General features: G+C 42.3%; 5 protein-coding genes and 4 long non-coding RNA genes across 12 annotated transcripts; all 9 read left to right on the plus strand.

The window, feature by feature from the left end:
• Window positions 1-6,570: 6,570 nt before the first annotated feature.
• Window positions 6,571-29,754, plus strand: LOC134082462 (cell surface glycoprotein 1-like). 4 transcript variants are annotated; one of them, XM_062538196.1, is made up of 13 exons: window positions 6,571-6,709; window positions 6,796-6,885; window positions 6,975-7,058; window positions 7,149-7,232; window positions 7,327-7,416; window positions 16,385-16,474; window positions 16,563-16,652; window positions 28,254-28,343; window positions 28,432-28,521; window positions 28,610-28,699; window positions 29,127-29,210; window positions 29,347-29,430; window positions 29,648-29,754. In XM_062538196.1, the coding sequence occupies exons 1-13, from the start codon at window positions 6,655-6,657 to the stop codon at window positions 29,665-29,667; spliced, it is 1,041 nt and encodes a 346-aa protein (XP_062394180.1). In that variant the 5' UTR covers window positions 6,571-6,654; the 3' UTR covers window positions 29,668-29,754. The 4 variants fall into 4 exon arrangements, with proteins under 4 accessions (XP_062394180.1, XP_062394181.1, XP_062394184.1 ...); XM_062538197.1 differs by lacking the exons at window positions 6,571-6,709; window positions 6,796-6,885; window positions 6,975-7,058; ... (6 more) ...; window positions 29,347-29,430; window positions 29,648-29,754 and adding exons at window positions 15,384-15,496; window positions 15,583-15,672; window positions 15,762-15,845; ... (4 more) ...; window positions 17,471-17,554; window positions 17,772-17,878 and having other exon boundaries at window positions 16,384-16,474; XM_062538200.1 differs by lacking the exons at window positions 6,571-6,709; window positions 6,796-6,885; window positions 6,975-7,058; ... (6 more) ...; window positions 29,347-29,430; window positions 29,648-29,754 and adding exons at window positions 15,384-15,496; window positions 15,583-15,672; window positions 15,762-15,845; ... (4 more) ...; window positions 17,474-17,554; window positions 17,772-17,878 and having other exon boundaries at window positions 16,384-16,474.
• Window positions 11,520-12,647, plus strand: LOC134082230 (uncharacterized). The gene is made up of 3 exons (XR_009939611.1): window positions 11,520-11,607; window positions 12,234-12,317; window positions 12,539-12,647. It is a non-coding gene; the product is annotated as an uncharacterized LOC134082230 (long non-coding RNA).
• Window positions 22,078-22,465, plus strand: LOC134082314 (uncharacterized). The gene is made up of 2 exons (XR_009939615.1): window positions 22,078-22,135; window positions 22,357-22,465. It is a non-coding gene; the product is annotated as an uncharacterized LOC134082314 (long non-coding RNA).
• Window positions 29,755-31,868: 2,114 nt separating the features above from the next.
• Window positions 31,869-33,943, plus strand: LOC134082463 (cell surface glycoprotein 1-like). The gene is made up of 9 exons (XM_062538201.1): window positions 31,869-31,996; window positions 32,083-32,172; window positions 32,262-32,345; window positions 32,439-32,522; window positions 32,619-32,708; window positions 32,797-32,886; window positions 33,316-33,399; window positions 33,536-33,619; window positions 33,837-33,943. The coding sequence occupies exons 1-9, from the start codon at window positions 31,942-31,944 to the stop codon at window positions 33,854-33,856; spliced, it is 681 nt and encodes a 226-aa protein (XP_062394185.1). The 5' UTR covers window positions 31,869-31,941; the 3' UTR covers window positions 33,857-33,943.
• Window positions 33,944-37,253: 3,310 nt separating this feature from the next.
• Window positions 37,254-39,870, plus strand: LOC134082270 (cell surface glycoprotein 1-like). The gene is made up of 10 exons (XM_062537919.1): window positions 37,254-37,348; window positions 37,437-37,526; window positions 37,616-37,699; window positions 37,792-37,875; window positions 37,970-38,059; window positions 38,388-38,477; window positions 38,562-38,651; window positions 38,744-38,830; window positions 39,457-39,540; window positions 39,762-39,870. The coding sequence occupies exons 1-10, from the start codon at window positions 37,294-37,296 to the stop codon at window positions 39,779-39,781; spliced, it is 774 nt and encodes a 257-aa protein (XP_062393903.1). The 5' UTR covers window positions 37,254-37,293; the 3' UTR covers window positions 39,782-39,870.
• A 2,762-nt stretch (window positions 39,871-42,632) lies between these two features.
• LOC134082271 (cell surface glycoprotein 1-like) lies at window positions 42,633-45,627 on the plus strand. Its single transcript, XM_062537920.1, has 10 exons — window positions 42,633-42,710; window positions 42,799-42,888; window positions 42,978-43,061; window positions 43,154-43,237; window positions 43,332-43,421; window positions 44,145-44,234; window positions 44,319-44,408; window positions 44,501-44,587; window positions 45,214-45,297; window positions 45,519-45,627. Exons 1-10 carry the CDS (start codon window positions 42,656-42,658, stop codon window positions 45,536-45,538), a joined length of 774 nt encoding a protein of 257 aa, XP_062393904.1. The 5' UTR covers window positions 42,633-42,655; the 3' UTR covers window positions 45,539-45,627.
• A 2,936-nt stretch (window positions 45,628-48,563) lies between these two features.
• Window positions 48,564-49,002, plus strand: LOC134083111 (uncharacterized). Its single transcript, XR_009939699.1, has 3 exons — window positions 48,564-48,654; window positions 48,744-48,827; window positions 48,919-49,002. It is a non-coding gene; the product is annotated as an uncharacterized LOC134083111 (long non-coding RNA).
• Window positions 49,003-49,528: 526 nt separating this feature from the next.
• LOC134082272 (uncharacterized) lies at window positions 49,529-51,194 on the plus strand. The gene is made up of 6 exons (XM_062537921.1): window positions 49,529-49,536; window positions 49,729-49,802; window positions 49,887-49,976; window positions 50,069-50,155; window positions 50,781-50,864; window positions 51,086-51,194. Exons 1-6 carry the CDS (start codon window positions 49,529-49,531, stop codon window positions 51,103-51,105), a joined length of 363 nt encoding a protein of 120 aa, XP_062393905.1. The 3' UTR covers window positions 51,106-51,194.
• Window positions 51,195-55,437: 4,243 nt separating this feature from the next.
• Window positions 55,438-56,563, plus strand: LOC134082231 (uncharacterized). The gene is made up of 3 exons (XR_009939612.1): window positions 55,438-55,525; window positions 56,150-56,233; window positions 56,455-56,563. It is a non-coding gene; the product is annotated as an uncharacterized LOC134082231 (long non-coding RNA).
• Window positions 56,564-70,158: the final 13,595 nt, after the last annotated feature.

The following is a 70,158-nucleotide window of genomic DNA, read 5'->3' on the forward strand; positions in this document are numbered from 1 at the left end:
ATTTCATTACACCACTGAATGAGGCCTCACCAGCGGATGGCTGCGAGTCCTGCCCGCTCCGCTCGCCGTGTTTGTCAAAGGTGGTGTCAGAAGCGGGCGTCTAAATCAGCGTGACGCACATACACACACACACACACACACACACCAGTACACCCTCCGCAGGAGAAGCATAGAGGAGCGCCTCAGGACAGCACCGCTAATAATTGATGAAGTGATATTTTACTGGGAGCGCATAAACATGATGGAGACCCCGAGTATGCATGCTAGTATAACCAGTATAGTATTATCATATCGTCAACATTCATTTACTTTCCATGGCACATGGATGAATTCATAGATCACAGCTAGATGGGGGGGGGGGAAGATTGCTATAGCTTTAAAAAAAAAAAAAAAAAAAAAAAAAAAAAATAGATGTGAGAGGGAAGTTTGAAGCGGGCTGATTGCAAGTGATTCCTCGTGGTAACTTGTAATCAATTCGGCAGATGATAATCATTCATCCCCCTAATTGCACTGGAAATCACTGCAGAGAACCCAGAGGACATGAGCATAATTGCTGATTTGACAAACGAGAGGGAAATGGCAGTTGAGCTGATAGAATACTTCTAATGGAAGGGTTTCTTTTTTTCTTTTATTTTTTTTATTACAAAACCCTACCCAGCAGCCTCCAAAATGACAACACACATGAATGCGTCCAAAATAATTATTTTTTCATGTGTTTGACAAAACAAAAAGAGGACTGTTTGATATTTTGTGTAACACGAGTGAAATTGGGCATGACAACATGTGCATGGGGGGGGGGACCTGCTCCATCACAGTCTGAGGCAACTAACAAACACTCCTGTTATGTTATGGAAATGATGTAAGCTATAAAAACCTGCCTTTTTGCCATGGGAACTGATAGAGAACAAAGAGAATACATGCTATTGCCATGTTCGTGTGGAGTTGTGTGTGTTTTGAATCCTTACATTCAATTCTGTTCAACATGATTGCGTTAGCCTGCAGCTCTCTGAGGTAGTACCTGGTGTGTGAGAGACATATGGTGCGTTTTTGACTCATCAGAGATGCAAATAGGTATGAGGTTCAACAGGTGAGAATGGGGGATCCGTAGTGCAGCAGTAGTGTTGGCGTTAGCGCCGGCGTCCCGTACCGCTAACAGATTCAGTGCCCACAGGTTCGAGTCTGGCCTGAGGTCATTTCCTTAACCCACTCCCCAATATCCCTCCCTCACTGATTTCCTGCTCTCTCCTCACTGTCCTGCCAAATTAAGGCCAACGTGTCCAAAAGAAGGGAGGGCAATGTCCACTACTGGATGGGTTCAGGGACATGCTCTTCTGGGAGACTCTTTGGAAAGAGATATACTCTACCTCCTGATTGGCTAGTAATCGCTGCCTTAGTTGATCATGGGTGTGAGTTTCTCCTAGCCTGGCAAGCCAAACTATACAGAAATGTATAGTCTGGAGTCGGACCATTCACAGAGCTGAAGCCTGGGGTGGGATGGAGCCGGTGTCTTTCAAACTACTCTGCACGTAATAGGCCAGCACTTGTGACCAATCGTAGCCAGTTGGCAAAACGGCAAATATATCCTTCTTTAAAACGAATGACTTGAGTGCTTCTTTCTGCTCAACCTTCAAAGAAAAGGCCAAGTCTAACTCTTCCAAAGCCGACTCAAACGAGCGCACTTCGTTAGCCTCATCCATCTTTCGTTTTTCTCTATGGTTGTTGAAACACGGTCTCACACCCAACTCGTCGAACGAGGACGCATGGGCAAGCCCCCTGGTGTCAATATCGGAAGCTGAAGGTGAGCTAAGGCGGGCTCAAGGACTCTGTACACAGATAGAGCATTCTGATTTGACAGGCTGACTTGGTGCCGAACGCAGGCTTGGCCTTAACAGTTCTAGGCTAAGTTTCTCCTTCTCTTTCTAGTCAATGGCACATCTAGTCCTCAGCCATATTGCATACTCTGCAAAAAGACAGCAGCCTGAGACATCAGCGAAACTTCAAAGTTTCGCTATATCTGAAGATGAGTCACGACGACGTGTGTTTTCCATCAGAGTTGAGAAACATAAATCTCTGAGAAATAAACAAATGCAGATTCAGATTTGGATGATGAGCTGATTGTCCATTAATCAAGATGCAGTAGCCAGAAAAAAACGTCCCCCTCACTGGTATAAAAAAAAAAAAACATGAGATGAGTTTGCCTTGTAAATGTAAAGAAATTCATTTCCAGTAGTGAGATGACATCATCTTGGTGGTGACAGCTTTGAAATGATGGACTCTTGCCCCTTAATCAGAACTATTGCGCTTCCAGTGCATTCCTTTAGCCTGAAACGCAAAAGGGCACACGTTTATTGCCCAATCCTTAGCCCTGGCACGGTCTTGATTGTGTCGGCCAAGGGCTTCTGGCGAGCACAGAGACTCAGTAAATTGGAGCGCGTCTCAGAGATAGGGGCCTCAGACCTCATCGCTCATCTCCTGTCTCTTCCCTTTGTGTGTGAGAGAGGACGGCAAGCACAATGGGACATTCTCTCGCGGGAGAGCCCAGAGCCCTCATAAATTCAGCGTCTCACAATATGTCTAGAGGTCTGTGGCTGTAAAATAACACTCCTGCGTTGCCCACCACCCCTGCAACACTCCCACATACACTATATCAATTCCATCAGGCTTGATCTATTCAACCGCATCTTCATTTAGAAGGGTGCGAGTGGCCGCCACCACCCTGATTTATGAAACGCAGGTACGGGAAATTTCATATTACATGAGTAAAAGTGATAAAAGCTGGGAGAGTTCCTGAAATAGGTTATGTGACTCCAGTCAATTGGCCGAGTTGATTTCCTGTGGAGTCTGCCTCTGCGTGGCTCCCCGCAGCACGACCCCACTACAGATCCGGAGCCCACAGGAAGATAACCTTTGGGACACGTCACAGAGCAGAGTGCAGATGATTTAAGCTGCGGCTTATGAAAGGGCCCCATTCCTCGCTCTCACTCTCCTCGTCTTCCTCTCTCTCTCTCATGCTCTCCCTTTATCTTTGTCTGTGTCACACACACTCTCCAGCTTGTGCTCTCTCTCTCTCTTCTCTTCTCTTTATCTTTGTCTGTGTCACACTCTCCATCTTGCTCTCTCTCTCTCTCTCTCTTTCAGAGCTGCACTCTCACGGTCAGAAGCATAACAGCCGTTTATGGGTCCCCTCGGAGGAAGTGTGAGGAAAGAGGAAATAATAAGATGGTCAGAGAAAAACGTTGCTTGAGAGAAATGCGAGGCGATGCATGTGAGGAGACGACTCTAAACAGCCCAGAGCTCTTATGCTTTGTTACTTTATGGCTTTTGTACAGTAAATACTTTTCAGTCCTGAATATCATCTCCTCTGAAGTTGTGTGTGTGGTTTTCACACTGATGATCAGTCAGAATTGATTGATTGTTATTCAGTCCTTAGGATTCACCCAGCAGTGCACATCAAAAGTCCATCTGCTTAAATCCACACTTCTGGGAATATTTAATCAGCAGAATACCAACTGTCACAGGGATGACGACAGTGGGCCTTAATTGATTATATACTGTATATATTATACGCATTTAGAGTGTCCAAGTCGTTTGCTTGACGACAAAATAAAATCAGATGCCAGGCACATGGTTCAAAGGGCTCTACTTACATTTACGTTTTGGAGGTAATTAGCCATTTTCACGTGATGTCAGCAGCTGGGTATCAGTTTGTCCGGTAGCAGTAATATGCATTCATAACGTCATTTAACTTTACTTTCAAATCAAGGCAGCTACGAGAGCAATGATTGCAAACGATAACTGAACATAACGTTAGTCCTAACGTTAGGAGACCCCTGCTATACATTAGCCTGGCACGCCCTCCCAGTGACGCAACGCCTTCAGGCTTTTGCTGCTGGTCTGGTCAACTGCTCATTGAGAAGGATTTCTGAGTTCCCGAAATCTGCGGAACTGCCCCCTTTGGTCGAGAACCAATCAACTTTGAGCAGCTCCAACGTCTCTGGGTAGAGGCGTGCTCAAGGCAGCGGAAAGAGTGTTGTTATTGGTTTAAACTCGGCAATCCGCTTTCTGACATCTACCAGTAGCAAATCGAGGCACTTAAAGGAGGCGGGTCAACCAGCGCTGGCAAGAAACCGTGTTAGCACAGGCTGTTGGTCAGACTAAAGTCTCGCAGAGCCTTTGAAAGTCGATGGTAATCAGGCTAGCTATACATAGCAGCAACGTCAGCCAGCTAACATGTTAGCACCGAAGATCAAGTTGGTTTGATGTTGGATATTCGGATACTCAATGAAAGACCGTTCCTTATTTTGAATCTCTATCGAATATCCAATATCAAACCAACTTCACCTTCGGTGAAGCTAGCTGAAGTTGCTGCTATATATTAACACTTGGAGGTCCGGGGCCTTTTCAGGCACTTTGAGGCAGTCACCTATACCTTGAGATTGTTAAGTTTTTCATCTAACTAAAAACATCTATGCAAAAGTGGCACATATGGTTATATTCTAGAGGTCCTCCACAATAATTATATGAGAGTAAAGTACATCATAAAGTATATCATGTACTTCTTCTTCTTCTTCTTCTTCTTCTTCTTCTTTATTTTATTGGCAGATTACAACTCTTTGGTGCATACCGCCACCAACTGTACAGAAGTGTGCAAAGGGACTTGGCAATAGGTGCACTCGACATGTCAAATCGGTTGCAAACGCATGCAGTCGAAACGTAATTTGAGTCATATGCAATGCATGCTGGTTAGACGTGTTGTTCGACTTGAAGAAAAGTTGTGATCATGTCACAAAAATGCGACCATGTCACGTCACTCAAAACTCGCGGGATGAAGACGCGAACAGGCACTTTGTGCAATTCTCCGCATCTAGTTTGAAACGCCTGCAACCGGCTGGATCCCACCCCATGACGTCAGTTCAAAGACGTGATAGGTCCGTTTGGAACAGGTTTGGAAGGAATCTCCCCATGACGATTATGACAGGGGTCTCGTTCTGCCTGCTTACCAAAGATTCTATAGCGGAGCAAGATGGATGCAGTTAACATTTTGGGACCAGCACAGCTAGCGTCTGGGATGACACCTGAGCTTGTCAAAAGTGATCCATCTTGTTCTGTTGCAGAATCTTTGCCCCTTACGTTAGAATGTACTAAAATTAACAGATATGGGAGGGATACCTTCTTATTTGTGATTTCTGGAACAGCGGTAGGCTATCCTACTGAAAAGGTTTTGATATTCTGCTATTTTATGCTGTTACATGTACACGGAAAATCACACTTGATATTTAATTAATGTGCTACAATGCAGGCCTGTTAAGTAGGCCTATGACAACAGTGGTTTATTTAAACTACTTCATATCAATTTATTTCGTCAGTCATCATGCTCATTTTAATGAGTAAGAATGAAAGTTAAATACTGTATTTAATGCACACAAATTCCGCGATATCTCCCACGAGGTCACACGCGAATCACGTCTGTCAAATTTGCAAAATCGTGTTCGGGACCATCTGCACCTAAAACTTTCGCCCCTCCCGGTGACACTCAAGCTCTCGTTGACGTATGCAGTCAGCCGAAGTCAGCCGTTTCCGAACTCGAATGCACCTACTATCTTGGTAATCTCAGAGCCCCTTTAGGGAGAGCCGGTCCACTTCCTATTAACTCCATTGTACCGGATTGTTCCTGCAATCTGTTGAAATTCCGCTAGGGGCGCTGCTGAGCAAGTGATAAATGAATTGTGGTCTATGGAGCTATGCGGCTAACGCTCGTTTTTTTCACAGTTGACAACTTCATTTCTTAATGTACATTGTCGTAGTAGCTACCTGAGTATATGTTTTCCACTGGAAATGAAATAAAAAGTCACTCATGTCCTTTCTGCTTTTCATAGGATGGGCCGCTTTCCGTGTAACATGCTAGCATTTAGCTCATGGATGCTGATTGGTCAGCGAGAAATCGCGACCGATTACGACGACGTCGTAAAGCTGAACCTTCTTTTAGGTCTATGGCCGTAAAGTGGTTCGCTTTTGTGTCACGTGACATGAAAACTTTGAAAGGGTTTTTAGGAATAACAACACAGAAAATTGCATTGGTCAGCTAATTGTCAAGTCAAGTTATCCTGCATCGCATGCATTAATGCAATTTCAGGAGAAAAAATTATATAAAGACAAATGTGGTATTGGGGGGTTCAGCTCCATTGCCACCCATTCATTCATCACTTGCTCGCGATCGCCCTCTAGTTACAGTACCATGCGGAAGTATTTCGCTAGTGGTCCTTCTCCCCTTATTAGACATTCTCTGGTAATCTGGTTTAAGAGGCAGAGCTAACTTACAATGCAACTTGCCATATGGCAGTTAGCTTCAATTAACACCCGGAACTCCTTATATGGGCAAAGATGGCAGCTTTTTGTAGGCGAACTTCAGAGGTCAATAGAGTTTAACAGGTGCGATAATTGAAAATCCCCATGTTATATTCCCATAGAAAAAATCTCAAGATACCGGATCTCCTTATTTGGGCAAAGATGGTGGCTTTTTTGTAATCACTAATACTCACCTGGAACTCATGTGATTCTAATTATCACTGAATTGAGAATGACTTTGACATGCCTTTATAAGCCTTCACAATGCCTCCTGGAATTTACCCTTTCTGTTATTTTTGGTGATTCAACATGGCAGTAATGGCAAAGATTGTTGTTTTGATTCTCATTGCTAGTTTCAGTAATGGTGAGTGTTTTAAGTGTCCTTTGGCAGCTGAATTATGTTTGTAAGATCCTGATTTAAACAACAATTTCTTCTGTTCTTTTGGGTAGTCTTTTGTTTCCCAAAGAGGGAAGCTGCCCATGAGGTTGATGTTTCAACAACACCGTCCCCCAACAATCAGACACAAACTGAAGCTGTGGGTGAGTATTTAATGTAATGGTATGGTGTAATGTCCTTACAAGTTGGTTGTGTTGAATGTTGAATGTCTAAACTTAAATGGAATCCCAAGATGGTGCAAGTGAAGATGTGGAAGCAGGCACTCCAGCACCTAATCTCCACAATCAGACCACTACTGCACAGCCTGATGTTACTGGTAAAGGCCTTCTTATGTACGAGACTCTACAAGTGTGATCTGTGTTACAATTTTTGAGACTTGTCTTCCTCTTATGTGGAAACCTAAAAGATGGACCAAGTGAAGATGATGTGGTAACTGCAACTCCAAATCCCCAAAACCAGACAACACCTGTTGCCCAGACTGAAAATGCTGGTAAGGACAATCAGGGCATTTATGGCTTTATTTGTTATGCTTTTGACCAATAGACCCCCACATACCTATTGTATACACATATTATGTGGAACAGAAACCCATGGGCCAAGTGAAGATGGTGTGGTAGCTACAACCCCACGTCCCCAAAACCAGACAACACCTGCTGCTCAGACTGAAAATGCTGGTAAGGACAATCAGGGCATTTATGGCTTTATTTGTTATGCTTTTGACCAATAGACCCCCACATACCTACTGTATACACATGTATTATGTGGAACAGAAACCGATGGGCCAAGTGAGGATGGTGTGGTAGCTACAACCCCACGTCCCCAAAACCAGACAACACCTGCTGCTCAGACTGAAAATGCTGGTAAGGACGATTGGTGCATTTGTGGTCATTTACATGGCCATAGAAAAAACACACGCGCGCGCGCGCACACACACACCCCTACATACACTAACACGCATGTATTATGTGGAACAGAAACCGATGGGCCAAGTGAAGATGGTGTGGTAGCTACAACCCCAAGTCCACAAAACCAGACTACATCATCTGCCACAGGTGGAGTAACTGGTAAGTTTTTTTATAAAGACCCTGTAGTCCAGTATATTAAATTGGGTTTCAATCATGAGAATTGCCATTATGCATCAGCTCAAAATATTGCTGAGGGAAGTCCACTGTCCACTTGCATTTCTTACATCAATGGGAAATGCATCCAGGCATGGCCAATACTCCAACTGAGCTTTGTGGCTTAACTCCTACATCTCTTTGTTCTAAGTATTTACTAAACCTGGCACAACTTAATTAGAAAATCAGTTAATTATCACCTGATACAGGTAGTAAGATTAGGCCTTTTTCACAGCTACCCTTTGACATGAGTGGGCAGGGCAAGCACCAGTGTTCCTAACTACGTTAATGAAGTCTGTTCAGTTTAAGCAAACATTCTGGCTTTGTGTGTTGACACCAGATGAACCAAGTGAAGATGCTGAGGTTGCCACCACGACCCAGAATGCCCAAAACCTGACCACTTTGGCCCACACTGTAGGAACTGGTAAGGCTTGCTGTGTGAAGTGCAGGATGTGTTTCCATGTCTTGTTTACAATCCTGTTGGTGGCGTCAAGCTGGTTTGCTGGCTGCAGTTTGGTTCTAACATCTGGTCCTTTTTTCCCCTTGTATGGAATCCCAAGAAGGCCCAAGTGAGGATGCTATTGTGTTAACCACTGTACTGCAAAATGGGACCACCCCTGCCCAAGACGTAGCCACCATTACTGGTAATTGTTTGGCTTTTTGTCATGTTTCCTGTTGTGTAAAAGTTTAAATGTAATCTAGAACTTCAATCTAAGTTGTCAGACCTAGTGGTCTGGAATAGTCAACTTTAGTCTGAAGATGACTGTGTAGGTGCATGAAGTGTACAGAGCTTTTGATTTGCCCTAGCTTGAAGCAATGGCTGACTGTATTGAGATTAAAAAGCTGCTTTTGTCCCTGCAGACTCCCATGATTCCTCCTGAAGTGGCAATCAGAATGCTAATTCTAAATGGAATTCTTGTCATCTTGGCTTTCTCCATCTCATTCAATAAATGCCAGATTTTATCCAACATTGTCTTGTCCTTGTTCCATGACTGGTCCAGTTTGGTGGTCAAGCTGACTAGAACTTTACTAACTCCTGTAGTATTAACTACATTAGTTATATTTTAGTGAACCTAGGATGACCACCTTTTTTGTTTCCATACGTTGATCTTAAGAGGCCATGTCAACCCATCCCATGACCACTCATTTATGTATAGTACCACCTATTGTCAAATTAAAAAGCAAAAATGAGCGAAAAAAAACTAATTGCAGGTATCTCTGGCTGACGTGTGGTCAAACCTGCATGAAATGGGGAAGATCTGTCTCCCTCTGAATGCAGGCCAAGTTTTGTGGAACTTTGTGGGCCATACAATAAATTTAATTTGTGTACATTTAGTGACTACACCAACTGGCCTGTAAATGGCTAGACACAGATTTCTGTGAACACCTCAAAACATAGGGCACAGGGGCCGTGTTAACCCATCCCAGAACCACTCAATGTATAGCGCCACCTAGTCAAAGGAAAAAGCAAAAATGAGGCATTATAATCACAGGCATCTTTGGTTGGCCGGTTCAAAACTGCACGGAATTTGTGTAGGATCATTATGGCCCAATCCCAATGTCTGGACTCGGGACTCGGACTTTGGTGCGCATTCGCGTGAAATTCGTAAGGGCTTAGGGCTGTCCCAATGTCGAATTTCAACAGGCGTGAGGCATCGGTGCAGACTTCACCTAAGGGAATTACCCACAGTTCAAAGTGTTGTGACGTTTACCGTGGATATCATAGGAAAATCCCCGAAATTACGAAGGTAAACAACATGACACACGTGCATGGCGCAAATGTCAGCAACGTCTTTGTTATTAAACATCAGTGGTGGACAGTAACGAAGTACATGTAATAAGTTACAATACTTAAGTAGCATATTGATGTATCTGTACTTTACTTAAGTATTTATATTTCGTGAGACTTTGTACTTTGACTTCACTACATTTTAAAGTGAAAATTCGTACTTTTACTCCGTTACGTTTATGAAAACCCTCTCGTTCCATTTTGGCAAAGCGAATCACGTGTCCAAACTGCGTCCTGCACGCACTTCAGTGCGGCCCGCCGAGCACGCATTACTTTATATAGATCTGGCCCGCCACGCACTTAGGCTATCATTGGCTTTTCGCTATTTTTTTTTCAGCAACCACGTTGTGGTTAACATTACTGTAAACTAACACTCTTCTTAGAGAACGTTTACATTTACAATGTCAATATCAATGTTACATAGAGATGAAAGCCTACTCTTTGAAATCTCTATTGCAGCAAATCTAATTTACGTGTTTGTTACTCATAACGTTACTCATAACGTAATTGGGAACGTGTGAGCGCGCTTGAAAGGGAGAGAGTGCATTGATAACTGATATCTCCGCTTTATAAACAAAACCAGACAACACCTGTTGCCCAAACTGAAAATGCTGGTAAGGACAATCGGGGCATTTATGGCTTTATTTGTTATGCTTTTGACCAATTGACCCACACATACCTACTGTATACACATATTATGTGGAACAGAAACCGATGGGCCAAGTGAAGATGGTGGGGTAGCTACAACCCCATGTACCCACAACCAGACAACACCTGCTGCTCAGACTGAAAATGCTGGTAAGGATGATTGGTGCATTTGTGGTCATGTACATGACCATGGAAAGAACACACACACACGCCTACACACACTTAACACATGTACTGTATTATGTTGAACAGAAACCGATGGGCCAAGTGAGGATGGTGTGGTAGCTACAACCCCAAGTCCCCAAAACCAGACAACACCTGCTGCTCAGACTGAAAATGCTGGTAAGGACGATTGGTGCATTTGTGGTCATGTACATGACCATAGAAAGAACACACACACACACACACACACACCCCTACACACACTTGGCACATGTACTGTATTATGTTGAACAGAAACCGATGGGCCAAGTGAGGATGGTGTGGTAGCTACAACCCCAAGTCCCCAAAACCAGACAACACCTGCTGCTCAGACTGAAAATGCTGGTAAGGACGATTGGTGCATTTGTGGTCATGTACATGACCATAGAAAGAACACACACACACACACACACACACCCCTACACACACTTGGCACATGTACTGTATTATGTTGAACAGAAACCGATGGGCCAAGTGAGGATGGTGTGGTAGCTACAACCCCAAGTCCCCAAAACCAGACAACACCTGCTGCTCAGACTGAAAATGCTGGTAAGGACGATTGGTGCATTTGTGGTCATGTACATGACCATGGAAAGAACACACACACACACACACACACACACACACACACTACATACACTAACACGCATGTATCATGTGGAACAGAAACCGATGGGCCAAGTGAGGATGGTGTGGTAGCTACAACCCCATGTACCCACAACCAGACAACACCTGCTGCTCAGACTGAAAATGCTGGTAAGGACGATTGGTGCATTTGTGATGTACATGACCATAGAAAGAACACACACACGAACACATGTACTGTATTATGTTGAACAGAAACCGATGGGCCAAGTGAGGATGGTGTGGTAGCTACAACCCCATGTACCCACAACCAGACAACACCTGCTGCTCAGACTGAAAATGCTGGTAAGGACGATTGGTGCATTTGTGGTCATGTACATGACCATGGAAAGCACACACTCCTACACACACTAACACGCATATATTATGTGGAACAGAAACCGATGGGCCAAGTGAGGATGGTGTGGTAGCTACAACCCCAAGTCTCCAAAACCAGACTACATCTGCCACAGCTGGAGTAACTGGTAAGGGATTTTTTTTCTCTTTTTTTTTTTTCTTAAAGACCCTGTAGTCCAGCATATTAAATTAGGTTTCAATCATGAATTGCCATTGTGCATCAGCTCACAATTTTGCTGAGGTAAGTCCACTGTCCACTTGCATTTCTAACATCCATGGGAAATGCATCTAGGCGTGGCCAATACTCCAACTGAGCTTTGTGGCTTAACTCCATCTCTTTGTTTTGTATTTACTAAACCTGGCACAACTTAATTCGAATATCAGTTAATTATCACCTGTTACAGGTAGTAGGAATAGGCCTTTCACAGCTACCCTTTGACATGAGTGAGCAGGGCACCAGCACCAGTCTTCCTAACTATGTTAATGAAGTCTGTTCAGTTTAAGCAAAAAAATCTGGCTTTGTGTGTTGACACTAGATGAACCAAGTGAAGATGCTGAGGTTGCCACCACAACCCAGAATGCCCAAAACCTGACCACTTTGGCCCACACTGTAGGAACTGGTGGCTTGCTGTGTGAAGTGCAGGATGTGTTACCATGTCTTGTTTACAATCCTGTTAGTGGCGTCAAGCTGGTTTGCTGGCTGCAGTTTGGTTCTAACATCTGGTCCTTTTTTTCCCTTGTGTGGAATCCCAAGAAGGCCCAAGTGAGGATGCTATGGTGTTAACCACTGTACTGCAAAATGTGACCACCCCTGCCCAAGACGTAGCCACCATTACTGGTAATTGTTTGGCTTTTTGTCATGTTTCCTGTTGTGTAAAAGTTTAAATGTAATCTAGAACTTCAATCTTAATCCGTTGTCAGACCTAGTGGTCTGGATTAGTCAACTTTAGTATGAAGATGACTCTGTGTAGTCGCATGAAGTGTACAGCGCTTTTGATTTGCCCTAGCTTGAAGCAATGGCTGACTGTTGAGATTAAAAAGCCACTTTTGTCCCTGCAGACTCCCATGATTCCTCCTGAAGTGGCAATCAGAATGCTAATTCTAAATGGAATTCTTGTCATCTTGGCTTTCTCCATCTTGAATTCAATAAATGCCAGATTTTATCCAACATTGTCTTGTCCTTGTTCCTTGACTCTGGTCCAGTTTGGTGGTCAAGCTGACTAGAAACCCTTTACTAACTCCTGTAGTATTAACTACTGTACATTAGTTATATTTTAGTTAAATGTGAACATATTTGATTTGTTCAGAGTTATGTCTAGATTCTAGCTAAAATGGAATTTGCAGATATTGACCTTGCTTAAGTTGGTCAGAGCACATGAATTCCAAGGGTCAAAACCAGCAAAGGTCTCAGCTGGAAAATGTACTGAATCTCAAGGAAATTTCCGTCAAGGATTCCCATGAGACAAAGACAAAACATGGTGCGCATGAAGCCCCACAAGCGTACTGGACACCCCTAAAGGAGGGTGGAGCAGAAACTGGTTCAGTGAATATCTTGAACTGTAGAACCTAGGAGGACCACCTTTTTTGTTTCCATACGTTGATCTTAAGAGGCCATGTCAACCCATCCCGTGACCACTCATTTATATATAGCACCACCTATTGTCTGATTTAAAACCACATACGAAAGGGGCCTGTATCCGATCTGAGGAGATCGGAATAAATGTGTTTTTTCTGTTTACACTGTCGTGGCACAGATCGGATGCGTGCCACATGAGAGCAAAAAATCGGATTTGGGTCACTTCAAACTGGCAGTCTAAACGCAGCCTAAGACGCTACTGGAAAGAAGGTACTATCAGAGAATGTCTAAGGGGAGAACGACCACTCGCTGAATACTTCCGCATGGTACTGCAACTAGAGGGCGATCGCGAGCAAGTGAAGAATGAATGGAGGTTAAGGGAGTTTCTCCTAAAATCCACTTTTCTCTGGATATAATTTTTTGTGTAGAAATCGGAATATTGCACGTGAAAGGGGGGTCAATGAAAATACACACGGCTGAGTATTAGATTTTTAAAGTCCCTTAATTGCTCTAAAAAGCCTTTCAAACGTGTCAATGACGTCATTCATTAGCAGGGTGCTAGTGTGTTATGGGCAACAACGACCAAGCCTGTGAGAAACCAAAGGGCCATAAGTAATTGTTCATTCAACTTTCGACTTATAATCCATATTGAGCTTGCAGAAACTAAAATCCAATCTTCGATTTTTAAATGACAATCAGGTGAAACAGACCAATTTAGCTGTCTAGCCCCATAGACCCCCATTGTTTGATCACTTGCTCGTGATCGCCCCTAGTGGAACTGCAACAGGAACTGCAGGTACAATGCAGGTACAATGGAGTTAAAGTGTAAGTTTGGCGGAAATTGAAAATAAAGCTATTTTCTGAATGAAAATACAGCAACTAAGCCGTGGAGGAAGTAATTTTCGCTCATCACGCAGTACAGAGCTAGCACGGGCAGGAGCGACAGCCCAAAATCGCAAACAGTGGGTGTGCATGGGGATTAGAGCCACACGCTTTCAAAATCGCATTTTTAAACCACTAACAGTGCTCAAAACAGCGCCAAACCTCATCAGTAGCTTGCTCTAGGTGTCTACACATAAAACGAAGCACCAATCAGTCTGTAAACTTTGGAATAGTCAGTATACACGTAGAATCAATTCGAGACCGCAACACCCCATCTGAAGCACAGAAATGTCTCGCGGGATCTCACACGAGAGGTCGTGGACTTTCCTTCGTGAGGAGCTGGAAGGGGTTAGTGTTCATAACAGTCTTCTTTTATAAACGTCTGGTTCATGAGCCAAGTTGTTGGTGCTTCGTTTTATGTGTAGACACCTAGAGCAAGCTTCTGACAAGGTTTGGCGCTGTTTTGAGCAATGTTAGTGATTTAAAAATGCGATTTTGACTACCCGTAGGAATAGGTCCCATGCTTCCGTGTGAGATGTCGCGAGACATTTCTGTGCTTCAGACGGAGTTGAAGTCTCGAATTGATTCTACGTGTATACTGACTATTCCAAAGTTTACAGACTGTTTGGTGCTTCGTTTTATGTGTAGACACCTAGAGCAAGTTACTGAGGTTTGGCGCCGTTTTGAGCAATGTTAGTGGTTTAAAAATGCGATTTTGAAAGCATGTGGCTCTAATCCCCATGCACACCCACTGTTTGCGATTTTGGGCTGTCGCTCCTGCCCGTGCTAGCTCTGTACTGCGTGATGAGCGAAAATTACTTCCTCCACGGCTTAGTTGATGTATTTTCATTCAGAAAATAGCTTTATTTTCAATTTCCGCCAAACTTACACTTTAATAGCAAGTGGATTCGCTCTCCATAAATGGGCTCTGGTACTATCCAGCGTGCACGCTTGACTTCTGGACACAGCCTGAGATCTCTGCTACCCCAGAGCTAACTTCTGCTTCTTCTTCTTCTTTATTTTGTTGGCAGATTACAACTCTTTGGTGCATACCGCCACCAACTGTACAGAAGTGTGCAAAGGGAATTGGCACTATCTTGGTAATCTGGTTTAAGAGGCAGAGCTAACTTACAATGCAACTTGCCATATGGCAGTTAGCTTCAATTAACACCTGGAACTCCTTATATGGGCAAAGATGGCAGCTTTTTGTAGGCGAACTTCAGAGGTCAATAGAGTTTAACAGGTGCGATAATTGAAAATCCCCATGTTATTTTCCCATAGAAAAAATCTCAAGATACCGGATCTCCTTATTTGGGCAAAGATGGTGGCTTTTTTGTAGGCGAACTTCAGAGGTCTATAGGCCAGACCCCAATAATCACTAATACTCACCTGGAACTCATGTGATTCTAATTATCACTGAATTGAGAATGACTTTGGCATGCCTTTATAAGCCTTCACAATGCCTCCTGGAATTTACCCTTTCTGTTATTTTTGGTGATTCAACATGGCAGTAATGGCAAAGATTGTTGTTTTGATTCTCATTGCTAGTTTCAGTAATGGTGAGTGTTTTAAGTGTCCTTTGGCAGCTGAATTATGTTTGTAAGATCCTGATTTAAACAACAATTTCTTCTGTTCTTTTGGGTAGTCTTTTGTTTCCCAAAGAGGGAAGCTGCCCATGAGGTTGATGTTTCAACAACACCGTCCCCCAACAATCAGACACAAACTGAAGCTGTGGGTGAGTATTTAATGTAATGGTATGGTGTAATGTCCTTACAAGTTGGTTGTGTTGAATGTTGAATGTCTAAACTTAAATGGAATCCCAAGATGGTGCAAGTGAAGATGTGGAAGCAGGCACTCCAGCACCTAATCTCCACAATCAGACCACTACTGCACAGCCTGATGTTACTGGTAAAGGCCTTCTTATGTACGAGACTCTACAAGTGTGATCTGTTGTGTTACAATTTTTGAGACTTGCCTTCCTCTTATGTGGAAACCTAAAAGATGGACCAAGTGAAGATGATGTGGTAACTGCAACTCCAAATCCCCAAAACCAGACAACACCTGTTGCCCAGACTGAAAATGCTGGTAAGGACAATCAGGGCATTTATGGCTTTATTTGTTATGCTTTTGACCAATAGACCCCCACATACCTATTGTATACACATATTATGTGGAACAGAAACCCATGGGCCAAGTGAAGATGGTGTGGTAGCTACAACCCCAAGTCCCCAAAACCAGACAACACCTGCTGCTCAGACTGAAAATGCTGATAGATAGATACTTTATTGATCCCCCAAGGGGAAATTAAGGACGATTTGTGGTCGTGTACATGACCATAGAAAGAATACACACACACACACACACACACACACACACACACACACACACACACACACACACACACACACACACGCACACTAACACATGTTCTGGTTTATGTGGAACAGAAACCGATGGGCCCAGTGAGGATGGTGTGGTAGCTACAACCCCAAGTCCCCAAAACCAGACAACACCTGCTGCTCAGACTGAAAATGCTGGTAAGGACGATTGGTGCATTTGTGGTCATGTACATGACCATAGAACACACACACTCCTACACACTAACACATGTATTATGTGGAACAGAAACTGATGGGCCAAGTGAAGATGGTGTGGTAGCTACAACCCCAAGTCCCCAAAACCAGACAACACCTGCTGCTCAGACTGAAAATGCTGGTAAGGACGATTGGCGCATTTGTGGTCATGTACATGACCATAGAACACACACACTCCTACACACTAACACATGTATTATGTGGAACAGAAACTGATGGGCCGAGTGAAGATGGTGTGGTAGCTACAACCCCAAGTCCCCAAAACCAGACTACATCATCTGCCACAGGTGGAGTAACTGGTAAGGGAATTTTATTTTATTTTATTTTTTTTTTTATAATAAAGACCCTGTAGTCCAGTATATGAAATTGGGTTTCAATCATGAGAATTGCCATCATGCATCAGCTCACAATATTGCTGAGGGAAGTCCACTGTCCACTTGCATTTCTTACATCAATGGGAAATGCATCCAGGCATGGCCAATACTCCAACTGAGCTTTGTGGCTTAACTCCTACATCTCTTTGTTCTAAGTATTTACTAAACCTGGCACAACTTAATTAGAAAATCAGTTAATTATCACCTGATACAGGTAGTAAGATTAGGCCTTTTTCACAGCTACCCTTTGACATGAGTGGGCAGGGCAAGCACCAGTGTTCCTAACTACGTTAATGAAGTCTGTTCAGTTTAAGCAAACATTCTGGCTTTGTGTGTTGACACCAGATGAACCAAGTGAAGATGCTGAGGTTGCCACCACGACCCAGAATGCCCAAAACCTGACCACTTTGGCCCACACTGTAGGAACTGGTAAGGCTTGCTGTGTGAAGTGCAGGATGTGTTTCCATGTCTTGTTTACAATCCTGTTGGTGGCGTCAAGCTGGTTTGCTGGCTGCAGTTTGGTTCTAACATCTGGTCCTTTTTTCCCCTTGTATGGAATCCCAAGAAGGCCCAAGTGAGGATGCTATTGTGTTAACCACTGTACTGCAAAATGGGACCACCCCTGCCCAAGACGTAGCCACCATTACTGGTAATTGTTTGGCTTTTTGTCATGTTTCCTGTTGTGTAAAAGTTTAAATGTAATCTAGAACTTCAATCTAAGTTGTCAGACCTAGTGGTCTGGAATAGTCAACTTGAGTCTGAAGATGACTGTGTAGGTGCATGAAGTGTACAGAGCTTTTGATTTGCCCTAGCTTGAAGCAATGGCTGACTGTATTGAGATTAAAAAGCTGCTTTTGTCCCTGCAGACTCCCATGATTCCTCCTGAAGTGGCAATCAGAATGCTAATTCTAAATGGAATTCTTGTCATCTTGGCTTTCTCCATCTCATTCAATAAATGCCAGATTTTATCCAACATTGTCTTGTCCTTGTTCCATGACTGGTCCAGTTTGGTGGTCAAGCTGACTAGAACTTTACTAACTCCTGTAGTATTAACTACATTAGTTATATTTTAGTGAACCTAGGATGACCACCTTTTTTGTTTCCATACGTTGATCTTAAGAGGCCATGTCAACCCATCCCATGACCACTCATTTATGTATAGTACCACCTATTGTCAAATTAAAAAGCAAAAATGAGCGAAAAAAAAACTAATTGCAGGTATCTCTGGCTGACGTGTGGTCAAACCTGCATGAAATGGGGAAGATCTGTCTCCCTCTGAATGCAGGCCAAGTTTTGTGGAACTTTGTGGGCCATACAATAAATGTAATTTGTGTACATTTAGTGACTACACCAACTGGCCTGTAAATGGCTAGACACAGATTTCTGTGAACACCTCAAAACATAGGGCATAGGGGCCGTGTTAACCCATCCCAGAACCACTCAATGTATAGCGCCACCTAGTCAAAGGAAAAAGCAAAAATGAGGCATTATAATCACAGGCATCTTTGGTTGGCCGGTTCAAAACTGCACGGAATTTGTGTAGGATCATTATGGCCCAATCCCAATGTCTGGACTCGGGACTCGGACTTTGGTGCGCATTCTCGTGAAATTCGTAAGGGCTTAGGGCTGTCCCAATGTCGACTTTCAACAGGCGTGAGGCATCGGTGCAGACTTCACCTAAGGGAATTACCCACAGTTCAAAGTGTTGTGACGTTTACCGTGGATATCATAGGAAAATCCCGAAATTACGAAGGTAAACAACATGACACACGTGCATGGCGCAAATGTCAGCAACGTCTTTGTTATTAAACATTGCCAAGGTACATGTGATCTTGTGAAGTGCTGTTCGAATCCCAAATACCTATCCGAGCAAACACACTATAATGTTTAGCATTGAGTATTGTTTAATGAAATTTTAATATAACATGGTCCAAAGATATAGCTGTAAGGTAGCTCCACAACTTGAAATAGGTGGCCAGTCTGGCGCATTGGGTCTTGTCTGGGGTTGCATAAAGTCACGTCACAGACAGTCAAAACCGGTCTGAGTGTTTGAGCCGTTAAGACTTAGACGTATCTGTCCAAATGCAATATGGATTTCATTAAAAAAAAAAATCAAGATACCAGATCTCCTTATTTGGGCAAAGAAAAGCTTTTTTTGTAGGCGAACTTCAGAGGTCTATAGAGTTCGCCAAGACATGTGACCAACTTCATCAAAACACAAAGAATTATGGGTATGTTTGGCTCGCCTGATGCCAGCGCATGTAAACTAGTGTTCTGGGTCTATGATCTGGCATGATAATAATGAAAACTAAGCGTGAAAAAAATGTGTGAAAAACAGAACATATTCTTGCGCTTCCTTACTGATGCTACCCCAGAGCTAACTTGCTATGCAACTTGCCATTAAGTAAGTTAGCCAGTTAGCTCTGGGGTAGCAAAAATGAAAGTGTGCCGACTTCACGTACCGGAGATCACAGTATGCACAAGAAGGCAGAGGACAAAAGTGTGTTCAGGAAAACGTCTTTATATAAGACTATATCGTCCCCGCGAGAGTTTAACAGGTGCGATAATTCAAAATCCCCATGTTATTTTCCCATAGGAAAAATCGCCAGATACCGAATCTCAAAGATGGCAGCTTTTTTGTAGGCGAACTTCAGAGGTCTGTTCGCCTACAAAAAGGATCCAAAGCTGCCATCTTTGTCCATATAAGGAGATCCGGGAGTTAATTGAAGCTAACTGCCTATGGCAAGTTGCATTGTAAGTTAGCTTTGGGGTAGCAAAGATCAAAGTGTGCCGTCTTCACCTGCCGAAGATCACAGTATCCACTAGAAGGCAGTGGACAAAACTGTGTAGTGAAAAACGTCTGCATTTCAAATGTCATCATCCCCGCGAGTGTTTAACAGGTGTGATTATTGAAAATCCCCATGTTATTTTCCCATAGAAAAAATCTAAAGATACCGGATCTCCTTATTTGGGCAAAGATGGTGGCTTTTTTGTAGGCGAACTTCAGAGGTCTATAGGCCAGACCCCAATAATCACTAATACTCACCTGGAACTCATGTGATTCTAATTATCACTGAATTGAGAATGACTTTGACATGCCTTTATAAGCCTTCACAATGCCTCCTGGAATTTACCCTTTCTGTTATTTTTGGTGATTCAACATGGCAGTAATGGCAAAGATTGTTGTTTTGATTCTCATTGCTAGTTTCAGTAATGGTGAGTGTTTTAAGTGTCCTTTGGCAGCTGAATTATGTTTGTAAGATCCTGATTTAAACAACAATTTCTTCTGTTCTTTTGGGTAGTCTTTTGTTTCCCAAAGAGGGAAGCTGCCCATGAGGTTGATGTTTCAACAACACCGTCCCCCAACAATCAGACACAAACTGAAGCTGTGGGTGAGTATTTAATGTAATGGTATGGTGTAATGTCCTTACAAGTTGGTTGTGTTGAATGTTGAATGTCTAAACTTAAATGGAATCCCAAGATGGTGCAAGTGAAGATGTGGAAGCAGGCACTCCAGCACCTAATCTCCACAATCAGACCACTACTGCACAGCCTGATGTTACTGGTAAAGGCCTTCTTATGTACGAGACTCTACAAGTGTGATCTGTTGTGTTACAATTTTTGAGACTTGTCTTCCTCTTATGTGGAAACCTAAAAGATGGACCAAGTGAAGATGATGTGGTAACTGCAACTCCAAATCCCCAAAACCAGACAACACCTGTTGCCCAAACTGAAAATGCTGGTAAGGACAATCGGGGCATTTATGGCTTTATTTGTTATGCTTTTGACCAATTGACCCACACATACCTACTGTATACACATATTATGTGGAACAGAAACCGATGGGCCAAGTGAGGATGGTGTGGTAGCTACAACCCCAAGTCCCCAAAACCAGACAACACCTGCTGCTCAGACTGAAAATGCTGGTAAGGACGATTGGTGCATTTGTGGTCATGTACATGACCATAGAAAGAACACACACACACACACACACACACCCCCCTACACACACTTGGCACATGTACTGTATTATGTTGAACAGAAACCGATGGGCCAAGTGAGGATGGTGTGGTAGCTACAACCCCAAGTCCCCAAAACCAGACAACACCTGCTGCTCAGACTGAAAATGCTGGTAAGGACGATTGGTGCATTTGTGGTCATGTACATGACCATGGAAAGAACACACACACACACACACACACACACACACACACACTACATACACTAACACGCATGTATCATGTGGAACAGAAACCGATGGGCCAAGTGAGGATGGTGTGGTAGCTACAACCCCATGTACCCACAACCAGACAACACCTGCTGCTCAGACTGAAAATGCTGGTAAGGACGATTGGTGCATTTGTGGTCATGTACATGACCATGGAAAGCACACACTCCTACACACACTAACACGCATATATTATGTGGAACAGAAACCGATGGGCCAAGTGAGGATGGTGTGGTAGCTACAACCCCAAGTCTCCAAAACCAGACTACATCTGCCACAGCTGGAGTAACTGGTAAGGGATTTTTTTTCTCTTTTTTTTTTTTCTTAAAGACCCTGTAGTCCAGCATATTAAATTGGGTTTCAATCATGAATTGCCATTGTGCATCAGCTCACAATTTTGCTGAGGTAAGTCCACTGTCCACTTGCATTTCTAACATCCATGGGAAATGCATCTAGGCGTGGCCAATACTCCAACTGAGCTTTGTGGCTTAACTCCATCTCTTTGTTTTGTATTTACTAAACCTGGCACAACTTAATTCGAATATCAGTTAATTATCACCTGTTACAGGTAGTAGGAATAGGCCTTTCACAGCTACCCTTTGACATGAGTGAGCAGGGCACCAGCACCAGTCTTCCTAACTATGTTAATGAAGTCTGTTCAGTTTAAGCAAAAAAATCTGGCTTTGTGTGTTGACACTAGATGAACCAAGTGAAGATGCTGAGGTTGCCACCACAACCCAGAATGCCCAAAACCTGACCACTTTGGCCCACACTGTAGGAACTGGTGGCTTGCTGTGTGAAGTGCAGGATGTGTTACCATGTCTTGTTTACAATCCTGTTAGTGGCGTCAAGCTGGTTTGCTGGCTGCAGTTTGGTTCTAACATCTGGTCCTTTTTTTCCCTTGTGTGGAATCCCAAGAAGGCCCAAGTGAGGATGCTATGGCGTTAACCACTGTACTGCAAAATGTGACCACCCCTGCCCAAGACGTAGCCACCATTACTGGTAATTGTTTGGCTTTTTGTCATGTTTCCTGTTGTGTAAAAGTTTAAATGTAATCTAGAACTTCAATCTTAATCCGTTGTCAGACCTAGTGGTCTGGATTAGTCAACTTTAGTATGAAGATGACTCTGTGTAGTCGCATGAAGTGTACAGCGCTTTTGATTTGCCCTAGCTTGAAGCAATGGCTGACTGTTGAGATTAAAAAGCCACTTTTGTCCCTGCAGACTCCCATGATTCCTCCTGAAGTGGCAATCAGAATGCTAATTCTAAATGGAATTCTTGTCATCTTGGCTTTCTCCATCTTGAATTCAATAAATGCCAGATTTTATCCAACATTGTCTTGTCCTTGTTCCTTGACTCTGGTCCAGTTTGGTGGTCAAGCTGACTAGAAACCCTTTACTAACTCCTGTAGTATTAACTACTGTACATTAGTTATATTTTAGTTAAATGTGAACATATTTGATTTGTTCAGAGTTATGTCTAGATTCTAGCTAAAATGGAATTTGCAGATATTGACCTTGCTTAAGTTGGTCAGAGCACATGAATTCCAAGGGTCAAAACCAGCAAAGGTCTCAGCTGGAAAATGTACTGAATCTCAAGGAAATTTCCGTCAAGGATTCCCATGAGACAAAGACAAAACATGGTGCGCATGAAGCCCCACAAGCGTACTGGACACCCCTAAAGGAGGGTGGAGCAGAAACTGGTTCAGTGAATATCTTGAACTGTAGAACCTAGGAGGACCACCTTTTTTGTTTCCATACGTTGATCTTAAGAGGCCATGTCAACCCATCCCATGACCACTCATTTATATATAGCACCACCTATTGTCTGATTTAAAACCACATACGAAAGGGGCCTGTATCCGATCTGAGGAGATCGGAATAAATGTGTTTTTTCTGTTTACACTGTCGTGGCACAGATCGGATGCGTGCCACATGAGAGCAAAAAATCGGATTTGGGTCACTTCAAACTGGCAGTCTAAACGCAGCCTAAGACGCTACTGGAAAGAAGGTACTATCAGAGAATGGCCCTTTCCGAAACGGATCCCTACTCACTTCGACTCGGTTAGCGAGTGAACTTCCTTTTCAAGTCCACTCGTGGGTGCGGAGAACACTCGCATTTGAAGGGTTAGGGGGTTAAAACAGCGCTACATTTCGGATGCGCTTGAAGGGAGAAGGAAGTTGACGTCATATTCGTTTTCATAGAAATTATGAAGCCAATATATATTAAATCGCCAATTAAGATGTTCTGGACACCCCTATGTATTAGGATATACATCCCTCTTCTCTCCTTTCATTACTATGCGTGAGGAGTTGCATTTTATGCTTTATTTAACATCAAATTATAAAAGTGCTGTAAATGCGACCTGCACATGTGTTCAAATATTACAGCCTACTTCTGTACGATCTTGCACATTTTACTGAGTATTAAACTGAACATGAGTTGTTACAATGTAGCTTAAATCATGCTTTTATCTGTAAATGCCGTCATACGGACCAAAAAACAACTGGCAGGGAGATTCACGAGCTGCACGAACACTTGAAAACGGTTGCACCTGCGTTTCAAGTCAGCATCGATGCTGACTTGCTCCTGGAGGCGTGGTAGCCCCTCTCCCTAGGCCAGGGCTATTCAATTAGTTTGTAATAGGGGCCAGTTCATGAAAAGTATCACAACTGAGGGGCCGGAGAAAAAACGCTTGAAATATGAGTAATTACGTACAAATGTAGATACAATAAACTACAACAGCACCAATATGGGTGTTCAAATGTTGCATTTTGTAAATGCATAATATCAGAGCCTGTCCCTTATTAGACATTCTCTGATAATATCGTTTTTTGGTGGTTATTTGTGTTTTGGGAATATTTCTGCCACAGGCCCAGACTACCACAGTGGTAGGCCAACATTGGGAAGGTGACACTGGATCTATATTGCTAATATGTTGCATTTTGTAAAAGCATAATTATTTTGTGGTTATTTTGTTGTATTTGTGTTTTGGGAATATTTCTGCCACAGGCCCAAACTACCACAGTGGTAGGCATTGGGAAGGTGACACTGGATCTGCATTGCTATGGCTAATATGAAATCTGTGATAACATTAACAACAATTGAATCTGAGCTTTGCGCAGTAACTGCTAGGTCCATACAATTTCCAATGGGCACAAACAGGTTTCAAACAGTGTTTAAATGAATTAAATGTGCGTAATCGGTCGCATATGTAACTCATCTCAACATACATTTAACGTTCCCACCATTTAAATTGGATGAACGTGTTCACAAATCAATGTTACTTACAGTGGACTTGACATCAAGGCGATGGATGTGTATTTCACATTGAAACTATTTGCGTGGTGCAACCCGTTAAAATGTTAGTAGCTTATAATACTCCAACGTGGCAATTTACGTTGAAACTAAGCTAAGATGGAACTTATGTTCAACTCGGTCAAAACGTTACGTGCAGTTGACTGAGGTGCAGTGGCTGCAGGACTTCAGAGCGAGTGAGAGCATGCAACAGAACTGATGCCACCAAAGTTTAACTTTTAAACCGACTCCTATTTGCTCCAATAGCTACATTACGAGTGGCGAATGTTTTCGCGAGGATGTGCTTGGACTGGAGAGGCACACTACCGGTGAGATTTCATGCACCAAAAATGCTTCATGCTTTGAGGAAAACAGCTTGGATTTGGCGCACGTCAACATGTTGGTGACGCTGCGTAAAAACGAAGCAAGGCACCTCTTTGTATAATATCCAGTAACAAAGTAGCCTACAACGGCAACGCACCACACAGAATATTATTTGTAGGCGCTACTCGCAGTGTAGCCTATCACTGCACCTCCATTATCGTGTTTTCCACCAGCTATTTACGTCTATACCGATCATAAGGATTTGCTCATATAACATCAGCCAACACTTCAAGGGCCACTACAAAGTATCTCGGGGGCCGGATCCGGCCCGCGGGCCGCTAATTGAAGAGCCCTGCCCTAGGCACTTCACTCGACTCAAAATTCGTTTCGGATGATACTTAATGTGGCGGACCCTCGCGTGAACGCGCAAACGAAGTGGAAGTGTGTAGTGTTAGGATTTAGGGGCTGGTTTCGGAAAGGGCCAGTGTCTAAGGGGAGAACGACCACTCGCTGAATACTTCCGCATGGTACTGCAACTAGAGGGCGATCGCGAGCAAGTGAAGAATGAATGGAGGTTAAGGGAGTTTCTCCTAAAATCCACTTTTCTCTGGATATAATTTTTTGTGTAGAAATCGGAATATTGCACGTGAAAGGGGGGTCAATGAAAATACACACGGCTGAGTATTAGATTTTTAAAGTCCCTTAATTGCTCTAAAAAGCCTTTCAAACGTGTCAATGACGTCATTCATTAGCAGGGTGCTAGTGTGTTATGGGCAACAACGACCAAGCCTGTGAGAAACCAAAGGGCCATAAGTAATTGTTCATTCAACTTTCGACTTATAATCCATATTGAGCTTGCAGAAACTAAAATCCAATCTTCGATTTTTAAATGACAATCAGGTGAAACAGACCAATTTAGCTGTCTAGCCCCATAGACCCCCATTGTTTGATCACTTGCTCGTGATCGCCCCTAGTGGAACTGCAACAGGAATTGCAGGTACAATGCAGGTACAATGGAGTTAAAGTGTAAGTTTGGCGGAAATTGAAAATAAAGCTATTTTCTGAATGAAAATACAGCAACTAAGCCGTGGAGGAAGTAATTTTCGCTCATCACGCAGTACAGAGCTAGCACGGGCAGGAGCGACAGCCCAAAATCGCAAACAGTGGGTGTGCATGGGGATTAGAGCCACACGCTTTCAAAATCGCATTTTTAAACCATTAACAGTGCTCAAAACAGCGCCAAACCTCATCAGTAGCTTGCTCTAGGTGTCTACACATAAAACGAAGCACCAATCAGTCTGTAAACTTTGGAATAGTCAGTATACACGTAGAATCAATTCGAGACCGCAACACCCCATCTGAAGCACAGAAATGTCTCGCGGGATCTCACACGAGAGGTCGTGGACTTTCCTTCGTGAGGAGCTGGAAGGGGTTAGTGTTCATAACAGTCTTCTTTTATAAACGTCTGGTTCATGAGCCAAGTTGTTGGTGCTTCGTTTTATGTGTAGACACCTAGAGCAAGCTTCTGACAAGGTTTGGCGCTGTTTTGAGCAATGTTAGTGATTTAAAAATGCGATTTTGACTACCCGTAGGAATAGGTCCCATGCTTCCGTGTGAGATGTCGCGAGACATTTCTGTGCTTCAGACGGAGTTGCGGTCTCGAATTGATTCTACGTGTATACTGACTATTCCAAAGTTTACAGACTGTTTGGTGCTTCGTTTTATGTGTAGACACCTAGAGCAAGTTACTGAGGTTTGGCGCCGTTTTGAGCAATGTTAGTGGTTTAAAAATGCGATTTTGAAAGCGTGTGGCTCTAATCCCCATGCACACCCACTGTTTGCGATTTTGGGCTGTCGCTCCTGCCCGTGCTAGCTCTGTACTGCGTGATGAGCGAAAATTACTTCCTCCACGGCTTAGTTGATGTATTTTCATTCAGAAAATAGCTTTATTTTCAATTTCCGCCAAACTTACACTTTAATAGCAAGTGGATTCGCTCTCCATAAATGGGCTCTGGTACTATCCAGCGTGCACGCTTGACTTCTGGACACAGCCTGAGATCTCTGCTACCCCAGAGCTAACTTCTGCTTCTTCTTCTTTATTTTATTGGCAGATTACAACTCTTTGGTGCATACCGCCACCAACTGTACAGAAGTGTGCAAAGGGAATTGGCACTATCTTGGTAATCTGGTTTAAGAGGCAGAGCTAACTTACAATGCAACTTGCCATATGGCAGTTAGCTTCAATTAACACCTGGAACTCCTTATATGGGCAAAGATGGCAGCTTTTTGTAGGCGAACTTCAGAGGTCAATAGAGTTTAACAGGTGCGATAATTGAAAATCCCCATGTTATTTTCCCATAGAAAAAATCTCAAGATACCGGATCTCCTTATTTGGGCAAAGATGGTGGCTTTTTTGTAGGCGAACTTCAGAGGTCTATAGGCCAGACCCCAATAATCACTAATACTCACCTGGAACTCATGTGATTCTAATTATCACTGAATTGAGAATGACTTTGACATGCCTTTATAAGCCTTCACAATGCCTCCTGGAATTTACCCTTTCTGTTATTTTTGGTGATTCAACATGGCAGTAATGGCAAAGATTGTTGTTTTGATTCTCATTGCTAGTTTCAGTAATGGTGAGTGTTTTAAGTGTCCTTTGGCACCTGAATTATGTTTGTAAGATCCTGATTTAAACAGCAATTTCTTCTGTTCTTTTGGGTAGTCTTTTGTTTCCCAAAGAGGGAAGCTGCCCATGAGGTTGATGTTTCAACAACACCGTCCCCCAACAATCAGACACAAACTGAAGCTGTGGGTGAGTATTTAATGTAATGGTATGGTGTAATGTCCTTACAAGTTGGTTGTGTTGAATGTTGAATGTCTAAACTTAAATGGAATCCCAAGATGGTGCAAGTGAAGATGTGGAAGCAGGCACTCCAGCACCTAATCTCCACAATCAGACCACTACTGCACAGCCTGATGTTACTGGTAAAGGCCTTCTTATGTACGAGACTCTACAAGTGTGATCTGTTGTGTTACAATTTTTGAGACTTGCCTTCCTCTTATGTGGAAACCTAAAAGATGGACCAAGTGAAGATCATGTGGTAACTGCAACTCCAAATCCCCAAAACCAGACAACACCTGTTGCCCAGACTGAAAATGCTGGTAAGGACAATCAGGGCATTTATGGCTTCATTTGTTATGCTTTTGACCAATAGACCCCCACATACCTATTGTATACACATATTATGTGGAACAGAAACCCATGGGCCAAGTGAAGATGGTGTGGTAGCTACAACCCCAAGTCCCCAAAACCAGACAACACCTGCTGCTCAGACTGAAAATGCTGATAGATAGATAGATACTTTATTGATCCCCCAAGGGGAAATTAAGGACGATTTGTGGTCGTGTACATGACCATAGAAAGAATACACACACACACACACACACACACACACACACACGCACATTAACACATGTACTGGTTTATGTGGAACAGAAACCGATGGGCCCAGTGAGGATGGTGTGGTAGCTACAACCCCAAGTCCCCAAAACCAGACAACACCTGCTGCTCAGACTGAAAATGCTGGTAAGGACGATTGGTGCATTTGTGGTCATGTACATGACCATAGAACACACACACTCCTACACACTAACACATGTATTATGTGGAACAGAAACTGATGGGCCAAGTGAAGATGGTGTGGTAGCTACAACCCCAAGTCCCCAAAACCAGACAACACCTGCTGCTCAGACTGAAAATGCTGGTAAGGACGATTGGCGCATTTGTGGTCATGTACATGACCATAGAACACACACACTCCTACACACTAACACATGTATTATGTGGAACAGAAACTGATGGGCCGAGTGAAGATGGTGTGGTAGCTACAACCCCAAGTCCCCAAAACCAGACTACATCATCTGCCACAGGTGGAGTAACTGGTAAGGGAATTTTATTTCTTTTTATTTTTTATTTTTTTTTTTATAATAAAGACCCTGTAGTCCAGTATATGAAATTGGATTTCAATCATGAGAATTGCCATCATGCATCAGCTCACAATATTGCTGAGGGAAGTCCACTGTCCACTTGCATTTCTTACATCAATGGGAAATGCATCCAGGCATGGCCAATACTCCAACTGAGCTTTGTGGCTTAACTCCTACATCTCTTTGTTCTAAGTATTTACTAAACCTGGCACAACTTAATTAGAAAATCAGTTAATTATCACCTGATACAGGTAGTAAGATTAGGCCTTTTTCACAGCTACCCTTTGACATGAGTGGGCAGGGCAAGCACCAGTGTTCCTAACTACGTTAATGAAGTCTGTTCAGTTTAAGCAAACATTCTGGCTTTGTGTGTTGACACCAGATGAACCAAGTGAAGATGCTGAGGTTGCCACCACGACCCAGAATGCCCAAAACCTGACCACTTTGGCCCACACTGTAGGAACTGGTAAGGCTTGCTGTGTGAAGTGCAGGATGTGTTTCCATGTCTTGTTTACAATCCTGTTGGTGGCGTCAAGCTGGTTTGCTGGCTGCAGTTTGGTTCTAACATCTGGTCCTTTTTTCCCCTTGTATGGAATCCCAAGAAGGCCCAAGTGAGGATGCTATTGTGTTAACCACTGTACTGCAAAATGGGACCACCCCTGCCCAAGACGTAGCCACCATTACTGGTAATTGTTTGGCTTTTTGTCATGTTTCCTGTTGTGTAAAAGTTTAAATGTAATCTAGAACTTCAATCCAAGTTGTCAGACCTAGTGGTCTGGAATAGTCAACTTGAGTCTGAAGATGACTGTGTAGGTGCATGAAGTGTACAGAGCTTTTGATTTGCCCTAGCTTGAAGCAATGGCTGACTGTATTGAGATTAAAAAGCTGCTTTTGTCCCTGCAGACTCCCATGATTCCTCCTGAAGTGGCAATCAGAATGCTAATTCTAAATGGAATTCTTGTCATCTTGGCTTTCTCCATCTCATTCAATAAATGCCAGATTTTATCCAACATTGTCTTGTCCTTGTTCCATGACTGGTCCAGTTTGGTGGTCAAGCTGACTAGAACTTTACTAACTCCTGTAGTATTAACTACATTAGTTATATTTTAGTGAACCTAGGATGACCACCTTTTTTGTTTCCATACGTTGATCTTAAGAGGCCATGTCAACCCATCCCATGACCACTCATTTATGTATAGTACCACCTATTGTCAAATTAAAAAGCAAAAATGACCGAAAAAAAACTAATTGCAGGTATCTCTGGCTGACGTGTGGTCAAACCTGCATGAAATGGGAAGATCTGTCTCCCTCTGAATGCAGGCCAAGTTTTGTGGAACTTTGTGGGCCATACAATAAATTTAATTTGTGTACATTTAGTGACTACACCAACTGGCCTGTAAATGGCTAGACACAGATTTCTGTGAACACCTCAAAACAGGGCATAGGGGCCGTGTTAACCCATCCCAGAACCACTCAATGTATAGCGCCACCTAGTCAAAGGAAAAAGCAAAAATGAGGCATTATAATCACAGGCATCTTTGGTTGGCCGGTTCAAAACTGCACGGAATTTGTGTAGGATCATTATGGCCCAATCCCAATGTCTGGACTCGGGACTCGGACTTTGGTGCGCATTCTCGTGAAATTCGTAAGGGCTTAGGGCTGTCCCAATGTCGAATTTCAACAGGCGTGAGGCATCGGTGCAGACTTCACCTAAGGGAATTACCCACAGTTCAAAGTGTTGTGACGTTTACCGTGGATATCATAGGAAAATCCCGAAATTACGAAGGTAAACATCATGACACACGTGCATGGCGCAAATGTCAGCAACGTCTTTGTTATTAAACATTGCCAAGGTACATGTGATCTTGTGAAGTGCTGTTCGAATCCCAAATACCTATCCGAGCAAACACACTATAATGTTTAGCATTGAGTATTGTTTAATGAAATTTTAATATAACATGGTCCAAAGATATAGCTGTAAGGTAGCTCCACAACTTGAAATAGGTGGCCAGTCTGGCGCATTGGGTCTTGTCTGGGGTTGCATAAAGTCACGTCACAGACAGTCAAAACCGGTCTGAGTGTTTGAGCCGTTAAGACTTAGACGTATCTGTCCAAACGCAATATGGATTTCATTAAAAAAAAAAAATCAAGATACCAGATCTCCTTATTTGGGCAAAGAAAAGCTTTTTTTGTAGGCGAACTTCAGAGGTCTATAGAGTTCGCCAAGACATGTGACCAACTTCATCAAAACACAAAGAATTATGGGTATGTTTGGCTCGCCTGATGCCAGCGCATGTAAACTAGTGTTCTGGGTCTATGATCTGGCATGATAATAATGAAAACTAAGCGTGAAAAAAATGTGTGAAAAACAGAACATATTCTTGCGCTTCCTTACTGATGCTACCCCAGAGCTAACTTGCTATGCAACTTGCCATTAAGTAAGTTAGCCAGTTAGCTCTGGGGTAGCAAAAATGAAAGTGTGCCGACTTCACGTACCGGAGATCACAGTATGCACAAGAAGGCAGAGGACAAAAGTGTGTTCAGGAAAACGTCTTTATATAAGACTATATCGTCCCCGCGAGAGTTTAACAGGTGCGATAATTCAAAATCCCCATGTTATTTTCCCATAGGAAAAATCGCCAGATACCGAATCTCAAAGATGGCAGCTTTTTTGTAGGCGAACTTCAGAGGTCTGTTCGCCTACAAAAAGGATCCAAAGCTGCCATCTTTGTCCATATAAGGAGATCCGGGAGTTAATTGAAGCTAACTGCCTATGGCAAGTTGCATTGTAAGTTAGCTTTGGGGTAGCAAAGATCAAAGTGTGCCGTCTTCACCTGCCGAAGATCACAGTATCCACTAGAAGGCAGTGGAAGGCAAACTGTGTAGTGAAAAACGTCTGCATTTCAAATGTCATCATCCCCGCGAGTGTTTAACAGGTGTGATTATTGAAAATCCCCATGTTATTTTCCCATAGAAAAAATCTAAAGATACCGGATCTCCTTATTTGGGCAACGATGGTGGCTTTTTTGTAGGCGAACTTCAGAGGTCTATAGGCCAGACCCCAATAATCACTAATACTCACCTGGAACTCATGTGATTCTAATTATCACTGAATTGAGAATGACTTTGACATGCCTTTATAAGCCTTCACAATGCCTCCTGGAATTTACCCTTTCTGTTATTTTTGGTGATTCAACATGGCAGTAATGGCAAAGATTGTTGTTTTGATTCTCATTGCTAGTTTCAGTAATGGTGAGTGTTTTAAGTGTCCTTTGGCAGCTGAATTATGTTTGTAAGATCCTGATTGAAACAACAATTTCTTCTGTTCTTTTGGGTAGTCTTTTGTTTCCCAAAGAGGGAAGCTGCCCATGAGGTTGATGCTTCAACAACACCGTCCCCCAACAATCAGACACAAACTGAAGCTGTGTGTGAGTATTTAATGTAATGGTATGGTGTAATGTCCTTACAATTTGGTTGTGTTGAATGTTGAATGTCTAAACTTAAATGGAATCCCAAGATGGTGCAAGTGAAGATGTGGAAGCAGGCACTCCAGCACCTAATCTCCACAATCAGACCACTACTGCACAGCCTGATGTTACTGGTAAAGGCCTTTTTATGTCCAAGACTCTACAAGTGTTATCTGTTGTGTTACAATTTTTGAGACTTGTCTTCCTCTTATGTGGAAACCTAAAAGATGGACCAAGTGAAGATGATGTGGTAACTGCAACTCCAAATCCCCAAAACCAGACAACACCTGTTGCCCAGACTGAAAATGCTGGTAAGGACAATCGGGGCATTTATGGCTTTATTTGTTATGCTTTTGACCAATAGACCCCCTTATACCTACTGTATACACATGTATTATGTGGAACAGAAACCCATGGGCCAAGTGAAGATGGTGTGGTAGCTACAACCCCAAGTCCCCAGAACCAGACAACACCTGCTGCTCAGACTGAAAATGCTGGTAAGGACGATTGGTGCATTTGTGGTCATGTACATGACCATAGAACACACACACTCCTACACACTAACACATGTATTATGTGGAACAGAAACTGATGGGCCAAGTGAAGATGGTGTGGTAGCTACAACCCCAAGTCCCCAAAACCAGACTACATCATCTGCCACAGGTGGAGTAACTGGTAAGGGAATTTTCTTTCTTTTTTTTTATTTATTTTTTTTTTTTATAATAAAGACCCTGTAGTCCAGTATATGAAATTGGGTTTCAATCATGAGAATTGCCATCATGCATCAGCTCACAATATTGCTGAGGGAAGTCCACTGTCCACTTGCATTTCTTACATCAATGGGAAATGCATCCAGGCATGGCCAATACTCCAACTGAGCTTTGTGGCTTAACTCCTACATCTCTTTGTTCTAAGTATTTACTAAACCTGGCACAACTTAATTAGAAAATCAGTTAATTATCACCTGATACAGGTAGTAAGATTAGGCCTTTTTCACAGCTACCCTTTGACATGAGTGGGCAGGGCAAGCACCAGTGTTCCTAACTACGTTAATGAAGTCTGTTCAGTTTAAGCAAACATTCTGGCTTTGTGTGTTGACACCAGATGAACCAAGTGAAGATGCTGAGGTTGCCACCACGACCCAGAATGCCCAAAACCTGACCACTTTGGCCCACACTGTAGGAACTGGTAAGGCTTGCTGTGTGAAGTGCAGGATGTGTTTCCATGTCTTGTTTACAATCCTGTTGGTGGCGTCAAGCTGGTTTGCTGGCTGCAGTTTGGTTCTAACATCTGGTCCTTTTTTCCCCTTGTATGGAATCCCAAGAAGGCCCAAGTGAGGATGCTATTGTGTTAACCACTGTACTGCAAAATGGGACCACCCCTGCCCAAGACGTAGCCACCATTACTGGTAATTGTTTGGCTTTTTGTCATGTTTCCTGTTGTGTAAAAGTTTAAATGTAATCTAGAACTTCAATCTAAGTTGTCAGACCTAGTGGTCTGGAATAGTCAACTTGAGTCTGAAGATGACTGTGTAGGTGCATGAAGTGTACAGAGCTTTTGATTTGCCCTAGCTTGAAGCAATGGCTGACTGTATTGAGATTAAAAAGCTGCTTTTGTCCCTGCAGACTCCCATGATTCCTCCTGAAGTGGCAATCAGAATGCTAATTCTAAATGGAATTCTTGTCATCTTGGCTTTCTCCATCTCATTCAATAAATGCCAGATTTTATCCAACATTGTCTTGTCCTTGTTCCATGACTGGTCCAGTTTGGTGGTCAAGCTGACTAGAACTTTACTAACTCCTGTAGTATTAACTACATTAGTTATATTTTAGTGAACCTAGGATGACCACCTTTTTTGTTTCCATACGTTGATCTTAAGAGGCCATGTCAACCCATCCCATGACCACTCATTTATGTAGAGTACCACCTATTGTCAAATTAAAAAGCAAAAATGAGCGAAAAAAAAACTAATTGCAGGTATCTCTGGCTGACGTGTGGTCAAACCTGCATGAAATGGGAAGATCTGTCTCCCTCTGAATGCAGGCCAAGTTTTGTGGAACTTTGTGGGCCATACAATAAATTTAATTTGTGTACATTTAGTGACTACACCAACTGGCCTGTAAATGGCTAGACACAGATTTCTGTGAACACCTCAAAACAGGGCATAGGGGCCGTGTTAACCCATCCCAGAACCACTCAATGTATAGCGCCACCTAGTCAAAGGAAAAAGCAAAAATGAGGCATTATAATCACAGGCATCTTTGGTTGGCCGGTTCAAAACTGCACGGAATTTGTGTAGGATCATTATGGCCCAATCCCAATGTCTGGACTCGGGACTCGGACTTTGGTGCGCATTCGCGTGAAATTCGTAAGGGCTTAGGGCTGTCCCAATGTCGAATTTCAACAGGCGTGAGGCATCGGTGCAGACTTCACCTAAGGGAATTACCCACAGTTCAAAGTGTTGTGACGTTTACCGTGGATATCATAGGAAAATCCCCGAAATTACGAAGGTAAACAACATGACACACGTGCATGGCGCAAATGTCAGCAACGTCTTTGTTATTAAACATCAGTGGTGGACAGTAACGAAGTACATGTAATAAGTTACAATACTTAAGTAGCATATTGATGTATCTGTACTTTACTTAAGTATTTATATTTCGTGAGACTTTGTACTTTGACTTCACTACATTTTAAAGTGAAAATTCGTACTTTTACTCCGTTACGTTTATGAAAACCCTCTCGTTCCATTTTGGCAAAGCGAATCACGTGTCCAAACTGCGTCCTGCACGCACTTCAGTGCGGCCCGCCGAGCACGCATTACTTTATATAGATCTGGCCCGCCACGCACTTAGGCTATCATTGGCTTTTCGCTATTTTTTTTTCAGCAACGACGTTGTGGTTAACATTACTGTAAACTAACACTCTTCTTAGAGAACGTTTACATTTACAATGTCAATATCAATGTTACATAGAGATGAAAGCCTACTCTTTGAAATCTCTATTGCAGCAAATCTAATTTACGTGTTTGTTACTCATAACGTTACTCATAACGTAATTGGGAACGTGTGAGCGCGCTTGAAAGGGAGAGAGTGCATTGATAACTGATATCTCCGCTTTATAAACTAGAGGGCAGCCACTGAGTGGAGCCGGCAAGAGTCTTTAAGTGACAGTTCACAGCATCATAGTTCTTAACAAATTTATTTTCTACAACAAAATTACTTTGTCATTATTATCATAATGGGGGGGGGCTAAGGACACCAATTAGTGATTGAAGAATGTATCGTAAATAAATAAATGTTCTTCCTAAATGCTAGGGGGATGGAAGTATTTGACCCCATGTAACCCTATGGTAATTTAACACATAAGGTTAACATAGGGGCAGGTAGATTTTTATTTTTAAAGGACAGCTATTTCATGGATCCAGGATATATGCATCCTGATAAAGTTCCCTTGGCCGTTGGAATTAAAATAGCCCCACATCATCATACCCTTCACCACAGCTAGAGATTGGCATGGTGCTTTTTCCAGTAGGCCTATTAGCCTGTTTGATTTGCATTGAGCTCAATGAGCATCAAACAGGCTAATAGGCCTACTGGAAGAAGCACCATGGCAATCTGTTTGTTTGCAGTTTGATTTTTACTCATTTTTTGAATTAAGGCATTAAGATCAATTGTCAAATGATGATTTTATATTTCTCTTTTTAGGCAACTTTAGCATGGTATCAAATACATGTTCTCCCCACTGTAGATAGCTTCTAATGCTTTGTGCTTATACTCTTTTAAATAGACAAATGTAAGAAACTATTTGAAGAGTGGCATTATTTCACCTTATATAAGCTGATTTAGCCGGAGCTTTGATGTGAAAATGATAAATTATAATTATAATTAAGCCATTAGAACCATAATTCATTGAAGTACTTTTACTTTTAATACTTAAGTATATGTGAAGGCAAATACTTTTATACTTCTACTTAAGTGAACATTCAAAGTGGGTACTTTCACTTTTACTCAAGTAATATTTATCTATACTTTCACTTAAGTACATAATCAATGTACTTCGTCCACCACTGTTAAACATTGCCAAGGTACATCTTGTGAAGTGCTGTTCGAATCCCAAATACCTATCCGAGCAAACACACTATAATGTTTAGCATTGAGTATTGTTTAATGAAATTTTAATATAACATGGTCCAAAGATATAGCTGTAAGGTAGCTCCACAACTTGAAATAGGTGGCCAGTCTGGCGCATTGGGTCTTGTCTGGGGTTGCATAAAGTCACGTCACAGACAGTCAAAACCGGTCTGAGTGTTTGAGCCGTTAAGACTTAGACGTATCTGTCCAAATGCAATATGGATTTCATTAAAAAAAAAAATCAAGAGATCGGAGATCACAGTATGCACAAGAAGGCAGAGGACAAAAGTGTGTTCAGGAAAACGTCTTTATATAAGACTATATCGTCCCCGCGAGAGTTTAACAGGTGCGATAATTCAAAATCCCCATGTTATTTTCCCATAGGAAAAATCGCCAGATACCGAATCTCAAAGATGGCAGCTTTTTTGTAGGCGAACTTCAGAGGTCTGTTCGCCTACAAAAAGGATCCAAAGCTGCCATCTTTGTCCATATAAGGAGATCCGGGAGTTAATTGAAGCTAACTGCCTATGGCAAGTTGCATTGTAAGTTAGCTTTGGGGTAGCAAAGATCAAAGTGTGCCGTCTTCACCTGCCGAAGATCACAGTATCCACTAGAAGGCAGTGGACAAAACTGTGTAGTGAAAAACGTCTGAATTTCAAATGTCATCATCCCCGCGAGTGTTTAACAGGTGTGATTATTGAAAATCCCCATGTTATTTTCCCATAGAAAAAATCTCAAGATACCGGATCTCCTTATTTGGGCAAAGATGGTGGCTTTTTTGTAGGCGAACTTCAGAGGTCTATAGGCCAGACCCCAATAATCACTAATACTCACCTGGAACTCATGTGATTCTAATTATCACTGAATTGAGAATGACTTTGACATGCCTTTATAAGCCTTCACAATGCCTCCTGGAATTTACCCTTTCTGTTATTTTTGGTGATTCAACATGGCAGTAATGGCAAAGATTGTTGTTTTGATTCTCATTGCTAGTTTCAGTAATGGTGAGTGTTTTAAGTGTCTTTTTTGGCAGCTGAATTATGTTTGTAAGATCCTGATTTAAACAACAATTTCTTCTGTTCTTTTGGGTAGTCTTTTGTTTCCCAAAGAGGGAAGCTGCCCGTGAGGTTGATGTTTCAACAACACCGTCCCCCAACAATCAGACACAAACTGAAGCTGTGGGTGAGTATTTACTGTAATGGTATGGTGTAATGTCCTTACAAGTTGGTTCTGTTAAATGTTGAATATCTAAACTTAAATGGAATCCCTAGATGGTGCAAGTGAAGATGTGGAATCAGGCACTCCAGCACCTAATCCCCACAACCAGACCACTACTGCACAGCCTGATGTTACCGGTAAAGGCCTTTTTATGTACAAGACTCTACAAATGTGATCTGTTGTGTTACAATTTTGAGACTTGTCTTCCTCTTATGTGGAAACCTGAAAGATGGACCAAGTGAAGATGATGTGGTAACTGCAACTCCAAATCCCCAAAACCAGACAACACCTGTTGCCCAAACTGAAAATGCTGGTAAGGACAATCGGGGCATTTATGGCTTTATTTGTTATGCTTTTGACCAATTGACCCACACATACCTACTGTATACACATATTATGTGGAACAGAAACCGATGGGCCAAGTGAAGATGGTGGGGTAGCTACAACCCCAAGTCCCCAAAACCAGACAACACCTGCTGCTCAGACTGAAAATGCTGGTAAGGACGATTGGTGCATTTGTGGTCATGTACATGACCATAGAAAGAACACACACACACACACACACACACACACACACCCCTACACACACTTGGCACATGTACTGTATTATGTTGAACAGAAACCGATGGGCCAAGTGAGGATGGTGTGGTAGCTACAACCCCAAGTCCCCAAAACCAGACAACACCTGCTGCTCAGACTGAAAATGCTGGTAAGGACGATTGGTGCATTTGTGGTCATGTACATGACCATAGAAAGAACACACACACACACACACACACACACCCCTACACACACTTGGCACATGTACTGTGTTATGTTGAACAGAAACCGATGGGCCAAGTGAGGATGGTGTGGTAGCTACAACCCCATGTACCCACAACCAGACAACACCTGCTGCTCAGACTGAAAATGCTGGTAAGGACGATTGGTGCATTTGTGATGTACATGACCATAGAAAGAACACACACACGAACACATGTACTGTATTATGTTGAACAGAAACCGATGGGCCAAGGGAGGATGATGTGGTAGCTACAACCCCAAGTCCCCAAAACCAGACAACACCTGCTGCTCAGACTGAAAATGCTGGTAAGGACGATTGGTGCATTTGTGGTCATGTACATGACCATGGAAAGCACACACTCCTACACACACTAACACGCATATATTATGTGGAACAGAAACCGATGGGCCAAGTGAGGATGGTGTGGTAGCTACAACCCCAAGTCTCCAAAACCAGACTACATCTGCCACAGCTGGAGTAACTGGTAAGGGATTTTTTTTCTCTTTTTTTTTTTTCTTAAAGACCCTGTAGTCCAGCATATTAAATTGGGTTTCAATCATGAATTGCCATTGTGCATCAGCTCACAATTTTGCTGAGGTAAGTCCACTGTCCACTTGCATTTCTAACATCCATGGGAAATGCATCTAGGCGTGGCCAATACTCCAACTGAGCTTTGTGGCTTAACTCCATCTCTTTGTTTTGTATTTACTAAACCTGGCACAACTTAATTCGAATATCAGTTAATTATCACCTGTTACAGGTAGTAGGAATAGGCCTTTCACAGCTACCCTTTGACATGAGTGAGCAGGGCACCAGCACCAGTCTTCCTAACTATGTTAATGAAGTCTGTTCAGTTTAAGCAAAAAAATCTGGCTTTGTGTGTTGACACTAGATGAACCAAGTGAAGATGCTGAGGTTGCCACCACAACCCAGAATGCCCAAAACCTGACCACTTTGGCCCACACTGTAGGAACTGGTGGCTTGCTGTGTGAAGTGCAGGATGTGTTACCATGTCTTGTTTACAATCCTGTTAGTGGCGTCAAGCTGGTTTGCTGGCTGCAGTTTGGTTCTAACATCTGGTCCTTTTTTTCCCTTGTGTGGAATCCCAAGAAGGCCCAAGTGAGGATGCTATGGTGTTAACCACTGTACTGCAAAATGTGACCACCCCTGCCCAAGACGTAGCCACCATTACTGGTAATTGTTTGGCTTTTTGTCATGTTTCCTGTTGTGTAAAAGTTTAAATGTAATCTAGAACTTCAATCTTAATCCGTTGTCAGACCTAGTGGTCTGGATTAGTCAACTTTAGTATGAAGATGACTCTGTGTAGTCGCATGAAGTGTACAGCGCTTTTGATTTGCCCTAGCTTGAAGCAATGGCTGACTGTTGAGATTAAAAAGCCACTTTTGTCCCTGCAGACTCCCATGATTCCTCCTGAAGTGGCAATCAGAATGCTAATTCTAAATGGAATTCTTGTCATCTTGGCTTTCTCCATCTTGAATTCAATAAATGCCAGATTTTATCCAACATTGTCTTGTCCTTGTTCCTTGACTCTGGTCCAGTTTGGTGGTCAAGCTGACTAGAAACCCTTTACTAACTCCTGTAGTATTAACTACTGTACATTAGTTATATTTTAGTTAAATGTGAACATATTTGATTTGTTCAGAGTTATGTCTAGATTCTAGCTAAAATGGAATTTGCAGATATTGACCTTGCTTAAGTTGGTCAGAGCACATGAATTCCAAGGGTCAAAACCAGCAAAGGTCTCAGCTGGAAAATGTACTGAATCTCAAGGAAATTTCCGTCAAGGATTCCCATGAGACAAAGACAAAACATGGTGCGCATGAAGCCCCACAAGCGTACTGGACACCCCTAAAGGAGGGTGGAGCAGAAACTGGTTCAGTGAATATCTTGAACTGTAGAACCTAGGAGGACCACCTTTTTTGTTTCCATACGTTGATCTTTGTCAACCCATCCCATGACCACTTATTTATATATAGCACCACCTATTGTCTGATTTAAAACCACATACGAAAGGGGCCTGTATCCGATCTGAGGAGATCGGAATAAATGTGTTTTTTCTGTTTACACTGTCGTGGCACAGATCGGATGCGTGCCACATGAGAGCAAAAAATCGGATTTGGGTCACTTCAAACTGGCAGTCTAAACGCAGCCTAAGACGCTACTGGAAAGAAGGTACTATCAGAGAATGTCTAAGGGGAGAACGACCACTCGCTGAATACTTCCGCATGGTACTGCAACTAGAGGGCGATCGCGAGCAAGTGAAGAATGAATGGAGGTTAAGGGAGTTTCTCCTAAAATCCACTTTTCTCTGGATATAATTTTTTGTGTAGAAATCGGAATATTGCACGTGAAAGGGGGGTCAATGAAAATACACACGGCTGAGTATTAGATTTTTAAAGTCCCTTAATTGCTCTAAAAAGCCTTTCAAACGTGTCAATGACGTCATTCATTAGCAGGGTGCTAGTGTGTTATGGGCAACAACGACCAAGCCTGTGAGAAACCAAAGGGCCATAAGTAATTGTTCATTCAACTTTCGACGTATAATCCATATTGAGCTTGCAGAAACTAAAATCCAATCTTCGATTTTTAAATGACAATCAGGTGAAACAGACCAATTTAGCTGTCTAGCCCCATAGACCCCCATTGTTTGATCACTTGCTCGTGATCGCCCCTAGTGGAACTGCAACAGGAACTGCAGGTACAATGCAGGTACAATGGAGTTAAAGTGTAAGTTTGGCGGAAATTGAAAATAAAGCTATTTTCTGAATGAAAATACAGCAACTAAGCCGTGGAGGAAGTAATTTTCGCTCATCACGCAGTACAGAGCTAGCACGGGCAGGAGCGACAGCCCAAAATCGCAAACAGTGGGTGTGCATGGGGATTAGAGCCACACGCTTTCAAAATCGCATTTTTAAACCACTAACAGTGCTCAAAACAGCGCCAAACCTCATCAGTAGCTTGCTCTAGGTGTCTACACATAAAACGAAGCACCAATCAGTCTGTAAACTTTGGAATAGTCAGTATACACGTAGAATCAATTCGAGACCGCAACACCCCATCTGAAGCACAGAAATGTCTCGCGGGATCTCACACGAGAGGTCGTGGACTTTCCTTCGTGAGGAGCTGGAAGGGGTTAGTGTTCATAACAGTCTTCTTTTATAAACGTCTGGTTCATGAGCCAAGTTGTTGGTGCTTCGTTTTATGTGTAGACACCTAGAGCAAGCTTCTGACAAGGTTTGGCGCTGTTTTGAGCAATGTTAGTGATTTAAAAATGCGATTTTGACTACCCGTAGGAATAGGTCCCATGCTTCCGTGTGAGATGTCGCGAGACATTTCTGTGCTTCAGACGGAGTTGCGGTCTCGAATTGATTCTACGTGTATACTGACTATTCCAAAGTTTACAGACTGTTTGGTGCTTCGTTTTATGTGTAGACACCTAGAGCAAGTTACTGAGGTTTGGCGCCGTTTTGAGCAATGTAAGTGGTTTAAAAATGCGATTTTGAAAGCGTGTGGCTGTAATCCCCATGCACACCCACTGTTTGCGATTTTGGGCTGTCGCTCCTGCCCGTGCTAGCTCTGTACTGCGTGATGAGCGAAAATTACTTCCTCCACGGCTTAGTTGATGTATTTTCATTCAGAAAATAGCTTTATTTTCAATTTCCGCCAAACTTACACTTTAATAGCAAGTGGATTCGCTCTCCATAAATGGGCTCTGGTACTATCCAGCGTGCACGCTTGACTTCTGGACACAGCCTGAGATCTCTGCTACCCCAGAGCTAACTTCTGCTTCTTCTTCTTCTTTATTTTATTGGCAGATTACAACTCTTTGGTGCATACCGCCACCAACTGTACAGAAGTGTGCAAAGGGAATTGGCACTATCTTGGTAATCTGGTTTAAGAGGCAGAGCTAACTTACAATGCAACTTGCCATATGGCAGTTAGCTTCAATTAACACCTGGAACTCCTTATATGGGCAAAGATGGCAGCTTTTTGTAGGCGAACTTCAGAGGTCAATAGAGTTTAACAGGTGCGATAATTGAAAATCCCCATGTTATTTTCCCATAGAAAAAATCTCAAGATACCGGATCTCCTTATTTGGGCAAAGATGGTGGCTTTTTTGTAGGCGAACTTCAGAGGTCTATAGGCCAGACCCCAATAATCACTAATACTCACCTGGAACTCATGTGATTCTAATTATCACTGAATTGAGAATGACTTTGACATGCCTTTATAAGCCTTCACAATACCTCCTGGAATTTACCCTCTCTGATTTTTTTGGTGATTCAACATGGCAGTAATGGCAAAGATTGTTGTTTTGATTCTCATTGCTAGTTTCAGTAATGGTGAGTGTTTTAAGTGTCTTTTTTGGCAGCTGAATTATGTTTGTAAGATCCTGATTTAAACAACAATTTCTTCTGTTCTTTTGGGTAGTCTTTTGTTTCCCAAAGAGGGAAGCTGCCCGTGAGGTTGATGTTTCAACAACACCGTCCCCCAACAATCAGACACAAACTGAAGCTGTGGGTGAGTATTTAATGTAATGGTATGGTGTAATGTCCTTACAAGTTGGTTCTGTTAAATGTTGAATATCTAAACTTAAATGGAATCCCTAGATGGTGCAAGTGAAGATGTGGAATCAGGCACTCCAGCACCTAATCCCCACAACCAGACCACTACTGCACAGCCTGATGTTACCGGTAAAGGCCTTTTTATGTACAAGACTCTACAAATGTGATCTGTTGTGTTACAATTTTGAGACTTGTCTTCCTCTTATGTGGAAACCTAAAAGATGGACCAAGTGAAGATGATGTGGTAACTGCAACTCCAAATCCCCAAAACCAGACAACACCTGTTGCCCAAACTGAAAATGCTGGTAAGGACAATCGGGGCATTTATGGCTTTATTTGTTATGCTTTTGACCAATTGACCCACACATACCTACTGTATACACATATTATGTGGAACAGAAACCGATGGGCCAAGTGAAGATGGTGGGGTAGCTACAACCCCATGTACCCACAACCAGACAACACCTGCTGCTCAGACTGAAAATGCTGGTAAGGACGATTGGTGCATTTGTGGTCATGTACATGACCATGGAAAGAACACCCACACACACACCCCTACACACACTTGGCACATGTACTGTATTATGTTGAACAGAAACCGATGGGCCAAGTGAGGGGGTTGTAGCTACCACACCATCAAGTCCCCAAAACCAGACAACACCTGCTGCTCAGACTGAAAATGCTGGTAAGGACGATTGGTTCATTTGTGGTCATGTACATGACCATAGAAAGAACACACACACACACACACACACACACACACACACACCCCTACACACACTTAGCACATGTGCTGTATTATGTTGAACAGAAACCGATGGGCCAAGTGAGGATGGTGTGGTAGCTACAACCCCAAGTCCCCAAAACCAGACAACACCTGCTGCTCAGACTGAAAATGCTGGTAAGGACGATTGGTTCATTTGTGATCATGTACATAACCATAGAAAGAACACCCACACACACACACACACCCCTACACACACTTGGCACATGTACTGTATTATGTTGAACAGAAACCGATGGGCCAAGTGAGGATGGTGTGGTAGCTACAACCCCAAGTCCCCAAAACCAGACAACACCTGCTGCTCAGACTGAAAATGCTGGTAAGGACGATTGGTGCATTTGTGGTCATGTACATGACCATGGAAAGAACACACACACACACACACACACACACTACATACACTAACACGCATGTATCATGTGGAACAGAAACCGATGGGCCAAGTGAGGATGGTGTGGTAGCTACAACCCCATGTACCCACAACCAGACAACACCTGCTGCTCAGACTGAAAATGCTGGTAAGGACGATTGGTGCATTTGTGATGTACATGACCATAGAAAGAACACACACACGAACACATGTACTGTATTATGTTGAACAGAAACCGATGGGCCAAGGGAGGATGATGTGGTAGCTACAACCCCAAGTCCCCAAAACCAGACAACACCTGCTGCTCAGACTGAAAATGCTGGTAAGGACGATTGGTGCATTTGTGGTCATGTACATGACCATGGAAAGCACACACTCCTACACACACTAACACGCATATATTATGTGGAACAGAAACCGATGGGCCAAGTGAGGATGGTGTGGTAGCTACAACCCCAAGTCTCCAAAACCAGACTACATCTGCCACAGCTGGAGTAACTGGTAAGGGATTTTTTTTCTCTTTTTTTTTTTTCTTAAAGACCCTGTAGTCCAGCATATTAAATTGGGTTTCAATCATGAATTGCCATTGTGCATCAGCTCACAATTTTGCTGAGGTAAGTCCACTGTCCACTTGCATTTCTAACATCCATGGGAAATGCATCTAGGCGTGGCCAATACTCCAACTGAGCTTTGTGGCTTAACTCCATCTCTTTGTTTTGTATTTACTAAACCTGGCACAACTTAATTCGAATATCAGTTAATTATCACCTGTTACAGGTAGTAGGAATAGGCCTTTCACAGCTACCCTTTGACATGAGTGAGCAGGGCACCAGCACCAGTCTTCCTAACTATGTTAATGAAGTCTGTTCAGTTTAAGCAAAAAAATCTGGCTTTGTGTGTTGACACTAGATGAACCAAGTGAAGATGCTGAGGTTGCCACCACAACCCAGAATGCCCAAAACCTGACCACTTTGGCCCACACTGTAGGAACTGGTGGCTTGCTGTGTGAAGTGCAGGATGTGTTACCATGTCTTGTTTACAATCCTGTTAGTGGCGTCAAGCTGGTTTGCTGGCTGCAGTTTGGTTCTAACATCTGGTCCTTTTTTTCCCTTGTGTGGAATCCCAAGAAGGCCCAAGTGAGGATGCTATGGTGTTAACCACTGTACTGCAAAATGTGACCACCCCTGCCCAAGACGTAGCCACCATTACTGGTAATTGTTTGGCTTTTTGTCATGTTTCCTGTTGTGTAAAAGTTTAAATGTAATCTAGAACTTCAATCTAAATCCGTTGTCAGACCTAGTGGTCTGGATTAGTCAACTTTAGTATGAAGATGACTCTGTGTAGTCGCATGAAGTGTACAGAGCTTTTGATTTGCCCTAGCTTGAAGCAATGGCTGACTGTTGAGATTAAAAAGCCACTTTTGTCCCTGCAGACTCCCATGATTCCTCCTGAAGTGGCAATCAGAATGCTAATTCTAAATGGAATTCTTGTCATCTTGGCTTTCTCCATCTTGAATTCAATAAATGCCAGATTTTATCCAACATTGTCTTGTCCTTGTTCCTTGACTCTGGTCCAGTTTGGTGGTCAAGCTGACTAGAAACCCTTTACTAACTCCTGTAGTATTAACTACTGTACATTAGTTATATTTTAGTTAAATGTGAACATATTTGATTTGTTCAGAGTTATGTCTAGATTCTAGCTAAAATGGAATTTGCAGATATTGACCTTGCTTAAGTTGGTCAGAGCACATGAATTCCAAGGGTCAAAACCAGCAAAGGTCTCAGCTGGAAAATGTACTGAATCTCAAGGAAATTTCCGTCAAGGATTCCCATGAGACAAAGACAAAACATGGTGCGCATGAAGCCCCACAAGCGTACTGGACACCCCTAAAGGAGGGTGGAGCAGAAACTGGTTCAGTGAATATCTTGAACTGTAGAACCTAGGAGGACCACCTTTTTTGTTTCCATACGTTGATCTTAAGAGGCCATGTCAACCTATCCCATGACCACTCATTTATATATAGCACCACCTATTGTCTGATTTAAAACCACATACGAAAGGGGCCTGTATCCGATCTGAGGAGATCGGAATAAATGTGTTTTTTCTGTTTACACTGTCGTGGCACAGATCGGATGCGTGCCACATGAGAGCAAAAAATCGGATTTGGGTCACTTCAAACTGGCAGTCTAAACGCAGCCTAAGACGCTACTGGAAAGAAGGTACTATCAGAGAATGTCTAAGGGGAGAACGACCACTCGCTGAATACTTCCGCATGGTACTGCAACTAGAGGGCGATCGCGAGCAAGTGAAGAATGAATGGAGGTTAAGGGAGTTTCTCCTAAAATCCACTTTTCTCTGGATATAATTTTTTGTGTAGAAATCGGAATATTGCACGTGAAAGGGGGGTCAATGAAAATACACACGGCTGAGTATTAGATTTTTAAAGTCCCTTAATTGCTCTAAAAAGCCTTTCAAACGTGTCAATGACGTCATTCATTAGCAGGGTGCTAGTGTGTTATGGGCAACAACGACCAAGCCTGTGAGAAACCAAAGGGCCATAAGTAATTGTTCATTCAACTTTCGACTTATAATCCATATTGAGCTTGCAGAAACTAAAATCCAATCTTCGATTTTTAAATGACAATCAGGTGAAACAGACCAATTTAGCTGTCTAGCCCCATAGACCCCCATTGTTTGATCACTTGCTCGTGATCGCCCCTAGTGGAACTGCAACAGGAACTGCAGGTACAATGCAGGTACAATGGAGTTAAAGTGTAAGTTTGGCGGAAATTGAAAATAAAGCTATTTTCTGAATGAAAATACAGCAACTAAGCCGTGGAGGAAGTAATTTTCGCTCATCACGCAGTACAGAGCTAGCACGGGCAGGAGCGACAGCCCAAAATCGCAAACAGTGGGTGTGCATGGGGATTAGAGCCACACGCTTTCAAAATCGCATTTTTAAACCACTAACAGTGCTCAAAACAGCGCCAAACCTCATCAGTAGCTTGCTCTAGGTGTCTACACATAAAACGAAGCACCAATCAGTCTGTAAACTTTGGAATAGTCAGTATACACGTAGAATCAATTCGAGACCGCAACACCCCATCTGAAGCACAGAAATGTCTCGCGGGATCTCACACGAGAGGTCGTGGACTTTCCTTCGTGAGGAGCTGGAAGGGGTTAGTGTTCATAACAGTCTTCTTTTATAAACGTCTGGTTCATGAGCCAAGTTGTTGGTGCTTCGTTTTATGTGTAGACACCTAGAGCAAGCTTCTGACAAGGTTTGGCGCTGTTTTGAGCAATGTTAGTGATTTAAAAATGCGATTTTGACTACCCGTAGGAATAGGTCCCATGCTTCCGTGTGAGATGTCGCGAGACATTTCTGTGCTTCAGACGGAGTTGAAGTCTCGAATTGATTCTACGTGTATACTGACTATTCCAAAGTTTACAGACTGTTTGGTGCTTCGTTTTATGTGTAGACACCTAGAGCAAGTTACTGAGGTTTGGCGCCGTTTTGAGCAATGTTAGTGGTTTAAAAATGCGATTTTGAAAGCGTGTGGCTCTAATCCCCATGCACACCCACTGTTTGCGATTTTGGGCTGTCGCTCCTGCCCGTGCTAGCTCTGTACTGCGTGATGAGCGAAAATTACTTCCTCCACGGCTTAGTTGATGTATTTTCATTCAGAAAATAGCTTTATTTTCAATTTCCGCCAAACTTACACTTTAATAGCAAGTGGATTCGCTCTCCATAAATGGGCTCTGGTACTATCCAGCGTGCACGCTTGACTTCTGGACACAGCCTGAGATCTCTGCTACCCCAGAGCTAACTTCTGCTTCTTCTTCTTCTTTATTTTATTGGCAGATTACAACTCTTTGGTGCATACCGCCACCAACTGTACAGAAGTGTGCAAAGGGAATTGGCACTATCTTGGTAATCTGGTTTAAGAGGCAGAGCTAACTTACAATGCAACTTGCCATATGGCAGTTAGCTTCAATTAACACCTGGAACTCCTTATATGGGCAAAGATGGCAGCTTTTTGTAGGCGAACTTCAGAGGTCAATAGAGTTTAACAGGTGCGATAATTGAAAATCCCCATGTTATTTTCCCATAGAAAAAATCTCAAGATACCGGATCTCCTTATTTGGGCAAAGATGGTGGCTTTTTTGTAGGCGAACTTCAGAGGTCTATAGGCCAGACCCCAATAATCACTAATACTCACCTGGAACTCATGTGATTCTAATTATCACTGAATTGAGAATGACTTTGACATGCCTTTATAAGCCTTCACAATGCCTCCTGGAATTTACCCTCTCTGATTTTTTTGGTGATTCAACATGGCAGTAATGGCAAAGATTGTTGTTTTGATTCTCATTGTTAGTTTCAGTAATGGTGAGTGTTTTAAGTGTCTTTTTTGGCAGCTGAATTATGTTTGTAAGATCCTGATTTAAACAACAATTTCTTCTGTTCTTTTGGGTAGTCTTTTGTTTCCCAAAGAGGGAAGCTGCCCGTGAGGTTGATGTTTCAACAACACCGTCCCCCAACAATCAGACACAAACTGAAGCTGTGGGTGAGTATTTAATGTAATGGTATGGTGTAATGTCCTTACAAGTTGGTTCTGTTAAATGTTGAATATCTAAACTTAAATGGAATCCCTAGATGGTGCAAGTGAAGATGTGGAATCAGGCACTCCAGCACCTAATCCCCACAACCAGACCACTACTGCACAGCCTGATGTTACCGGTAAAGGCCTTTTTATGTACAAGACTCTACAAATGTGATCTGTTGTGTTACAATTTTGAGACTTGTCTTCCTCTTTGTGGAAACCTAAAAGATGGACCAAGTGAAGATGATGTGGTAACTGCAACTCCAAATCCCCAAAACCAGACAACACCTGTTGCCCAAACTGAAAATGCTGGTAAGGACAATCGGGGCATTTATGGCTTTATTTGTTATGCTTTTGACCAATTGACCCACACATACCTACTGTATACACATATTATGTGGAACAGAAACCGATGGGCCAAGTGAGGATGGTGTGGTAGCTACAACCCCAAGTCCCCAAAACCAGACAACACCTGCTGCTCAGACTGAAAATGCTGGTAAGGACGATTGGTTCATTTGTGGTCATGTACATGACCATAGAAGGAACACACACACACACACACACACACACACCCCTACACACACTTAGCACATGTGCTGTATTATGTTGAACAGAAACCGATGGGCCAAGTGAGGATGGTGTGGTAGCTACAACCCCAAGTCCCCAAAACCAGACAACACCTGCTGCTCAGACTGAAAATGCTGGTAAGGACGATTGGTTCATTTGTGGTCATGTACATGACCATAGAAAGAACAACACCCACACACACACACACCCCTACACACACTTGGCACATGTACTGTATTATGTTGAACAGAAACCGATGGGCCAAGTGAGGATGGTGTGGTAGCTACAACCCCAAGTCCCCAAAACCAGACAACACCTGCTGCTCAGACTGAAAATGCTGGTAAGGACGATTGGTGCATTTGTGGTCATGTACATGACCATGGAAAGAACACACACACACACACACACACACACACACACTACATACACTAACACGCATGTATCATGTGGAACAGAAACCGATGGGCCAAGTGAGGATGGTGTGGTAGCTACAACCCCATGTACCCACAACCAGACAACACCTGCTGCTCAGACTGAAAATGCTGGTAAGGACGATTGGTGCATTTGTGATGTACATGACCATAGAAAGAACACACACACTAACACATGTACTGTATTATGTTGAACAGAAACCGATGGGCCAAGGGAGGATGATGTGGTAGCTACAACCCCAAGTCCCCAAAACCAGACAACACCTGCTGCTCAGACTGAAAATGCTGGTAAGGACGATTGGTGCATTTGTGGTCATGTACATGACCATGGAAAGCACACACTCCTACACACACTAACACGCATATATTATGTGGAACAGAAACCGATGGGCCAAGTGAGGATGGTGTGGTAGCTACAACCCCAAGTCTCCAAAACCAGACTACATCTGCCACAGCTGGAGTAACTGGTAAGGGATTTTTTTTCTCTTTTTTTTTTTCTTAAAGACCCTGTAGTCCAGCATATTAAATTGGGTTTCAATCATGAATTGCCATTGTGCATCAGCTCACAATTTTGCTGAGGTAAGTCCACTGTCCACTTGCATTTCTAACATCCATGGGAAATGCATCTAGGCGTGGCCAATACTCCAACTGAGCTTTGTGGCTTAACTCCATCTCTTTGTTTTGTATTTACTAAACCTGGCACAACTTAATTCGAATATCAGTTAATTATCACCTGTTACAGGTAGTAGGAATAGGCCTTTCACAGCTACCCTTTGACATGAGTGAGCAGGGCACCAGCACCAGTCTTCCTAACTATGTTAATGAAGTCTGTTCAGTTTAAGCAAAAAAATCTGGCTTTGTGTGTTGACACTAGATGAACCAAGTGAAGATGCTGAGGTTGCCACCACAACCCAGAATGCCCAAAACCTGACCACTTTGGCCCACACTGTAGGAACTGGTGGCTTGCTGTGTGAAGTGCAGGATGTGTTACCATGTCTTGTTTACAATCCTGTTAGTGGCGTCAAGCTGGTTTGCTGGCTGCAGTTTGGTTCTAACATCTGGTCCTTTTTTTCCCTTGTGTGGAATCCCAAGAAGGCCCAAGTGAGGATGCTATGGTGTTAACCACTGTACTGCAAAATGTGACCACCCCTGCCCAAGATGTAGCCACCATTACTGGTAATTGTTTGGCTTTTTGTCATGTTTCCTGTTGTGTAAAAGTTTAAATGTAATCTAGAACTTCAATCTAAATCCGTTGTCAGACCTAGTGGTCTGGATTAGTCAACTTTAGTATGAAGATGACTCTGTGTAGTCGCATGAAGTGTACAGAGCTTTTGATTTGCCCTAGCTTGAAGCAATGGCTGACTGTTGAGATTAAAAAGCCACTTTTGTCCCTGCAGACTCCCATGATTCCTCCTGAAGTGGCAATCAGAATGCTAATTCTAAATGGAATTCTTGTCATCTTGGCTTTCTCCATCTTGAATTCAATAAATGCCAGATTTTATCCAACATTGTCTTGTCCTTGTTCCTTGACTCTGGTCCAGTTTGGTGGTCAAGCTGACTAGAAACCCTTTACTAACTCCTGTAGTATTAACTACTGTACATTAGTTATATTTTAGTTAAATGTGAACATATTTGATTTGTTCAGAGTTATGTCTAGATTCTAGCTAAAATGGAATTTGCAGATATTGACCTTGCTTAAGTTGGTCAGAGCACATGAATTCCAAGGGTCAAAACCAGCAAAGGTCTCAGCTGGAAAATGTACTGAATCTCAAGGAAATTTCCGTCAAGGATTCCCATGAGACAAAGACAAAACATGGTGCGCATGAAGCCCCACAAGCGTACTGGACACCCCTAAAGGAGGGTGGAGCAGAAACTGGTTCAGTGAATATCTTGAACTGTAGAACCTAGGAGGACCACCTTTTTTGTTTCCATACGTTGATCTTAAGAGGCCATGTCAACCCATCCCATGACCACTCATTTATATATAGCATCACCTATTGTCTGATTTAAAACCACATACGAAAGGGGCCTGTATCCGATCTGAGGAGATCGGAATTCATGTGTTTTTTTTCTGTTTACACTGTCGTGGCACAGATCGGATGCGTGCCACATGAGAGCAAAAAATCGGATTTGGGTCACTTCAAACTGGCAGTCTAAACGCAGCCTAAGACGCTACTGGAAAGAAGGTACTATCAGAGAATGTCTAAGGGGAGAACGACCACTCGCTGAATACTTCCGCATGGTACTGCAACTAGAGGGCGATCGCGAGCAAGTGAAGAATGAATGGAGGTTAAGGGAGTTTCTCCTAAAATCCACTTTTCTCTGGATATAATTTTTTGTGTAGAAATCGGAATATTGCACGTGAAAGGGGGGTCAATGAAAATACACACGGCTGAGTATTAGATTTTTAAAGTCCCTTAATTGCTCTAAAAAGCCTTTCAAACGTGTCAATGACGTCATTCATTAGCAGGGTGCTAGTGTGTTATGGGCAACAACGACCAAGCCTGTGAGAAACCAAAGGGCCATAAGTAATTGTTCATTCAACTTTCGACTTATAATCCATATTGAGCTTGCAGAAACTAAAATCCAATCTTCGATTTTTAAATGACAATCAGGTGAAACAGACCAATTTAGCTGTCTAGCCCCATAGACCCCCATTGTTTGATCACTTGCTCGTGATCGCCCCTAGTGGAACTGCAACAGGAACTGCAGGTACAATGCAGGTACAATGGAGTTGAAGTGTAAGTTTGGCGGAAATTGAAAATAAAGCTATTTTCTGAATGAAAATACAGCAACTAAGCCGTGGAGGAAGTAATTTTCGCTCATCACGCTGTACAGAGCTAGCACGGGCAGGAGCGACAGCCCAAAATCGCAAACAGTGGGTGTGCATGGGGATTAGAGCCACACGCTTTCAAAATCGCATTTTTAAACCACTAACAGTGCTCAAAACAGCGCCAAACCTCATCAGTAGCTTGCTCTAGGTGTCTACACATAAAACGAAGCACCAATCAGTCTGTAAACTTTGGAATAGTCAGTATACACGTAGAATCAATTCGAGACCGCAACACCCCATCTGAAGCACAGAAATGTCTCGCGGGATCTCACACGAGAGGTCGTGGACTTTCCTTCGTGAGGAGCTGGAAGGGGTTAGTGTTCATAACAGTCTTCTTTTATAAACGTCTGGTTCATGAGCCAAGTTGTTGGTGCTTCGTTTTATGTGTAGACACCTAGAGCAAGCTTCTGACAAGGTTTGGCGCTGTTTTGAGCAATGTTAGTGATTTAAAAATGCGATTTTGACTACCCGTAGGAATAGGTCCCATGCTTCCGTGTGAGATGTCGCGAGACATTTCTGTGCTTCAGACGGAGTTGCGGTCTCGAATTGATTCTACGTGTATACTGACTATTCCAAAGTTTACAGACTGTTTGGTGCTTCGTTTTATGTGTAGACACCTAGAGCAAGTTACTGAGGTTTGGCGCCGTTTTGAGCAATGTTAGTGGTTTAAAAATGCGATTTTGAAAGCGTGTGGCTCTAATCCCCATGCACACCCACTGTTTGCGATTTTGGGCTGTCGCTCCTGCCCGTGCTAGCTCTGTACTGCGTGATGAGCGAAAATTACTTCCTCCACGGCTTAGTTGATGTATTTTCATTCAGAAAATAGCTTTATTTTCAATTTCCGCCAAACTTACACTTTAATAGCAAGTGGATTCGCTCTCCATAAATGGGCTCTGGTACTATCCAGCGTGCACGCTTGACTTTTGGACACAGCCTGAGATCTCTGCTACCCCAGAGCTAACTTCTGCTTCTTCTTCTTCTTTATTTTATTGGCAGATTACAACTCTTTGGTGCATACCGCCACCAACTGTACAGAAGTGTGCAAAGGGAATTGGCACTATCTTGGTAATCTGGTTTAAGAGGCAGAGCTAACTTACAATGCAACTTGCCATATGGCAGTTAGCTTCAATTAACACCTGGAACTCCTTATATGGGCAAAGATGGCAGCTTTTTGTAGGCGAACTTCAGAGGTCAATAGAGTTTAACAGGTGCGATAATTGAAAATCCCCATGTTATTTTCCCATAGAAAAAATCTCAAGATACCGGATCTCCTTATTTGGGCAAAGATGGTGGCTTTTTTGTAGGCGAACTTCAGAGGTCTATAGGCCAGACCCCAATAATCACTAATACTCACCTGCAACTCATGTGATTCTAATTATCACTGAATTGAGAATGACTTTGACATGCCTTTATAAGCCTTCACAATGCCTCCTGGAATTTACCCTCTCTGATTTTTTTGGTGATTCAACATGGCAGTAATGGCAAAGATTGTTGTTTTGATTCTCATTGCTAGTTTCAGTAATGGTGAGTGTTTTAAGTGTCTTTTTTGGCAGCTGAATTATGTTTGTAAGATCCTGATTTAAACAACAATTTCTTCTGTTCTTTTGGGTAGTCTTTTGTTTCCCAAAGAGGGAAGCTGCCCGTGAGGTTGATGTTTCAACAACACCGTCCCCCAACAATCAGACACAAACTGAAGCTGTGGGTGAGTATTTAATGTAATGGTATGGTGTAATGTCCTTACAAGTTGGTTCTGTTAAATGTTGAATATCTAAACTTAAATGGAATCCCTAGATGGTGCAAGTGAAGATGTGGAATCAGGCACTCCAGCACCTAATCCCCACAACCAGACCACTACTGCACAGCCTGATGTTACCGGTAAAGGCCTTTTTATGTACAAGACTCTACAAATGTGATCTGTTGTGTTACAATTTTGAGACTTGTCTTCCTCTTATGTGGAAACCTAAAAGATGGACCAAGTGAAGATGATGTGGTAACTGTAACTCCAAATCCCCAAAACCAGACAACACCTGTTGCCCAAACTGAAAATGCTGGTAAGGACAATCGGGGCATTTATGGCTTTATTTGTTATGCTTTTGACCAATTGACCCACACATACCTACTGTATACACATATTATGTGGAACAGAAACCGATGGGCCAAGTGAAGATGGTGGGGTAGCTACAACCCCATGTACCCACAACCAGACAACACCTGCTGCTCAGACTGAAAATGCTGGTAAGGATGATTGGTGCATTTGTGGTCATGTACATGACCATGGAAAGAACACACACACGCGCCTACACACACTTAACACATGTACTGTATTATGTTGAACAGAAACCGATGGGCCAAGTGAGGATGGTGTGGTAGCTACAACCCCAAGTCCCCAAAACCAGACAACACCTGCTGCTCAGACTGAAAATGCTGGTAAGGACGATTGGTTCATTTGTGGTCATGTACATGACCATAGAAAGAACACACACACACACACACCCCTACACACACTTAGCACATGTACTGTATTATGTTGAACAGAAACCGATGGGCCAAGTGAGGATGGTGTGGTAGCTACAACCCCAAGTCCCCAAAACCAGACAACACCTGCTGCTCAGACTGAAAATGCTGGTAAGGACGATTGGTTCATTTGTGGTCATGTACATGACCATAGAAAGAACACACACACACACACACACACACACACCCCTACACACACTTAGCACATGTGCTGTATTATGTTGAACAGAAACCGATGGGCCAAGTGAGGATGGTGTGGTAGCTACAACCCCAAGTCCCCAAAACCAGACAACACCTGCTGCTCAGACTGAAAATGCTGGTAAGGACGATTGGTGCATTTGTGATGTACATGACCATAGAAAGAACACACACACTAACACATGTACTGTATTATGTGGAACAGAAACCGATGGGCCAAGTGAGGATGGTGTGGTAGCTACAACCCCAAGTCTCCAAAACCAGACTACATCTGCCACAGCTGGAGTAACTGGTAAGGGATTTTTTTTCTCTTTTTTTTTTCTTAAAGACCCTGTAGTCCAGCATATTAAATTGGGTTTCAATCATGAATTGCCATTGTGCATCAGCTCACAATTTTGCTGAGGTAAGTCCACTGTCCACTTGCATTTCTAACATCCATGGGAAATGCATCTAGGCGTGGCCAATACTCCAACTGAGCTTTGTGGCTTAACTCCATCTCTTTGTTTTGTATTTACTAAACCTGGCACAACTTAATTCGAATATCAGTTAATTATCACCTGTTACAGGTAGTAGGAATAGGCCTTTCACAGCTACCCTTTGACATGAGTGAGCAGGGCACCAGCACCAGTCTTCCTAACTATGTTAATGAAGTCTGTTCAGTTTAAGCAAAAAAATCTGGCTTTGTGTGTTGACACTAGATGAACCAAGTGAAGATGCTGAGGTTGCCACCACAACCCAGAATGCCCAAAACCTGACCACTTTGGCCCACACTGTAGGAACTGGTGGCTTGCTGTGTGAAGTGCAGGATGTGTTACCATGTCTTGTTTACAATCCTGTTAGTGGCGTCAAGCTGGTTTGCTGGCTGCAGTTTGGTTCTAACATCTGGTCCTTTTTTTCCCTTGTGTGGAATCCCAAGAAGGCCCAAGTGAGGATGCTATGGTGTTAACCACTGTACTGCAAAATGTGACCACCCCTGCCCAAGACGTAGCCACCATTACTGGTAATTGTTTGGCTTTTTGTCATGTTTCCTGTTGTGTAAAAGTTTAAATGTAATCTAGAACTTCAATCTAAATCCGTTGTCAGACCTAGTGGTCTGGATTAGTCAACTTTAGTATGAAGATGACTCTGTGTAGTCGCATGAAGTGTACAGAGCTTTTGATTTGCCCTAGCTTGAAGCAATGGCTGACTGTTGAGATTAAAAAGCCACTTTTGTCCCTGCAGACTCCCATGATTCCTCCTGAAGTGGCAATCAGAATGCTAATTCTAAATGGAATTCTTGTCATCTTGGCTTTCTCCATCTTGAATTCAATAAATGCCAGATTTTATCCAACATTGTCTTGTCCTTGTTCCTTGACTCTGGTCCAGTTTGGTGGTCAAGCTGACTAGAAACCCTTTACTAACTCCTGTAGTATTAACTACTGTACATTAGTTATATTGGTAACACTTTACTTGACGGGTTCATTCATAACACATTCATAACAGCTGTCATGAACTGCACATGAAGCATTCATGACTGATTCATGAAACATGACTCAACATTCATACCAACACTTTCATGAATGTGGAAGACAAAACAACGAAAATCTGTCAAAATAAAAGTCCAATAAAAGGGTATTATGAATTCTCTCCAGCGTTTGTAAACACCTCATGAACATTTTATGAAGTCTACTTCAAATGTCACTTAAGGCCTACGAGTTGTGAAGTATTCATCATACTGGGAAGTGAACTACTGACCATCTGTGGACCTCTGAATGGTTGGACATTCCTGTTTTATATCTATATACAATCATTGGTGTAGACAATTATGCATTCTTCAGAGGTAACTATCATGAAATAAACAAACAGACAAACAAAAAACTAAATTCTCCTGGACACTGGACTTCCCCGTTGACTAAGATGTGACATGATCAGGTTGGCTAAAACAAAAAAGACAACAATGCTGCTTTGCGATTGTTGGACTTTTATTTTGACAAGTTTTTGACGTTTTGTCTTCCACATTCATGAAAGTGTTGGTATGAATGTTGAGTCATGTTTCATGAATCAGTCATGAATGCTTCATGTGCAGTTCATGACAGCTGTTATGTATGTATTATGAATGAACCCGTCAAGTAAAGTGTTACCGTTATATTTTAGTTAAATGTGAACATATTTGATTTGTTCAGAGTTATGTCTAGATTCTAGCTAAAATGGAATTTGCAGATATTGACCTTGCTTAAGTTGGTCAGAGCACATGAATTCCAAGGGTCAAAACCAGCAAAGGTCTCAGCTGGAAAATGTACTGAATCTCAAGGAAATTTCCGTCAAGGATTCCCATGAGACAAAGACAAAACATGGTGCGCATGAAGCCCCACAAGCGTACTGGACACCCCTAAAGGAGGGTGGAGCAGAAACTGGTTCAGTGAATATCTTGAACTGTAGAACCTAGGAGGACCACCTTTTTTGTTTCCATACGTTGATCTTAAGAGGCCATGTCAACCCATCCCATGACCACTCATTTATATATAGCACCACCTATTGTCAAAAATGAAAAAGCAATATTGAGGTGTTGTAATTGCAGGTATCTCTGGCTGACATGGTCAAAACTGCATGCCCTCTAAATGCAGGCCAAGTTTTGTGGAACTTTGTGGGCCATACAATAAATTTAATTTTTGTACATTAAGTGACTACTACAACTGGCCTGTAAATGGCTAGACGCAGATTTCTGTGATTACCTCAAACCATAGGGCATAGGGGCCGTGTTAACCCATCCCAGAACCACTCCATGTATAGCACCACCTAGTCAAAGGAAAAAGCAAAAATGAGGCATTGTGATCACAAGGCAGGCAAGGCAATTTTATTTATATAGCGCATTTCTTACCAAGGCAGTTCAATGTGCTTCACATCATCAGTTACAACAAAAAACAAATTATATATTTCAATGAATAAAATAAATAAAGGAAGTATAAAAATGGGTAAAATAGAAACAGAATAAAATATAAAAAATAATTAGAAGCAATAAAAATAATAATAGGAATAAAAACAAATTTAAAAAGTGAAATGAGATAAAAAATAAAACAAAGAAATTGAAACAAAGTGGAACATTAAAAGTAATAAAAAATAATGGTAATAATGATAAAAGAAGAATAAAAACAAACAAAGGAATAAAAATGCAGGAATAAAATACAAACCAAAACATTAAAACATTAGATCAGCTAAAAAAATGCAATAGAAAATAGACTTGTCTTTAATCTAGTCTTGAAGCTGTCAGTTGTCGGGGCACTTTTGATGTTGTTAGGCAACTGATTCCACAATTTGACGACATAGTGGCTAAAAGCAGCTTCACCACTCCTTGTCTTTATGGAGGGTTCAACCAGTAAAAGTCTATCTTGTGATCGCAGGGGTCTTGAAGGTATACAGTATAAGGGTGGAGCATGTCAGCAAGATAGGCAGGCCCAGTTCCATGCAGAGATTTAAAAACTAGCAGCAATACTTTAAAATCAATTCTAAAAGTTACAGGAAGCCAGTGAAGAGACTTAAGGACTGGGGTGATGTGGTCAGTTCTCTTGGTCTTGGTGAGAACTCTTGCTGCTGCATTTTGTATCAGTTGTAACTGTTTAATTGTATTTTTTGGGAGGCCTGTAAGGAGACTGTTACAATAGTCAACCCTACTAGAAATAAAAGCATGGATGAGTTTTTCAAGATCAGGTTGAGACATGAGACCCCTTAGTTTAGAAATGTTTTTCAAATGATAAAAAGCTGATCTAGATGTTGCTTTAAAGGGATATTCCGCCATTTTTGGAAATACGCTAATTTTCCACCTCCCCTCGAGCAAAACAATCGATATTTACCTTGTTCCCGTTCATCCAGCCATTCTGTGAGTCTGGCGATACAACTTTTAGCTTCAGCCTAGCATAGATCACTGAATCGGATTAGACCATTAGCTTCTCGCCTGCTAGCTTCATGTTTAAAAGTGACTAAGATTTCTGATAATTTTCCCATTTAAAACGTGTCTCCTCTCAAGTTAGAAAGTGCAATAAGACCAACTGAAAATGAAACCTGGCGTTTTTCTAGGCTGATTTGACATGGAACTACACTCTCATCTGGCGTAATAATCAAGGCAACTTGCAAACGTACCATAGGCGCAGTGATATCGTACGCAGCATCTGAAAATAGTCCCCATAGATATCAAGCAGTAGTAGTGCCAGTAGCTGCAAGTTGCCTTGATTATTACGCCAGATGAGAATGTAGTTCCATGTCAAATCAGCCTAGAAAAACGGCAGGGTTCATTTTTAGTTGGTCTTATTGCACTTTCTAACTTGAGAGGACACACGTTTTAAATGGGAAAATTACCAGAAATATTAGTCACTTTTAAACATGAAGCTAGCAGGCGAGAAGCTAATGGTCTAATCAGATTCAATGATCTATGCTAGGCTGAAGCTAAAAGTTGTATCGCCAGACTCACAGAATGGCTGGATGAACGGGAACAAGGTAAATATCGATTGTTTTGCTCGAGGGAAGGTGGAAAATGAGCGTATTTCCACAAATGGCGGAATATCCCTTTAACATGACAGTTAAAAGAAAGGTCACTATCAATCAGGACACCAAGGTTCTTAACAGTATTCTTAGCTGTGAGGCCCTTCTTGTTAAGAAGTGATGTGATCTTTATTCTATCCTCTTTTTTGCCAAAAACAATCACCTCAGTTTTTTCTTTGTTTAGCTGGAGGAAGTTCTGGGCCATCCAGTTGTTGACCTGGTCAATGCATTGGCAAAGAGACTCCAGAGGATCATGGTCGCTAGGTGACAGAGCTACATAGATCTGAGTGTCATCGGCATAACTGTGATAGGACAACTGATTTTTTTGTATAATATGCCCAAGTGGGAGCATGTAGAGGTTAAATAACAGGGGGCCCAGAATTTATCCTTGGGGGACACCACAGGTTAGTGGGGTTGGTGCAGAAGTGTGGTTACCAATGGTGACCAGAAAGTTCCTATCTGCCAGGTATGAAGTTAGCCATTTTATAGTCATGCCTGAGAGCCCAACCCAGTGCTCAAGCCTGTGGAGCAATATAGCATGATCAACAGTGTCGAAAGCTGCACTGAGGTCCAAGAGTACTAACACTAAAGTTTTCCCTGAGTCAGTATTGAGACGTATATCATTAGACACTTTGATGAGGGCTGTCTCAGTACTGTGATGGGTCCTAAAACCAGACTGAAAACGGTCAAGGCAACAGTTTGCCGTTAAAAATTCTGTTAGTTGATTAAAAACCGTTTTCTCAATTATTTTGCTGATAAAAGATAAATTAGAGATAGGTCTAAAATTGTTAAGAACAGAGGTGTCGAGATTTTTCTTCTTGAGAAGTGGCCTGACAAGTGCTGTTTTCAGGGAGTTGGGGAAGATGCCAGACTGTAAAGATGCGTTGACAATCTGAAGCACATCATTTGACAAAAGATAAAAGACAGACTTAAAAAAGTGGGTAGGCAGAGTATCTAAAAAGCATGTGGAGGAATTCATATTAAAAACAGTCTTCTGAAGAGTTTCATTGTCTATCGGACTGAACTCTGACAATGTTGGGTTGGTTCCCCTTACTCCAACAGGTAGTTCCAGACTGTGGTTTATTTGACATGCATTGGTTATGTTTGATCTGATTTTGTCAATTTTTCCCTTAAAAAATGATGCAAAGTCATTACATGCCTTGACTGAAATGAGATCAGCTGGAAGCTGGGAGGAGGGGTTTGTCAGCTTCTCGATAGTTGAAAACAGCACACGAGAATTGTTAATATTTTCACTGATGATGTCCGAGAAAAAGGATTGTCTTGCCTTGCGTATTTCAGAATTGTAGATGAGGAGTTTTTCTTTGTAAATGTCATAGTTAATTTGTAGTTTTTCTTTGCGCCATTTTCTTTCACTTTTTCTGCATTCTCTCTTGAAGTGTTTGACCACTGGATTTGAGAGCCATGGAGCTTTGCTCTTGTTGGAGACTGCCTTGGCTTTCAAGGGGGCGATATTGTCCATAATGTGTACCATCTTCGAGTTAAAATGATCCAGTAGTTGATCAGCTGACCCAGATATCTGATCAGATGAGATTGACAGAGCCTGCTCAAAAAGAGCATTTGTGTGTTCATTAATAATGCGTTTTTCTGTCAGCATACATCCTTTCTGAGTTTGAGGGGTCATAGACAGATTAAAAAGTACGCAAAAATGGTCAGATAGGGCCAAGTCTTTGACTTCCACAGAAACATCAAGCCCTCTTGAAATGACAACGTCAAGGGTATGGCCGTGGGAGTGAGTTGGTCCTGATACATGTTGTGTAAGACCGAACATATCCAATAAAGCATTCAAGTCTTTGGTGTGGTTGCTTTCACTAACATCCATATGGAAGTTCAGGTCCCCAGATATAACAATACAGTCAAATTCAATACAGATGACAGACAGCAATTCACTAAACTCATCAAGAAAAGCTTTGGCAGACTGCTTAGGGGGCCTATAGATTGTCAGTAATAAAATCTGAGGGGAGGACTTAGTAAGGGCACACAGATATTCAAATGATGAGAAATTGCCCAATAATGACATCTTGCATTGAAACAGAGCTTTGAATATTATGGCTATTCCTCCTCCTCTCTTGTTTGTTCTTGTAGTACTCAGGAACTCAAAATTAGGAGGGGCTGCTTCAATAAGTGTAGGGTTGCTATTAGCCTGATCAAGCCAGGTTTCAGTTAAAAGCATAAAATCAAGTTTGTAATCACAGATATAGTCATTAATTAAAAACGACTTGCCAACAAGAGATCTGACATTGAAAAGTGCTACTTTTGCCAAAACTGCTGGAGTGGTTGGCCTGTGGTCACCAGGGGGGTTTCGGGGGAGTTCAACTAGATTTAGTTGACTTGGTCTGTGTACTGGGGGCATACGGGATCTCCTTCTTCTGATCAATATAGGAATAGGGTGTATCACAGGCATCTTTGGTTGGCCGGTTCAACTGCACGGAATTTGAAGTGTAGGATCATTATGGCCCAATGTCTGGACTCGGACTCACACTTTGGTGTGCGTTCTCGTGAAATCCGTAAGGGCTTAGGGCTGTCCCAATGTCGAATTTCAACAGGCGTGAGGCATCGGTGCAGACTTCACCTAAGGGAATTACCCACAGTTCAAAGTGTTGTGACGTTTACCGGGGATATCATAGGAAAATCCTGAAATTACAAAGGTAAACAACAGCATGACACACGTGCATGGCGCAAATGTCAGCAACGTCTTTGTTATTAAACATTGCCAAGGTACATGTGATCTTGTGAAGTGCAAGTGCTGTTCGAATCCCAAATACCTATCCAAGCAAACACACTAATGTTTAGCATTGAGTATTGTTTAATGAAATTTTAATATAACATGGTCAAAAGATATAGCTGTGAGGTAGCTCCACAACTTGAAATAGGTGGCCAGTCTGGCACATTGGGTCTTGTCTGGGGTTGCATAAAGTCACGTCACAGACAGTCAAAACCGGTCTGAGTGTTTGAGCCGTTCAGACTTAGACACATCTGTCCAAATGCGATATGGATTACATAAAAAAAAATCTCAAGATACCAGATCTCCTTATTTGGGCAAATAAGGTAGCTTTTTTTGTAAGCAAACTTCAGAGGTCTATAGATCCAACGAAGATTGTTAAGACGGAGCAAGATACTTCGTCGTAATTCATGTCCATGGGCGCAAAATGGGGATCACTTCCTCTGCATAAAGAAGCGTGTCATTGACATATTCATGGGTTTCATCAGGTCCCTTTCCACAGGTGTATAAAATCAAGCACCTTTCTTATCAATGCAATAGACCTCTGAAGTTCGCCTACAAAAAGGATCCAAAGCTGCCTATGGCAAGTTGCATGGTACTGTAAGTTAGCTCTGGGGTAGCAAAGATCAAAGTGTGCCGTCTTCACCTACCGAAGATCACAGTATCCACTAGACGGCAGTGGACAAAACTGTGTAGGGAAAAACGTCTGCATTTCCAGTGTCATCATCCCAGCGAGAGTTTAACAGGTGCGATAATTGAAAATCCCCATGTTATTTTCCCATAGAAAAAATCTCAAGATACTGGATCTCCTTATTTGGGCAAAGATGGTGGCTTTTTTGTAGGCGAACTTCAGAGGTCTATTGCTATAAATTGCTTGATTAGTATGCTACACCTGCGGAAAGGGACCTGATTAATTCGCTGATGATTTCTAACAGTTTTGATAAAAATGCTAACTATGCTAAGCATGCTAGCTATGCTAACAATGCTAACCAGGTTGATTAGCTAACTTAGCTAATGACATCTATTATGTCAACAATGCTTAAAAAATAAGGCTGCAAAAAACATATATATTTATTTAATACAAATAAATAAATACAAAATCAATGGCAAAGATTATTGTTTTGGTTCTCGTCGCTAGTTTCAGTAATGGTGAGTGTTTTAAGTGTTTTTTCTCAGTTGAATTATGTTTGTAAAATCCTGATTTAAACAACATTTTCTTCTGTTCTTTTGGATAGTCTTTTGTTTCCCAGAGGGAAGTTGCCCATGAGGTTCATGTTTTGACAACACCGTCACCCATGTTATTTTGCCATAGGAAACACCTCGAGATACTGGATCTTCTTATTTGGGCAAAGATGGTAGCATTTTTGTAGGCGAACTTCAGAGGTCTATTCAGGAGCTTGACCCCTGTCCAATGCATGCTGTCAAAACCACTCAGGACATGCTTGAGTGAACTGCAGCATGACTCATTTCAGCTATCAGCCGAAATTTCTGTGTCACGTTCCCTAGAAGGCAATGCTAAACTGAAGTGGATCCAAACTACTTTTATCCCAAACCTGAGGTCGATTTCAACTGCTGTCTGAGAATGCTGAATGAAATGCCACCGTGACGCTAGCCGCAAAACTTCAGGCTGCTTGATGACCTTTTAAAAGCCAAAAGCTTAAATGTTGATGGCCAGTGACCTACAGGATCGCCCATTCCGGGGTCAGTATTCCACTTGTGCCTTGGAGGTGCATCTGAGGCCAGACTGTAGCTAGAGCAGGGAGATGAAGAACAGCAGGTTTCAGCAGACGCAAGAGTACATGACATTTCCACCGCACTAATTTGATTATCTCAGATTGCATCAGTGTCCGATAATTAGGAGATTTATATGGGGTCGGCGCTCCAGAGGTCTTCCACAATTGCCAGCAATGTTAAAGTCATTAACACCAAGACATCACACTCAAGCGCTCTGAAATAGTGGTCAAGTAATTTCCAGTATAATCAATTACTGCATGGACTAATTTGATCCATATTACATTACGGCATAATTGAGATTAAATAGGGCCATACTATGCAGCATGGTAGTATATTGAGTTCAGATGCACAGTTAATATAGGCCTGATATACAGTACAAAGCTTTACTGGACTGGAGAACAAAGCATGGACCGGCCATACACTGTAGATGATCGTGGCTTACAATGGTATCTATTTAAAAAAAAAAAAAAAATGCTGAAGAAAAAATTTTATTCTCAAAGAAAATGGAAGTCTCCGGAGAGGAACCTATTTGCATATATTATACTGATGGCCACAGAGTTTCAGATAAAAACACGTGCAAAGCCATGGCACAACACAGAGTGGGAGAGTGGGAGGGATTCAAAGAGCGGAAGATGCAGAAAGCACATATTTTAGGGTCTGTCACACTCCACTGCTTTCTCTAAATATCTGTCTGGCTCGGAGTCCAGTGCCCTGTTTGGAATGCATTAGTAGAGACGAGTGACAAGGAAAAGGCTCTGGCTTGCTCATAATGGAATCCACATAATTGCCCAATCTACATGATTATTTGCAGGGTGCTGACATTGATAAGGGAATGCTGTTTGTTTCTTGCCCATGAAATCCTGACAACAGTAATGGTGGTGGGCAGAACCTGAATAACTTGTCTGCATCTCAAGGGAAGAAAACACATTAAAGCTTTTGGCATGCATTAGTGCGCGGAGGCAGTGTCAGGACATAGTCTAAACACAGCTGAGTGGTGTGTGTACATAAAAAAACTTAATGATATTGCTTCAGGAAGGGATTTTAACACGTGTGTGTTAATATGCTAATTGTGCTTATGTAGACTGTAATAACATTAATTCAATGCATACATTACATTAACATCATTGCTAGTTTAGCCATTTAATGATTATTTGTTTACATGTTTGTAATCTATATTTTTCTATTTTAACTAGTATTGGTGGAGAATAGATCGTCACTGGTTGGGCGATACATAAGGCTCTGGGCTGTTGTTACGCTTATCACTTGTCCATTTGAAGGCAAGGTGGATATATTGAATTTGCGAATATCTACAACAAAATCTCTTCATGTGTGTATGGTGTGAATTAAGGGGCTGGGAATTAAGACTATAACATGGGGAGACTATAAACAGTGGTGTTCTGTCTAAGATATTTTGTATCAAAGTCACACTCCTCTTGTACCTTTTGAATAAAAATAATTCATAATTACATAGACAGATTTTTTTTCATCAAAAAATATTTTCCCTGTGCAGACCAGAAATATACATATCCACATCTATGCTGACCAGAAATAAAAAACATCCACATCTGTGTGCTCCAGTGATTCACCCCTTTCAATTCATGTTATTGTTTCATGAGTTTTAGTATAATCGTGCCTGTTGAGGGGGGTTTGTCAGCAGATGTTTGCCAATCCTACCCTACCCTACCCCACCCCACACACTCCTCCCCATCCTCCCCCTCTCCTGCCCTGTTCATTTGCGGAGATCCGGTGTGGAGTTGCAGGGGAAATCTCCCTGGCAAGCCTTCTGGGGTGGATCAGATCAAAAGAGACAACAGTAGCAGCAGCGTATCTCTGTGCCTATGGGTTTTTTGAAGTGTAAATCAGAAACAGGAAGTGATTTCCCCAATGCCACAACCCACTGCATGAATACAGCAGGGCCTACCTGACCACGAGTAGAGTAGTGGGTTATTTATTTTTTTCCCATTTTGTTTTATCTGTTTGTTTTATACCTATACTGTTTTTCCTGTTATGTTATTAGGGCCTTTTTCTATCCCCTTGAGGTACGACCACACATTGTTTACACTGCTTATATGTTTTATAGATAGGCTATTATTAAAAGAATATGGTGTGAGGGGACGAGATGAGAACTTTAATTGTGCAATAGTGCTATATGGTGTTATGATGAGGAAAAATGGGCATCCACGCTGCCGTGGAGTAACAGCATGTTGCTGTACACGGCATGGTGCCGCACAGACAAGTGTACAGGAAGGGAGAAAATAGACTCATATGTTCCGACTATCTTTATCAAGGACACAACCAACGACAGCGTGCAACGTCCTACAGTAGCAATGCTCAGTGCAGTTATAAATTCTAGGAGCTGCATAGCACTCTCAATGGGTAGCTATATTGACCTTCCTCTCTCAATAAGGACCTGAGATATGATTTCAGTGTCCTGTCTCATCTCTCTCAAAACAACAGTGGAGTGTGGACTAATGTCTTAGACCTGCCAGGGATTACCCTGCCTGCTTTACGGCCTGTGCTGGATTCTGTGAGCTGCAGCCTAGCTGGCAAAGCTGGCGTGTAGCAGTAATTGGTAAACGAGTGTCAACTGATCCTGTGCTGTGGTGTGGGAGGATGTGTGTGTGTGTGTGTGTGTGTGTGTGTGTGTGTGTGTGTGTGTGTGTGTGTGTGTGTGTGTGTGTGTGTGTGTGTGTGTGTGTGTGTGTGTGTGTGTGTGTGTGTGTGGTAGTGTTGGAGGGTCCTGGAGGAGATTGCCAATGGTAGACTATGAGCTGCAGTCATGACAGACTGAACACATAAAAGCTAGCTCACTAGTGATGACGCCAGGTTAGTGCTAAACAGACTTGTGGAACATATGTAGCCTACCATCTTGGTGGGGGATTACAATGCCAGCCACGTTTCAAACACATTTATACATCGAGGGTCAACATCGTCATTGGGCAAGACAACAGTTACAAAAAAACTAATGCTATACATACTGCATATATGCTAAATATATATTTTAACAGAATGCTTTTTTGTTTGCATAACAGAACTTGAACTCATTAACTCTGTTCTTTTTGTAATGTTTTACCACAGACTTTCTGTGCAACTCTCTTGAGACAGAGAGCATAACGAGGAAAGAGCTAAACAAGTATAGCATTGCATCCCACCCACAGTGGTGTGTCAGAGCAGCGGCATAAAGGTATGGAGATGAGAGGCCATGCTAACAACCCTCTAATGGACCTGTAAAGTCCAAAATATCCCCAGTGCCTTTTTGTGTCCCCAATTAAGGCCAAATCACAGCTGAAAAGTTAGCGGAAGACCTCGTTAGCGCAAACAGCATGCCATGATATTAAAGGAGACATTAACTTTATACGAAATAGTCCCTCTCTAGTGTATGGCAGAGCTAAATGTGTGGGATAGAGGTGAGGAGATAACCACAATTGATTAGACATGAAGACACATCTAATGGAGCTGAGACTTATTACCATAATTTAGCATTCCGTTGCTATTAGCATGTGTTCCATTGGTAGCGATGCCTATATTCCCCAGAGATTTGGCACAAGCATAGAGCATTTATCTCACCCAGGCAGTTACGTCAGCACGGCAACAAAGACTTTATACTCGTGTTGTTTACTGGGGGGCTCACACACACAATCCTGCGTTTCCGAAACTAAAGCATGATATGACCGAGCATTCTAGTTCTTGTGCAAGGTACGGAAGTACTTATTATGCTATTGTATCCCATTTGCCTATACCTTGATTGTTCTCCTTTTTTTTCTAAGTTGCTCTGGACAAAAGCATCATCTAAATGAATCACTGTAAATGTAATGTAAATTTATGTCATTTCTGCACTCTGAAACAATTTGTCAGGTCTTCAGATAAAGCACAACACACACAGAACACACACCCTTAAATTTGCTTTCCACCTATTGTGAATTGTGAGTCTATTACAAATTGTGTGCCTATATACAGTATAGTGTGTGTGTATGTGTGTGTGTGTGTGTAGGTAATATAAGGGAATGCAAATAAATGTAGGGATCTGAAGGTATCCATAATGCACACCGAAAAGAGATATTCACAATGCTTCATTTATAACACAATCCACATTAGTGTCCACTGAGGTGTCAACTACAGTGGTATTTCAGAGGATAATGAGGTGGTTTCCTTGCACTTGTGGATGCATATAGGGTCTATGAATTATCCTTTACTGCAGAAGATCTTAGCCTCTGCCGTTCCGGTGTCGGTGTATGCTTAACAGAGAGCGCTGTAGGCATAAGACCCAATTAGAACCACGGGACATGTCAGTCAAATCGTGCAGATATATGTTTCGCAACATCAAAAGAGTCAAACCGAGACCACTTCTTCTGCCACCACTGCCAGTTAGAAATATGATTAAAGTATAGGGGAACTAATCCTGTTGGTTCATTATCCGGAAGCAGAAACTTGTTAAATGCTTTGCAGTTTTTTTTTTTTTTTTTCTTACTTCAGGGAGAGGGTCGCGGAGAGGACACCGTCTTAAATAATGTAAGGGGGCCTTTGTGACTGAGCTCTATGCTGGCTCGAGGGGGGCTGAGGTTGGGGATTTGAATTTATGTGGGGAGCAGGTTATTAAAAATCACAGCAGCGCCCAACTGTAGAACAACAAAGGGATGCCTGGCTTGAGGGCGTCATGGAGATTGGTCCCTTAGCAACCTGTTGGAGAATATTTCTGCTGTCAGTTCATTTGCAACTGTCCGTATAAAACGTGTGTGTACCCTATAACTTCTCCATCATACGGTTCTTGTGTTTCACTAACACACAAGGTTACATTTCATGGTGCCTTACAAGGGTATCTTAACCCATAAAATATGGTGATATGTGTCTTCAGGTAGGTTGTTTGCAGGAAGGATTTAACCATCTCATCGCCTGTCCCCACTGATAACATGTGGAAAAAATTAGTCAATGCTGTAGACCCATAGACTGATAACTGAAAATGTGGTCCAGTGAAGATAATTTCCTAGGGATGGTTTGGGATTTGGATCAGGGTTGTGACCCTGTGGCTATACGAAGCGTATAGGTTTACATTGCTTTATATTTGTGGAGTGATTTCTTGTTCTGTCTTTATCCTCCAAATAAATCAATTCTGTGTTCTGGGACCTAAATTCTAAATTATGTTTTGGATGTTCTGGAATTCCTGACTTCTTTCTGCATGTTCTGGAACTGTTGATCTCAGGATGTGCCTTTTAAAACCTTTGGTTTGTTGAATGGAGAGCTCATCCTGCCCTGTGAAGGTGTTGGTCAGGCAGTCAATGAAATCCCTTTGTCATTTGTTATTTCTGCTATTTTAGTTCATCATGTGCACTGTAGGGGGCACTAATGAGCTGTGTAAGAGCAGAAAAAGAAACACTGATACTCATCTCAGCACATTTTTATGCTGAACTGAGGAATCTGAAGGCATGAAATCAACATTTTCCCCCCAAACAACAAACAAACACACTCATGTTTACATCACAGTCAGGGACAGAGTCTAGGCGGCAGTTGCAGCAACATTATGTCATAACACTGCAAAGACCTAGTGAATTGAAATGTTTTTTGTTCGTTTTTTTTTTTTTTTTAATGGGGGGGCATCACCAACACAATATTGACCTGACATAGTAAGATCAGACAGCAGGTTCTTCAGATAAATCTCAAGAGGGCTTCATGGAGGGACTGCAGAGTGACTGGGAAATGATGTTTTGGTTCAGTGGTTGGAGCCATTTCTCTGTTCAGCTCTCAGAATTATTACAATCACCTGCCTTGTGAAAAACTGACCAGGAACTGTGAGCCCTACTCAAGTGCAATATTTCCCATTTTGCCAATATTATATTTGAATATATCTGCCACTGTGTGAAATTGTACAGCCCCACACACTCAAGAATACTGAGAATACCTGTTGGATTTATAGCTGATGCGTCATGTTCGTTGTTAGGTAGGAA

This window comes from Sardina pilchardus, chromosome 6 (genome assembly GCF_963854185.1).
Source record: "Sardina pilchardus chromosome 6, fSarPil1.1, whole genome shotgun sequence".
NCBI classification, from domain to species: domain Eukaryota; kingdom Metazoa; phylum Chordata; class Actinopteri; order Clupeiformes; family Clupeidae; genus Sardina; species Sardina pilchardus.

Excerpts from the sequence above, each read along its gene's own strand:
- LOC134082462 (XM_062538196.1), top strand. The coding sequence starts at position 6,655 with ATGGCAGTAATGGCAAAGATTGTTGTTTTGATTCTCATTGCTAGTTTC. Across the intron at positions 7,059-7,148 it reads TGCACAGCCTGATGTTACTG|ATGGACCAAGTGAAGATGAT; the intron begins GTAAAGGCCTTC and ends GAAACCTAAAAG. Across the intron at positions 16,475-16,562 it reads TGCTCAGACTGAAAATGCTG|AAACTGATGGGCCAAGTGAA; the intron begins GTAAGGACGATT and ends TATGTGGAACAG.
- LOC134082272 (XM_062537921.1), top strand. Across the intron at positions 49,977-50,068 it reads TGCTCAGACTGAAAATGCTG|AAACCGATGGGCCAAGTGAG; the intron begins GTAAGGACGATT and ends TATGTGGAACAG. Across the intron at positions 50,156-50,780 it reads TGCCACAGCTGGAGTAACTG|AAGGCCCAAGTGAGGATGCT; the intron begins GTAAGGGATTTT and ends TGGAATCCCAAG.
- LOC134082270 (XM_062537919.1), top strand. The coding sequence starts at position 37,294 with ATGGCAGTAATGGCAAAGATTGTTGTTTTGATTCTCATTGCTAGTTTC. Across the intron at positions 37,349-37,436 it reads CATTGCTAGTTTCAGTAATG|TCTTTTGTTTCCCAAAGAGG; the intron begins GTGAGTGTTTTA and ends TCTTTTGGGTAG. Across the intron at positions 37,700-37,791 it reads TGCACAGCCTGATGTTACCG|ATGGACCAAGTGAAGATGAT; the intron begins GTAAAGGCCTTT and ends GAAACCTGAAAG.
- LOC134082463 (XM_062538201.1), top strand. The coding sequence starts at position 31,942 with ATGGCAGTAATGGCAAAGATTGTTGTTTTGATTCTCATTGCTAGTTTC. Across the intron at positions 32,523-32,618 it reads TGCCCAGACTGAAAATGCTG|AAACCCATGGGCCAAGTGAA; the intron begins GTAAGGACAATC and ends TATGTGGAACAG. Across the intron at positions 32,709-32,796 it reads TGCTCAGACTGAAAATGCTG|AAACTGATGGGCCAAGTGAA; the intron begins GTAAGGACGATT and ends TATGTGGAACAG.
- LOC134082271 (XM_062537920.1), top strand. The coding sequence starts at position 42,656 with ATGGCAGTAATGGCAAAGATTGTTGTTTTGATTCTCATTGCTAGTTTC. Across the intron at positions 43,422-44,144 it reads TGCTCAGACTGAAAATGCTG|AAACCGATGGGCCAAGTGAG; the intron begins GTAAGGACGATT and ends CATGTGGAACAG. Across the intron at positions 45,298-45,518 it reads AGACGTAGCCACCATTACTG|ACTCCCATGATTCCTCCTGA; the intron begins GTAATTGTTTGG and ends TTGTCCCTGCAG.